This window comes from Tachypleus tridentatus, chromosome 10 (genome assembly GCF_004210375.1).
Source record: "Tachypleus tridentatus isolate NWPU-2018 chromosome 10, ASM421037v1, whole genome shotgun sequence".
Taxonomy (NCBI): Eukaryota; Metazoa; Arthropoda; class Merostomata; order Xiphosura; family Limulidae; genus Tachypleus; species Tachypleus tridentatus.
Genome location: NC_134834.1, coordinates 108,293,868 through 108,358,379, shown reverse-complemented (window position 1 = coordinate 108,358,379; position 64,512 = coordinate 108,293,868). Strand labels below are relative to the sequence as shown.

The 64,512-nt window shown below is 33.7% G+C and overlaps 1 protein-coding gene and 1 long non-coding RNA gene across 2 annotated transcripts; one reads left to right on the top strand and one right to left on the bottom strand.

Annotated features, from left to right (window-relative positions):
* Positions 1-14,428: 14,428 nt before the first annotated feature.
* LOC143230055 (uncharacterized) lies at positions 14,429-27,673 on the bottom strand. The gene is made up of 3 exons (XR_013016202.1): positions 27,554-27,673; positions 23,753-23,918; positions 14,429-14,730 (listed from the first exon to the last, which is right to left on the bottom strand). It is a non-coding gene; the product is annotated as an uncharacterized LOC143230055 (long non-coding RNA).
* Positions 25,738-52,285, top strand: LOC143230054 (heart- and neural crest derivatives-expressed protein 2-like). Its single transcript, XM_076463052.1, has 2 exons — positions 25,738-26,222; positions 52,169-52,285. Exons 1-2 carry the CDS (start codon positions 25,767-25,769, stop codon positions 52,268-52,270), a joined length of 558 nt encoding a protein of 185 aa, XP_076319167.1. The 5' UTR covers positions 25,738-25,766; the 3' UTR covers positions 52,271-52,285.
* Positions 52,286-64,512: the final 12,227 nt, after the last annotated feature.

Sequence of the window (64,512 nt, the reverse complement as noted above, 5' to 3'; positions counted from 1 at the left end):
CCGGCTTATTACACGCAGTCGCAGCTGTAGCTTAGACTAGTCAGCAATCGTTATTGAGTTATGAGTACTTACATACTTTATGTGAGTTTGGTATTCGGTTAGAACTCTGTGCAAACAACCGCACTGTTAGAGATGGCATTCTGCCACTCAGTATACACTCATGTATTAATGTCAAAAATGACAGATTAAAATGCAGATAAAAAGTTGGATGTCAGAAAAAAACAGATGAAATGAAATTGAAACCCTATAACCCAAGCGCTTTCGAAAATTGGACCTTTCTTCTTAAGAGGCAAACTAGAAGGGGTTGCCATTATGCCACCGAAGAATAAAGGTCTACCTTCAACTCTTTTTGAACCTACGTTTTTTCATAACCTCAAGAAAAACGGATGAAAATGCAAATAATAAAATTGATTTTTGCTTTATCACATGACTGGCCAACATTTAAATATGGCGATTTAACATCGTTTAACTACTTATTTTCTCGTCGTCCATGGACGATTTTGGACATAAACATGTTCTAATTTTGACTCGTGATGTTGGAAAATCACGTAGGTTTAAGAAGTCCATCTCTAACCAGAGCTCGAGTTATAGGGTTTTCATTCTTTTCTAGACTTGAATGTCTCTCGTTAATATTGTTAAGCCACTTTTACATTGTTTTTCGTTAGATATTTTAACATATATATATATATATATATATGTTTTAATTTTAACTTTCTCAATTTAACTTTTTAAACTATCTCGCACCTGGCGACTTGTCATTGTTTACCTATTTATATGCTACGTGTCTTTGAACAATTTATATGTAGAACTGATTGAGTTTATTTATGTTTTTTCTTAATATTGTTTAACCATTTGATTCATAGCGGTCTTTAGAACGTTTTATATATGGACAAGTTCTAGTCTTAGCTCTATCGGTTAAAACATATTTTAAACATTTATAGAATTTGATAGATATACATATTCTAGTCGTAACTTTATTCGTCAAACATTGAGTAAACACTTATAAAATTTGATAAATATAGATATTATTGTCTTAACTCTGTCGGTTAAACGTTGTTTACACATTTATATAATTTGATAAATTTTCATACTCTAGCCTTAACTCTGTCGGTTAAACATTTATAGAATTTAATAAATATACATACTCTAGCCTTAACTCTGTCGGTTAAAGATTTATAGAATTTAATAAATATACATACTCTAGCCTTAACTCTGTCGGTTAAACATTTATAGAATTTAATAAATATACATACTCTAGCCTTAACTCTGTCGGTTAAAGATTTATAGAATTTAATAAATATACATACTCTAGTCTTAACTCTGTCGGTTAAAGATTTATAGAATGTAATAAATATACATACTCTAGCCTTAACTCTGTCGGTTAAAGATTTATAGAATTTAATAAATATACATACTCTAGTCTTAACTCTGTCGGTTAAAGATTTATAGAATTTAATAAATATACATCTCTAGCCTTAACTCTGTCGGTTAAAGATTTATAGAATTTAATAAATATACATACTCTAGTCTTAACTCTGTCGGTTAAAGATTTATAGAATGTAATAAATATACATACTCTAGCCTTAACTCTGTAGATAAATACTGTTCAAATACTTATATAATTTGATAATTATACATATTCTAGTATTTGCTCTATCGGGTAAACATTGTTTAAATATTTATGGAATTTGATTAATATACATATTCTAGTTTTAACTCCCTCGGTTCAAGATTGTTGAAACATTTATAGAATTTAATAAATACTAATATTCTAGCCTTAGCTCTATCGGTTAAACATTGTTTAAACATATATAGAATTTGATAAATATTCATATTCTAGTCGTGGCTCTATTGTTTAAACATTTATAGAATTTGCTAAATATAAATATTCTAGTCTTACATCTGCCAGTTAAACATTGTTTAAACGTGTATAGAATTATAAACATACATATTCTTATCTTAGCTTTGTCGGTTAAACATTGTTTAAATATTTGTAAAATTTGATAAATATCCATATTCTAGTCTTAAAGCTGCCGGTTAAACGTTTTTCTAAACGTTTATAGAATTATAAATATACATATTCTAGTCTTAGCTTTGTCGGTTATACAAACATTTATACAATTTGATAAATATACATATTGTAGTTTCAGTTCTGTCGGTTAAATATTGTTTAAACCTTTATGAGATTTGATAAATACACATATTCTCTGTAGGTTAAACATTTCTTACACATTTATAAAATTTTATAAATATATATATCCTGGTTTTAGTTTTGGCGGTAAAACATTCTTTAAAGATTTGTAGAATAATATAAATATTCATATTTTAGTCTTAGCTCTTTCGGTTAATCATTGTTTATACATTTACACAATTTGATAAATATTTATATTTTAGTGTGATCTCTATTGTTTAAACATTTATAAATTTGATAACTATACATATTCTTGTCTTAACTCTGAAGGTTAAACATTGTTTACACATTTATAAAATTTGAAAAATATACATGTTGTACTTTTAGTTATTTCGGTTAAATATTACTTAAATATTTATATAATTTGATAAATATAGATATTCTAGCTTTAGCTCTGTCGGTTAAACATTGATTAAACATTTATAGAATTTCATAACTATACATACTCCAGCCTTAATGCTGTTGTTTAAAATTTATAGAATTTGATAAATATTTGTATTCTATTCTAGTCTTAACTATACTCTATTCTATATAAATATTCTAGTCTTAGCTCTCTCGGTTCAGCATTGTTTAAACATTTATAGAATTTGATAAGGATTCACATTCTAATTTTCGTTCTGTCGGCTAAACATTCTTTAAACATTCATAAAATTTGATAAATATTCATATTCTAGTCTTAGCTCTGTCGAATAAACATTGTTTAAACATTTATAGAATATGACAAATGTACATATTCTAGTCTTAAATCTTCCGATTAAACTTTGTTTAATAAAATTTATAAAATTATAAATATAAATATTCTAGTCTTAGCTTTGTCGATTAAACATTTATAGCATTTGATAAATATACATATTGTAGTTTTAGTTCTGTTGGTTAAACATTGTTTAACATTTATAAAATTTGATAAATATTGATATTTTAATCTTACCTCTGTCTGTTAGACATTGTTCAAACATTTATAGAAGTTGATAAATATACGTATTCTAGCCTTAACTTTGGCAGTTAAAGATTTATAGAATTTGATAAATATACTTATCTTAGTGTTAACTCCGTAGGTTGAACATTATTTATACACTTATAGAATTGATAATTATACATATTCTAGTCTTACCTCTGTCCGTAAAACATTTGTAAAATTAAATAAATATCCATATTCTATTCTTAAAGCTGCTGGTTAAACATTTTTAAACGTTTATAGAATTACAAATATCCATATTATAGATCTTAGCTCTTTCGGTTAAACATTGTTTAAACGTTCATAGAATTACTAATATACATATTCTAGTCTTAGCTTTGTCGGTTAAATATTGTTTAAACATTTATAAAAATTGATAAATATTGTTATTGTATTGTATTTCTGTCGTTTACACTTTTATCAAACATTTATAGAATTTGATAAATATCCATATTCTAGTTTTAGTTCTTTCGGTTAAGCATAGTTTACAAATTTATAAAATTTGATAAATTTACATATTTCAGTCTTATCTGTGTCGGTTAAACAGTGTTTAACCATTTATCGTGTGTAAATATAATTCTAGTCATTTAAACATTGTTTAAACATTTATAGAATTTGATAAATATACATATTCTAGTCTTACCTCTGTCGGTTAAACATTGTTTAAACATTTATAGAATTTGATAAATATACATATTCTAGTCTTACCTCTGTCGGTTAAACATTGTTTAATCATTTATAGAATTTGATAAATGTATGTATTCTAGTCTTAACTCTGTTAGGTGTCTTTAAAGAAGTTATATATAAGTATGTTCTTATTTCAACTCTATCGGTTTTTGAAAGATTTTATATATATAGACACAACTTTTTCAATCATCATGGTTCAACATTGTTTACATATGTTACTGCTGAATATTATTTTATACTGATTTACGTTAAGACGTTTTATTTTATTTGTTAGTTTTAACTTGTTGAACTTTATATTAATATAACTATTCACTGTTGGCTGTCTGTATATAAGGATTGATATAAAACATTAAAAAAATTAACAACTCCAATTTTACACAGTAAACACCATAACAGTTGTTGTTCATATCACTTCACAGTTTTCTTTAAATGGTGCAGAAGGCCACCTTATCTGTTTTAACCATCCCTACCACTATACAATAGTGTTTTGTCAGTAAGTCAGTCCTCAGACAGTAAAATAACTTACACTTAACGTTGCAGTTTGTACTGTCGTATCGTCAGTAACACAAGCGCTTGCTATGAACCACGAGATTAATTATGCACTCTGCAGGCTACAACACAGTAATACAGTATTTGTTACTAATAATTTTAGTTTTTCTCACTCTTGAATCTGCGGTTTCGGGGACCCGTTGGAAGTACATTTATTATAAATGCCGTCTCAATAAACTCTGTGTGCATTGCTTTCCAACCCTCTTCATCAGCGCTAATATTTGGCGAAAGGTATCTTCGGAAGTGGTTGAAACAGATACAGAGTTGCCGACATATCATTATGTTATTTTATTTTCTTCCATTTATAAGTTCTTAGGATTAAATTAATTAATATGTACAAATGTTTTCGCTTTAATAGTATCGGCTTAAAATAGTTCAAATGTATACAGACTTGCTCTGGCTTTAGATTTTTCCGTTAAGCTATTTCATTAACAGGTTTCTTTAAATCGTATGGTCTGGCATGGGCAGGTGGTCAGAGCGTAATTTGAGGGTCGCGGGTTCGAATCTACATCGCACCAAATATGCTCGCCCTTTCAGCCGTGGAGACATTATATTGTGACGGTCAATCCCCCTATTCGTTGGTAAAAGAGTACCCCGAAACTTGGCGGTGGGTAGTTTTAAACTACCAAATTAGGCATGGCTAGCGCAGATAACTCGCGTGTAGCTTTGCCCGAAATTCAAAAACGACAGGTAATAGTGAAATATTTTGTGTATATAGGCATGACCCAATTTTAAACCTTTCGGGTTAACTGTAACATTGTTTCACCATTCAATTTCTGAACATGTTTAAGAAGTTTGATATATAGACATTTCTAGTTTGATATATAGACATTTCCCAGTTTGAAATATAGACATTTCTAGTTTGATATATAGACATTTCCTAGTTTGATATATAGACATTTCCCAGTTTGATATATAGACATTTCCTAGTTTGATATATAGACATTTCCCAGTTTGAAATATAGACATTTCCCAGTTTGAAATATAGACATTTCCTAGTTTGATATATAGACATTTCCTAGTTTGATATATAGACATTTCCCAGTTTGAAATATAGAAATTTCCTAGTTTGATATATAGACATTTCCTAGTTTGATATATAGACATTTCCTAGTTTGATATATAGACACTTCCCAGTTTGATATATAGACATTTCGTAGTTTGATATATAGACATTTCCTAGTTTGATATATAGACATTTCCCAGTTTGAAATATAGACATTTCCTAGTTTGATATATAGAAATTTCCTAGTTTGAAATATAGACATTTCCTAGTTTGAACTCTTACGGTTTAAATTTGTATAACCATTTCACTGCTAGATACTTTATTATATAAACGCATCATAGTTTTCACTTTGTTTAACCTGTAACATGTTGAGTGTCTTTTTATCTATGGAAATGTTTGAACCTGAAGAAAAAAGGTGGTCCTTTCGAAAGTGCTTGGGTTATAAAGTCTTACGCATTTCTGTTAGGACTTCTTCAACCTATATATTTTTTAACACTATGAATTTTTATCTCTAGACATATTGTAATTTTTAAACTGTCTGATAGGCCTTGTTAAACATTTTTCCATGCTTAGCTACCTTTTGACAGTTTTATATAAAGAAATGTCACACTTTTACTTCTCTCAGTTTCATATATTTTAAATTATTTGATCAGTTATCGTGATTTCATCACATATTTTAACATGAATTCATCACATATAACATGATTCGTTTGAATTAACATATTGATTCTTTTTATAACAAGTTCTTTTTTATAAAAACCTTGTAACACTCGACTATTGTTTTTGTTTAATTAAACGCTCAACGTTTCGTTTTACAGCATCTCAGGAGCATTTATTAAAACACAAACCGAAACTGACACCACACAGCTTCAACTGATGTTTTATTGAACGCTGTAAAGAGAAACGTCGAGTTTTTAATAAAATAAAAACAACGTTTTTGGTTTTATAAGCTCATACAAATTAATTACTTAAATGTCTTTCATACATCAATATGTAATAAACAATTAAACAATGAGTAGGATGAGATATTTCTGAGTCTCAGCAATATGCTAATTCCTGTTTTCTATAATTACAAAATTGTTCTTTAATCAATGTGTAATTGTTACAATGAAGTGTGGTTACTACAGGAATATTAATGTTGCATTACGTAAAGGGTTACTACAGGAATATTAATGTTGCATTATGGAAACGGTTACTACAGGAATATTAATGTTGCATTACGCAAAGGGTTACTACAGGAATATTAATGTTGCATTACGCAAAGGGTTACTACAGGAATATTAATGTTGCATTACGCAACAGGAATATTAATATTGCATTACGCAAATGGTTCTACAGGAATATTAATGTTGCATTACGCAAAGGGTTACTACAGGAATATTAATGTTGCATTACGCAAATAATTTTATTCGTCAAACTTTCATAACCGACGCCGCTCAAAAATATCTAAGCTATAAGCTTGAAGAGTGCTATACAATGGCTACAATGTAGATATTCCATTGTATAGGTTTCAGTTACCATAAACAAACGTTAAAATACAGAGTAAACACACATATATACACAAATTAATATGTACAACAAACCTTGCTTAAACACGGTGTTTCCCTTGGGTAACAGTATGTTATTAGTTTTCTAGATACATTAGAAGTAAAAATAGTTTGTTACTTTGCGTGTTTCAAGTAGGAAAAATAGTTAGTTTTATGTTTTCTAGCTATAACAATAGCCTGTTAGTTCGTGTGTTTTAGCTTTAACAATTGTCTTTAAATTTTGTGTCTTTAGTTGTAGTAATAATTTGTTAGGTTTGTGTGGTTAGAAGTAATAATAGTCCGTTAGGTTTGTGTGGTTAGAAGTAATAATAGTCCGTTAGGTTTGTGTGGTTAGAAGTAATAATAGTCCGTTAGGTTTGTGTGTTTTAACTCTAAGAACGGTCTTTACATTTTGTGTCTTTAGTTGTAGTAATAATTTGTTAGGTTTGTGTGGTTAGAAGTAATAATAGTCCGTTAGGTTTGTGTGTTTTAACTCTAAGAACGGTCTTTAAATTTTGTGTCTTTAGTTGTAGTAATAAGTTGTTAGGTTTGTGTGGTTAGAAGTAATAATAGTCCGTTAGGTTTGTGTGTTTTAACTCTAACAACGGTCTTTAAATTTTGTGTCTTTAGTTGTAGTAATAATTTGTTAGGTTTGTGTGGTTAGAAGTAATAATAGTCCGTTAGGTTTGTGTGTTTTAACTCTAAGAACGGTCTTTACATTTTGTGTCTTTAGTTGCAGCAATAGTTTGTTAGGTTGTGTGTTTGGCTGTAACGGAAGTTCGATAGTTTTATCTTTTTTAACTGTAAAACATAGCTCATGTGTTTTGTGTGTTTTAACTTCAGCGATAATGTGTTAGCCTGCATTTTTAGCTTTAGCAAAGATCCGCTAGTTTTTGTTTTATGTGTAAAAAATATCATTAGCTTTTGTATGATTTAACTGTGGAAACAATTCGTTATATTTTGTGTTTTAGATCTAAAAAAGTTCGATACTTTTGTGTATTTCAGCTGTGACAACAACGTGTTGGTTTTGTAAGTTCTGATTGTAACAGTAGTCTGTTATTTTGTGTATTTCAGCTGTGACAACAACGTGTTAGGTTTTGTAAGTTCTGATTGTAACAGTAGTCTGTTATTTTGTGTATTTCAGCAACGGTGACAACAACGTGTTGGTTTTGTAAGTTCTGATTGTAACAATAGTCTGTTATTTTGTGTATTTCAGCTGTGACAACAACGTGTTGGTTTTGTAAGTTCTGATTGTAACAGTAGTCTGTTATTTTGTGTATTTCAGCTGTGACAACAACGTGTTGGTTTTGTAAGTTCTGATTGTAACAGTAGTCTGTTATTTTGTGTTTCAGCTCTAAGAAACGGTCGTCCCGTGGGACATTTGAAATTTTACGAAATTACAAAGATAAAATCTGCAGTTCGATTCCCCGCGATGGACACAGTAGATAGTCCAACGTTTATGTTTGTTTGCTTGTTTTACGGCAAAGCCATGAAACCTCGTGTATTTTAGCTACAACAATATATTAACAATGAGTAAATGTTAAAATATCGTAAGGACACTACTACAAATTAATATACTGTGTAAACATTAATAAAGGCTAAGTTTTGTTTCTTTATTGTGAAGCTCAAAGCTACATAATGGACTATCTCTTCTATGCTAACCACAGGTATCGAAACCCGGTTTTAACGTTATAAATATTCGGACTAATAAAGGTACGTTATGAACATTACTATTGATAAATATATTGTGTGAGGATTGCTACCGATTCTTATGTTATAAACCCATTACTACAGATTGATATATTATTTGCACATTATACAGATGGATATACTGTGTGAAGATTGGTAGAGAATAAGCTACTACGTAAACATTGCTACATATTGAGGTACATGCACATTACTACAGATGAATATACTGTGTGAAGATTGGTAGAGAATAAGCTACTACGTAAACATTGCTGCATATTGAGGTACATGCACATTACTACAGATGAATATACTGTGTGAAGATTGGTAGAGAATAAGCTACTACGTAAACATTGCTACATATTGAGGTACATGCACATTACTACAAATGAATATACTGTGTGAAGATTGGTAGAGAATAAGCTACTACGTAAACATTGCTACATATTGAGGTACATGCACATTACTACAGATGAATATACTGTGTGAAGATTGGTAGAGAATAAGCTATTACGTAAACATTGCTGCATATTGAGGTACATGCACATTACTACATATGAATATACTGTGTGAAGATTGGTAGAGAATAAGCTACTACGTAAACATTGCTACATATTGAGGTACATGCACATTACTACATATGAATATACTGTGTGAAGATTGGTAGAGAATAAGCTATTACGTAAACATTGCTACATATTGAGGTACATGCACATTACTACAGATGGATATACTGTGTGAAGATTGGTAGAGAATAAGCTACTACGTAAACATTGCTACATATTGAGGTACATGCACATTACTACAGATGAATATACTGTGTGAAGATTGGTAGAGAATAAGCTACTACGTAAACATTGCTGCATATTGAGGTACATACACATTACTACAGATGAATATACTGTGTGAAGATTGGTAGAGAATAAGCTATGACGTAAACATTGCTACATATTGAGGTACATGCACATTACTACAGATGAATATACTGTGTGAAGATTGGTAGAGAATAAGCTACTACGTAAACATTGCTACATATTGAGGTACATGCACATTACTACAGATGAATATACTGTGTGAAGATTGGTAGAGAATAAGCTACTACGTAAACATTGCTACATATTGAGGTACATGCACATTACTACAGATGAATATACTGTGTGAAGATTGGTAGAGAATAAGCTACTACGTAAACATTGCTACATATTGAGGTACATGCACATTACTACATATGAATATACTGTGTGAAGATTGGTAGAGAATAAGCTATTACGTAAACATTGCTACATATTGAGGTACATGCACATTACTACAGATGGATATACTGTGTGAAGATTGGTAGAGAATAAGCTATGACGTAAACATTGCTACATATTGAGGTACATGCACATTACTACAGATGAATATACTGTGTGAAGATTGGTAGAGAATAAGCTACTACGTAAACATTGCTACATATTGAGGTACATGCACATTACTACAGATGAATATACTGTGTGAAGATTGGTAGAGAATAAGCTACTACGTAAACATTGCTACATATTGAGGTACATGCACATTACTACATATGAATATACTGTGTGAAGATTGGTAGAGAATAAGCTATTACGTAAACATTGCTACATATTGAGGTACATGCACATTACTACAGATGGATATACTGTGTGAAGATTGGTAGAGAATAAGCTACTACGTAAACATTGCTACATATTGAGGTACATGCACATTACTACAGATGAATATACTGTGTGAAGATTGGTAGAGAATAAGCTATGACGTAAACATTGCTACATATTGAGGTACATGCACATTACTACAGATGAATATACTGTGTGAAGATTGGTAGAGAATAAGCTACTACGTAAACATTGCTACATATTGAGGTACATGCACATTACTACATATGAATATACTGTGTGAAGATTGGTAGAGAATAAGCTATGACGTAAACATTGCTACATATTGAGGTACATGCACATTACTACAGATGGATATACTGTGTGAAGATTGGTAGAGAATAAGCTACTACGTAAACATTGCTGCATATTGAGGTACATACACATTACTACAGATGAATATACTGTGTGAAGATTGGTAGAGAATAAGCTATGACGTAAACATTGCACATTACTACAGATGGATATACTGTGTGAAGATGGTAGAGAGGTACATGCACATTACTACAGATGAATATACTGTGTGAAGATTGGTAGAGAATAAGCTACTACGTAAACATTGCTACATATCGAGGTACATGCACATTACTACAGATGAATATACTGTGTGAAGATTGGTAGAGAATAAGCTACTACGTAAACATTGCTACATATTGAAGTACATGCACATTACTACAGATTATGAAATGTTGTCTGCGTTCAAGTAAAAAAACATATTGCTTTTTGAAATGAAATGAAAGTTATATCCGTTAGGTTTTATCCATGGAAAGTTGAAAAATGTGAGAAACGCCTCTTTATATTCTGAATTAGTAGATACACTGAAAAACGCTTAACTTAGAATATTCGAGCAAAACTAAATAACTGTTATCTGCGCTAGTCATCCATAATTTTGAACTTTTTAACAGTACTCACCGCAGACTCTTGGGTTACTCTAAACAAACGAAACGGTGTGATATGACTGTTGCTCTTAAAACACACTCTCCGCGGAACGTTTATTTGTTGCAACAGGACTCGAACCATAAACCCTCAAGATTCCCAATGAGGGCACGATTACCACTGAGTCACACCCACACTCAGAAGAAAGGTTAATTTGTCGGTCACCAAAGGGCGTAATAAAATCAGCCCGTATCGCGCAAGGCTGCTTGGTTAAAATAACTGATTTAGCCACTAGTATGTAATATTGTGGTTCAATAATAACACACGTTGCCACAATTCTTCATGAAAGCTATCTGTTTACGTTCTCCCATCCCTGGAAAAATAGCCACTGCTATCATAAGCGTCTGTACGATATACATACATGACAGAAACCATGGGTGTTTGGCGTAAGTGTGACCGACTATTATAAAAATGTTCAACACACGGTCTCTTTATTACATTACTAGATAAAAGGCACTTTCATAACGCGAAACGGGAGGTTCTGGTGTTTGCCAAACTACACATTACGTACTGAAGGCTGTATTATATTTTCACGAGCGCACGTGTTTTGTGAGTATTTTTCCGCACGTGCGTTTACCCGACCTCCAAGATTAGCCATCTAATTTTGTATTAGAGTTGATATTGCGTTTTTCGTATCTTTTAAGATCTGGTGAGGTGACTTTGAGGTGAGTTAACCTGTGATTCATCGTAGGACTGATCCTAATCACAAAATAATCATTTTTTGATCAGTTTTATTTCCTATGAATTTTCTTTGCTTAAAACCTGCAATCTCTAAATACCAACGTTAGTTTTCAACATAATACGAAGTCGAAGGTTGGAGATTTGAGAACAAAGTTCTTTGTTTTTGTTTTTTTATCTACAGTCGATAAAATCAACCAATAAAATTAGTTTTAAATTATTATCTCACTCACTGTTTCCCGCCATTTTCTTTATTGAACCCGACTTTTTATTTCGAATTAGTCGCACAGTACAAAAAAATTTTAAAACGCTAATTCAAATCTACGAAATAAACCTTCCATCCCCCACACTGAGAGATATAAAACTAAGTGATCAGAATTCGGCAACTTGTACAGAATCGACCACAAATAACCGCTTGAACTGAATTGAGGCCCGGCCTGGCCAGGTGGGTTAAGGCTCGTAATGTGAGGGAAACGGGTTTGAATCCCCGTCGCACCAAACATGCTCGTCTTTTCAGCTGTGGGGGCGTTATAATGTGACAGTCAATCCTACTGTTCGTTGGTAAAAGAGTAGCCCAAGAGTTGGCGGTGGGTGGTGATGACTAGCTGCCTTCCCTCTAGTCTTACACTACAAAATTAGGAACGGCTAACGAAGATACCTCTCGTGTAGCTTTGCGCGAAATTCAAAAAGAAACTTAAAGCGAATTACCTGTGGTGATAATGATTAATTAATGTTCACTGATGACTGTAAGTATGTTTCGTGTTAATAATAGTTTCTAATATTTTATGTCTCAGTACAAAAGATGTTTGTTTTCTTGTCTTCCTTTATTCTCCTTCCAAATACTTTTCAATCGACAGCCATTTCTCCATTTCTCGGAAGATTGACTTGAAACTTGGTAGGATTACACCTTAATTTAAAGGATTTTATGGCCAAAGGTATAACAACCCAAAATGTAGATTTTGGGCTCTCGTGAGGTAATATTTATAGTAATCAATATGAAGGTACAAAAAAAATATATAAATTGTTATGCGCCCAAAACATTGACGTGAAGAAACGTAAATATGCCCAATTTGATTGTTTTTAAAGGAGGAGACAGAGCCAAAAAGGAATCATTTTGAGGCTTTTGGTAAATTATTTGGCCATTTTACATGGGATTTTGGAATTTTGTACAGGCCCAAATGTGAGAGATCCCTAAAATGGTGGACCATCCAATTTTTTATTAATCATAGAGAGTAAAGATGCCAAAAAAAGAATAATTTTAAATTTTTTTGCCTTTTTTCGACCAGTTCACGTGGGATTTGATACAAATTTACTTCTAGCGGTTCCAACTAGAAATGTGGACAAATTTGGATCTATTACTTTTGTGAGGAAAGTACAGTTTGAGATGTTAGTGAACTTTTCAAGTTTGTGTCAACCACCTCAAATAGAAAGAGACATTCGTCTTCCAGTTCCCAAAGAGACAAATAGACAGTCATTGATTTTTATTTACTTTTCAGGATTTTTTGGTGTCAAAATTAGACATGTTGGTTTTGCTTAACGGAGAAATGTTGTATTTACAAATTGGTCAAAATATGGCCGAATAATTGACCAAAATTTCTAAAATTATGTTTTTCTGAGAGTTGCGACTCCCCTCGTCGTGGTGAGCGTTTGAAAATTTATACGTATATGAATTTTCATATTGATTGTTGTAAATATAACCGCGCACAGCCCCAAGTATACATTTTTGGGTTGTTTTTGTCTTTGATTTAGTAAAATATATTTAATGAGTGATCAATAGAAAACTTTAGTTGAACCATGTTTGTTGAAACCCTTGTGTAGAAACACACTAATAAAGTAATATGTAATCAAAATTTCACCAGTATATTTTAGAATTAAAACAAATTAATTTATGAATTTTAGTAAATGTTATTTCAATACAACCATTGAAGTAGAAAGTTTACGTAAAAATAATCTTATTATAATCCTCGTACTTTGAAACTTTAACAAAGTCAGTTGATTCAGACTTCACTAACGTTATAAAGTATTTTTAGAACATCTGATTAGTATAAGCAGATATTAACTGGTAGTGAGCTCTGAATATAATCGTTTAGGCTAAAAAAAATATTTGAGTCATAGAACTCACATCTCGTATTCTTGTTTGGATTTTAAAAAATTAAATAAGGGTGAGAAACGATACGATATCACACAAAATATTACTATTAATATCATGTTGTCCACGAATATAGAGTAGGCTTAGAATCTTCTTTCCATGACACCGTTTTAAAACTCGCGCATTATATTCGTCAGGCGATAAATAACCTGATAAAAACATGATTACCATGGCAATTTTAAACAACTGTAGAATCTTCGAACGTTTCTGAATTTACACATTTCACCATCAGTGACGTATTTCTTATTAACCAAACAAAGGAAAATTATTCCCAACTTTCTGAGCTTCAACACGAGGAACAAGCTGAAACATTCAGTTTTTTACTTTATCCGACGATCTGGCTTTCGTCTTTTTTCGAAGCCACACATAACAAAACTGCTTTCAAACTTTATGTTTTAGAATATATAGTGAAACCTGAATGCAGTTAAACATTTGGAGAATAAATCTAGGAAAACCTCCCTCGTCAGATAACAGTAAGTTTTACCATTGTAGTTTTACTGGGAACAGTAAAAACAGTAAACTGACGAAACAATTAGATAATACAGATATATGAATTACATTTTCGGTATATAATATCGTGGGTTCCCTTCACTTTTGGAGTTCCTTGAATTTCTCAATTATCCTCGTCCCATCTTCACACTTTCCCATACTGATGACGTCCAGAAATTTGTACCCTGTCTTGATGTCATGGTTACTGTTACAAATAACAAACATATAACTGTATGTTCCAAACCACGCAACAAACCCATTATTCTATACAATAACTCACATCATTATCATAGGACATCATACATTTATTACTACCGTTTATTATAAACATTATTTAAATCCAGCGTTATGACTTATACCATCCGCCACTTTTTTTCTATTACTATAAAATAAAAATAAACTTAATAGTACCGTATATTCTAACCATACTTTAACCCATTATTGTAATCAACACTATTCACCAGCTACCAATTATGGTGACATTATTGGTCTCTCTAAAGCACCGTGGACGGCAAGGTACGAGTCAAGAATATTTTACAAAACTTGTATTGTCTACTGCCTACAGTATAGTTTCGTTACCCTAACAAAACTTGTATTGTCTACTGTCTACAGTATAGTTTCGTTACCCTAACAAAACTTGTATTGTCTACTGCCTACAGTATAGTTTCGTTACCCTAACATTTCTTGTATTGTCTACTGCCTACAGTATAGTTTCGTTACCCTAACAAAACTTGTATTGTCTACTGCCTACAGTATAGTTTCGTTACCCTAGTACGTTACCCTAACATTTCTTGTATTGTCTACTGCCTACAGTATAGTTTCGTTACCCTAACAAAACTTGTATTGTCTACTGTCTACAGTATAGTTTCGTTACCCTAACATTTCCTAACAGTAAAACTTTGTATTGTCTACTGCCTACAGTATAGTTTCGTTACCCTAACAAAACTTGTATTGTCTACTGCCTAACACAGTATAGTTTCGTTACCCCCTTGTAACACAAACTTGTATTGTCTATTGTCTACAGTATAGTTTCGTTACCCTAACAAAACTTGTATTGTCTACTGTCTACAGTATAGTTTCGTTACCCTAACAAAACTTGTATTGTCTACTGCCTACAGTATAGTTTCGTTACCCTAACAAAACTTGTATTGTCTACTGTCTACAGTATAGTTTCGTTACCCTAACAAAACTTGTATTGTCTACTGTCTACAGTATAGTTTCGTTACCCTAACAAAACTTGTATTGTCTACTGTCTACAGTATAGTTTCGTTACCCTAACAAAACAGTTGTATTGTCTACTGTACTGTTACCCTAACATTTCTTGTATTGTCTACAGTATAGTTTCGTTACCCTAACAAAACTTGTATTGTCTACTGCCTACAGTATAGTTTTGTTACCCAAACATTTCTTTAATGTTGCTCGAAATATTCTAATAAAAACTGAAGCTATGATACAAAAGCACGTTTCACGTTCAATATTTCATATACTAACCTTCGTCTTCGTCAAGTGTTTAGAAGATCTGGTTTGAATAGTCAAATCATACAGAAATCTGGTGAAAACTGAAATATATAATTACACATTCAGCTTTCAGTGACAAAAATCCTCGTAAATCAAAAGGTTGTTTTGTAAAGATAAGTGACTTAAAGAAATCTGTCTAGAAATAGTCACACAAATAGATGAAGCTAACTGTGAAATATATGCCACTGCTAAATTTGGTGACAAATAAGCCCCACTTGATCTAACATTAGTCACGTGTCATAATTGATGAGACACTATATCATGTCACAACTTTAGGGCATTGTTATAACTGTCTTGGCAGGGTATTTAAGGAATCTCTTCAGATTCAATGTGCTCTTCCAGTGGCATAGCGGAATGTATGTGACTCCCACGGCTATCGAAACCATAAACTAATATTGTTCCATCTAAGATTTCTTTTATTTTGTGTATTTAAAATGTATTGCTGTGATAAGCTACAGTTAGCTTGTTAACAACACTTTAACCTGCTTCTCCGTAGACCGTTCTGTTATAATGTCCTGGTCTTATATTATTTCCGGTTACTATTAATCGAAATCACATTTGTAGCCCGTGACTCTCAGAAAAGAAATAGTCTGAAACGTCGAATAAAATAAAAATAAAACGCTTCTCAGAAGTTCGTTGCTACTGAATAGGGGTTTCATCCTTCAGTGAGAAATAAGAACTTATAAAGTAGTAAACATTTTGTTTCAATATTCTCAAGCAACATGATACCTCGCGCACAAACAACAGAGGTTGTTTACAGACAACTTGTAAAAATCTGTAATTTTACTTTCTGGTATTACAGCAAAATAAAGAATGTTATTAAACTGTGTTTTTCTTTTCCTTTAGAGCTGAAATAAGTAAAGAAAAGTATAGTATAAATATATTTAGTCAGGTTTATCTAGGTGTGTTTTATCTTTAAGTAGGTATATCTAATTGTTAGTTTAATGTAGAAAGTTTTTAAAAGATGCATCATTCTTATTAGCTTATTTTTATAGGCTTCTGCTTGACTGGTTCTGCTAAGGTATCATGTTTTTCAATCTCATATTAGTGGTTGGAACAGAAACAAATTCAAATTAGTATTACCTGGGAATTTATCATCCTTAAATACGTTCATCCTAAAGGTGGGTAATCTAAGAATTATACTGTACCACCCTAGACTCTGGTCTAATAAATGTGGAATATGTATATGATTATGGATGTATTTGTGGATCTGTTCTTTGTTTTTGTTTGCAGACATTTATGGAGCTCCCTCTATCAACAAGTTAAACTTTAACTGATTATAGAAACCGGCCAGTAATTTACACAGTTACACATTACTGGCAAGGACAAGCGTTTTATTTATTTGCACATATGTGAGTTTGTATTTCCGTTGCGATTTGTGTTCATTTCAACCTTCTGGTTTCCATATATTCTGACTTATTTGAATACTGCAGTATCTTTAAGCTTATATCTCATAACATTTCTTATGAATAAATCTCGCTGTTATATACGGTGTGTGACACTTGATATCTCTCGTTGTTATATGCAGTGGGTTTGAAACGTGACAGTTCTCGCTGTTATATACGGTGTGTGACACTTGATATTTCTCGTTGTTATATGCAGTGGGTTTGAAACGTGACAGTTCTCGCTGTTGTAAACAGATTGTGAAACTTCATAACTCTCTCCGTCGTATGCAGTGTGTGAATGGTTATAACTTTTGGTGTTTATGTACTGTGTGAGTATCATGCTTTTCATTCTCATATTTGTAGTTAGAACATAAACAAATTTAAATTAGTGTTACCAGTTAGCTCCAAAGAACACAACTTATGTTTCATCAAATCGGTTAATTAGCCTTGGAATAACTTTAAAAATCGTTCACTTGAAGGTTTAACATGGAAACTTTACCTCAGGATAAACTAATCACTAAAGCTTACGGTATAAATGAGATATCTCTGTTACTTGGGTTCATATTTTAATAATTTCATGAGACAGTGAAAGGTATATCTTACTCTATAGGAAGCATATCTCTGAGGTATTTGTTAGGTATTTGTTTTAGGTGTATCGCTGTCTAATATTTTAGACGATTCTTTTATAAGTGCGAAGGTATTTATTTCCAATAAAAAGAGTCGAAAGCCGCCAGGAAGGACAATCTGTTTTAACCACTTACACCACTATACAGTAATGTGTTGTCTGTCAACCAATCAGTGAATAATAAAATGACGTCACATAAAGGACGCTTAATGTTGCAGTTTGTACTGTCGTAACATCAGTAAAACGTGCGCGTGCTATAAATCGCGAGAAGAACTATGCACTCTCTAGGTTACAACACAGTATGACAGTCGAGCTGCACTCTCTAGGTAACAACACAGTATGACAGACGAGCTTCGAAACCAGGACATTTAAAATACTTGTGATTCTAAATTTTGGTTTTATTTACTCTTGAAAATAAACACTTTCGGATTCCCTGAGGATGTACATCTTGTCGTAAGGACGAATAGGAAAGTTACTTGGTTTAGGCTTATCGCTGTATCTGATAATAGTTACTTCTTTACAGCGATTACTTTCAAAACTCAAAAGTTCATTCATTATTTTATAAAAATAATTCAGTCATGAGAACATAAAGATTAGTGATTTATAACTTTCAACTTAGCTTCAAAACACTTTGTTTTTTGGTTTTTTACGGATAAAATGTTGGATAAAAATCAGAAAATTAAATAAATATATTTAATTTAATTTGAAACAGAATTATTGTGGAATCCAAACTTTATTGAATCACGAAATTCGGATAAAAGTACAAAGAATAGCTTTGATTAGGTTGTGAAAATAAATTAACAAAAATAGAGAGAAAACTTGTTTCTGTTCAATAAATAAAACTTCCTGACTCATATAACAACAATATAACGTCACAGTGTGCTATGATTTTGTGCTATGAACACAGCTCCATTACTCAAATAGCAACAACATAACATCACAGTGTGCTGTGATTGTGTGCTATGAACACAGCTCCATTACTCAAATAACAACAATATAACATCACAGTGTGCTGTGATTGTGTGCTATTAAAACAGCTCCATTACTCAAATAACAAAAATATATCGTCACAGTGTGCTGTGATTGTGTGCTATGAACACAGCTCCATTACTCAAATAACAACAATATAACATCACAATGTGCTATGAAACCAGCTCCATGGCTCAAATAACGACAATATAACATCATTGTGTGCTGTGTTCGTGTGCAACTAAAACAGCTCCATTAGTCAAATAATAATAATATAAAATCACAGTGTGCTGTGATTCTGTTCTATGATAACAGCTCCATGATTCAAATAACAACAATATAACATCACAGTGTGCTGTGAAAACAGCTCCCTACTCAAATAACAACAATATAACATCACAGTGTGCTGTGATTCTTGCTATGAAAATAGCTCCATTACTCAAATAACAACAATATAACATCACAGTGTGCTGTGATTGTGTGCAACTAAAACAGCTCCATTAGTCAAATAATAATAATATAAAATCACAGTGTGCTGTGATTCTGTTCTATGATAACAGCTCCATGATTCAAATAACAACAATATAACATCACAGTGTGCTGTGAAAACAGCTCCCTACTCAAATAACAACAATATAACATCACAGTGTGCTGTGATTCTTGCTATGAAAATAGCTCCATTACTCAAATAACAACAATATAACATCACAGTGTGCTGTGATTGTGTGCTATTAAAACAGCTCTATTACTCAAATAACAAAAATATATCGTCACAGTGTGCTGTGATTGTGTGCTATGAACACAGCTCCATTACTCAAATAACAACAATATAACATCACAATGTGCTATGAAACCAGCTCCATGGCTCAAATAACAACAATATAACATCATTGTGTGCTGTGTTCGTGTGCAACTAAAACAGCTCCATTAGTCAAATAACAACAATATAACATCACAGTGTGCTGTGAAAACAGCTCCCTACTCAAATAACAACAATATAACATCACAGTGTGCTGTGATTCTTGCTATGAAAATAGCTCCATTACTCAAATAACAAATAACAATATAACATCACAGTGTGAATAAGGTTTAGGAATCAGCTCGTGCCATGTTTTAAATAACAACAACATATGATCACGATAACAAGAACTCAGCCTAGTATGTACACATGCTAAAAATACGAGCGCGTAATCTAAACACATAATATAACACTCCAAAGTGAAACTCTGGAAACATCACATCCGTCTTCTGGAAGAGTATTTTATGAATTAGAGAACAATCTAAAGTTTACAGTATGATATGTCTTGGGAAAAAAGCCCCAAGAAATTCCAGACTGAAAATACAATAGTATACGATAGTTGAACTTAAAATATAACGCGTTTTTCTTTGGGTAACAAACTCATAGATTCAGTGATGTCGAGAAACCCACTTGTTGAGAAATATATATGCAAAAACGGCTCGTTTGTGAACCTGACGACGACCGAAGAAGGTCGAAACGTTGTTCGCTCTTCTATGTAAAATATTTCTCAACCCAAACGAGCCGTTTTGCATATATAAAATTCATAGATTACGTAAACAGATTACACCCACATCCGTAAGAGGTCGGAGAAACGAGTCCATGGGTAAGAATAGCATCTTTACAATTACTCAAAAGATAGTGTTCTTTAGGTTAGACTAAACATGCATCATATTCAACCAATGAATGACCTAAAATCATTCTATTAAGAGCTCAGAGAAAAGTGTCAGTTAGCTATGACAAAAAAATATGATTCAAACAATAACTGTATAACACCGCCGAGTTAAGAATTCAGAGTGAAGTGTCAGTCAGCTAGGACAGAAATGTCGTGACCTATACAATAGCTGTACAGCATCGCTGTGTCAAGAGTTCAGAGTGATGTGTCCTTAATCGAAAACAACTTAGCTCTAAAGAAAAACACTTGGAGACGAGGATTTATCTTTCAACAACAACAGAAAGAAGACACTGTGATTTCAACAATGGTGGAGAGAGTAGAATGACCACCCAAACAGAGGTGACGGCCCCCTGAACCCGGCCGGAGAGAAACGGTAAAGTGCTAGTTATCTTCTCAAGTTACGGTGGTCCCCACGTCTCTCTTTCACTGGACTTCATGATTCTATAAGCATTGTGGGATATCTTTGAAAAATGGTTACTAATTGACATGCTGTTGATTTGAGTAAATAAAACCTGGGAAATATGTAAACATTATAAGCGAGCAAATGTAGCAAAGAAATTCAGCTATATCATAAACGTATAGAACGTGTCTAAACAGATAATTAGAGCGGGAAATACGTCAACGCTTCGGTATCGACGTGGATTTTTTGGCCGAACTTTTACAAACATTTCCTCGTGTGCGATTTAAACAAGTAATAAGATTTTTTTTTTTAAAACAGCCACTAATAGAAATAACGTTCTGTTTGTAAAACTGATATATGCTTTCGCAGTCTCTTCTTTAGCCTAAATTAAGAAATATTTGTCTTTTTCTGAGTTGTTGTTTTTTTTAGCCTGTGAAAATCCTACTTGTTTTGAATTACCTTCTTTTGTTTGGATATTAGTTAAAACTAGGGCGAGTAAAACTTTGTAAACCTGAGAAATGTCGCCATTCATACGAAGCTTGGAGAGTAACAAGTGGCATGGCAGGACGTTATTACCACAAAAACTGACCTCGTACCTTAGTATCAGTGAGTTAAAAGAACGACAATCAATCCCACTGTGTTCACACAAGAGTTGTAGAAGATTTGGCGATGGATCCAATTGACCAACCGCCTTCTCTTGAGTCCGTGAGTCCAAAATTAGGGTAAAGAGCCCTAGTTTAGTTCTGTCCGAAATTCTGAAAACATCTCTCCGTGTCTTGTGACATCTCTCCGTGTCTTGTGACATCTCTCCGTGTCTTGTGACATCTCTCCGTGTCTTGTGAAAAACATCTCTCCGTGTCTTGTGGAAAACATCTCTCCGTGTCTTGTGACATCTCTCCGTGTCTTGTGAAAAACATCTCTCCGTGTCTTGTGAAAAACATCTCTCCGTGTCTTGTGAAAATTCTTTCTTTTGTTTCTTCGTGCAACAATCTTACTGTATATGACAAGAAATGGAACTTTATATGGAAGTTTTAAGGTTAGATTCCGCACGTTTTTCGCATCCTAGTTGTTAAAGTGCGACACTGTCCGAAACAAACATTGAGTCTACAAATAGAATTGTCGAAATGGGGAAGTGAGCCTCCCAGGGGCTACAAGAAGTTGTCGTCATGGCGACAAGAAAAATATACAATACTGCAATGATACTCAATATCCGTACATTCAATAGATAGAGGAGGGAAGGGATAAGACAGAATGAGAGATATGTCCAGATTCTTGTGCTTAGAAAGTCTGGAAAACTCTGGCTTAAACTAGTTCAAACTTCATACCTCCAACGTTTTGTCATATTCGCCAGATATCATAAAGTTTCCGTCACTCCCATAACGACCAAAAAGGGTGGACAAAGATTAATCAAAACACATCACGAACCTGTAGGGCAGTGAATTATTTAACAGTGGCTGTAGTTTCCTTTGTACACCTTAAATAACCAATTCTAAGTTATATATATATAAAAAGTGCGAATTTTGGTTAAAAACTGTGAAAAATGTTTTTTGTACCTTTTCGCATTAAAGTTTAATGGACCCGGCATGGCCAAGCGTGTTAAGGTGTTCGACTCGTAATCCGAGGGTCGCGGGTTCAAACCCGATCGCACCAAACATGCTCGCCCTTTCAGCCGTGGGGGCGTTATAATGTGAAGGTCAATCCCACTATTCGTTGGTAAAAGAGTAGCCCATGAGTTGGCGGTGGGTAGTGATAACTATCTGCCTTCCCTCTAGTCTTACATTGCTAAATTAGGGAGGGCTAGCCCAGATCGCCCGGGAGTAGCTTTGCGCGAAATTCAAAACAAACAAACAATAAAGCTAAAGAGAAAGTAAAATGACTTTTAGTCTTTGTTTCAACCAACGTTTTGTCATTGTTACTTACTTCATCGTGACTGATAGGGAAAAGGTCATATTTTCTAACTGTGATCATATGCGCTATAAATCCTGAAAACCAACAAAATTTTCTACCTTTTTTTAATCTAGTAAAAAGTCACTATAAAATATTCACAAAAACTCTTTGTTTTTAAGTTCGTGCAAAAGTACATACGGGCTATCTTCACTAATTTAACAGTGTAAGACTAGAGGGAAGGAAGTTAGGCATCATCACCTACCGCCAACTCTTGGGCGACTCTTTTTACCAACGGATGGTGTGACTGACCGTCGTATTATAACGTCTCAGCGGTTGACAGGGCGAGCATGTTTGGTGTAAGAGGGATTCGAACCCGCGACCCTCAGGTTAGGAGTCAAGTGGCCTACAAACTACTCGTAACAAACATTTACGTTTAAGGAAATGTTGTTGACTAATACCTTCATAAAATATGATATTTTTGTTTCCAATATTTGATGAACACCTTTATTATGCAGCTCTGTAAAAGGGTTTCACATTGTATTTGTATGTAGTGAAGCATAGAACAACTCAATGGGCTATTAGTAATATGCCAACCACTGGTGTTGAAATTCAGTTTAACATTTTGAACAAAAGTAATTAAACAATGGTGATACAGTTAGGTGTGTGTTGAACACTTCCTTTTATATTATAAAATTAGGAATGAAATATTTAAAATGTCAGTGTTTACGTAAATATGTTTATATAACACATACCTGAACTTAAAACACATAAGGTCCGAGTTGATCGTTTGTTGATAATCTATGAGCTGTGATCCGTCCAATTCTGGTATTGGAACATGAATTTTAAGGTAATAATTCCGCAGTCTTCCGCTGAGCCAGAGTAGAGCAAATTTGTCAAACCAATTGAGTTGAAAGACATCTAAAAATTAGTACATTAAAACAGTGGATTAACACGTAACTGTTAAATCTTCAGTATAAGAGATTATACATTTAACACTCGTGAGAGAACAGCGAAAAACTGTTTTTACAACATATTTTATAGAGGGAGATTAATCAGTATTAGATAAATTTCGTTCTGTTAAATATGTGACATAAAACACAAACGTTTAGGTTTGTTTTATAGCACTGTATGATCTGCCATTACAGAAGGTTCATTCACTGAAAACTTGTATTGAACTAAAATATACATTGAAAATACGTATTTATTCGAACTACAACATTACATACCTTTCACTAAATATAGTACGTTAAAAATAAACAATCATTCTGTCATTGTTGAATATCTGTTACTAAAATCAGCTACAATCTTCGATGAAACTAGTCGAAATGTTTACTTATACAAAGATGTTATATGGTCTGAAATTAATTAATGTCAATAAGTTAAGTATTTAACTAAATAACAGAGGAAGACACAAAGTTTACTTATACGAAGATGTTATATGGCCTGAAATTAATAAAATGTCAATAAGTTAAGTATTTAACTAAATAACAGAGGAAGACACAAAGTTTACTTATACGAAGATGTTATATGGCCTGAAATTAATTAATGTCAATAAGTTAAGTATTTAACTAAATAACAGAGGAAGACACAATGTTTACTTATTCGAAGATGTTATATGGTCTGAAATTAATATAATGTCAATAAGTTAAGTATTTAACTAAATAACAGAGGAAGACACAATGTTTACTTATACGAAGATGTTATATGGCCTGAAATTAATTAATGTAAATAAGTTAAGTATTTAACTAAATAACAGAGGAAGACACAATGTTTATTTATTCGAAGATGTTATATGGCCTGAAATTAATATAATGTCAATAAGTTAAGTATTTAACTAAATAACAGAGGAAGACACAATGTTTATTTATTCGAAGATGTTATATGGCCTGAAATTAATATAATGTCAATAAGTTAAGTATCACAGTACACGATAAAGGAAGTCCTAATGCTTACTTTTAGTTTAAAGAAAATCAAAACCCGTGAAACTATATATTTACGTTAAATCAGTGTTTGTGCCGTAGAGACATGTGTTACAAATGTGTAATTTATCCGAAGAGAAACATGTTTTGTGCATTTCTTTTCTTGTGCGAAATATTCAGTTTTTCTGATGCTGATTTGGAAGTAACAAACTGTTTGTAGCAACAGAAACGAGAGACTTTGTATTTTTATTTAGTCACTGAGACTAAACGAAGCGCACGTCATTGAACCAACCCGTGTATTATGCTATATGATGGTAGTGGGTGGGCGCCAGACTCAGGGACCTTCGTTCTGCGGGCGGGTTGGCAACTCAGAGGACACTTCTTACTCTAGTGGCCTCCTCCTTGTCCGACACATCCGGGACTTCCTTTCTGAAATGACGTCGTTGGAAATTTCATTAAACCTTACTGTTCGTAAGCCTAGGCGGGGTGTACGTCTCGGCTGGCTAGCGTAATCGCTGTTTAAAAAAGACGGCAGTTTTTATTGATGGCTCAGATTCACAACACGAGTATTCTCGGCAAACTGAGACTCCTTACCGCTGAAAGAAAACAGAACTTCGCGTGGGCACGTGGTAGCTTTGTATCTGTTTAGTATTAGGTGTAGTTCTCAAGTGGCCAGTTTAACAGAAGTATGAGTTTGGTTGGCGGCTACAACCAGCCCTTCCCTGGTTCCGAAGCCTTGTACTCTCCTTATTACACGGCTAGGTTCGAGCCTCACAGCGCGTCAGGGTCTTCTGATGCTCCCCTACTTCACCCTTGGACATTCGCTGCTACTAACCAAAACTCTGAGATGTCGCCCCACAGTGTGGAGTACAGCCCGCCGCCTTACGTGCCTTCTCCGGCTCAGCAGACTTCCACGCCGACGGACTCCTTCTCCGTGTCCGGTTCAGCTTCGGGATGCGACTACATGTTCGGTCCGTGCGGAGTGACCAGTGTCGGGCCAGACGGGAAGTTGACGATCCCGGGCCGGAATGGGATTAAGCGGAGGTCTACGGCCAACAAGAAGGAAAGACGTCGCACTCTTTCAATTAACAACGCATTCGCAGATCTGCGAGAGTGCATCCCGAACGTTCCTGCTGACACGAAACTGTCCAAGATTAAAACACTGCGGCTTGCTACCAGCTACATAGCCTATCTCATGGACTTGTTGGCTCAGGACGATCCTGGACGTTCTCCCGACGGAGGCTTTAAAGCAGAACTCACACGAAAGATTGAATCCAGGGAAGAAAAGAGAAAAACCGAAATAGTAAGACTACTAATTCCTATATTTTTAATGTCAGTTTTATTTATATTCGGAGGAATGCACTTTAAGCAGTTTTGTTGATAGGTGTTCTGGAACTTATGATGGTATTGGAAACGATTTATGAACGCTAAATAAAATCAGATTATTTTAGTAAAGTTCTAAGTTTTAGTAGAGTTTTTTAAGTATTTATAGAGTAAATCGTGTTTCTTAAATATATCAAAGTCAAATAGCGAAGAATGGCTGTTCAGAGTATATAAAAGTTATAAACACAGAATCCAAAATCTACGATCACCTAAGTCGCGACACTGACAGTAAGTAGTAACATCATAATAGTAACACACGTTACATAGAAATGGTGGAAACAATGACATCATAAAATTGTAGTAACCTACGTAACAAAGAAGTTGGTGACACAATAACATAGCACAATAATAGTACTGAATGGTACATTGAAGTGAGTGAAATTGTATGTGTAGTTAGGTAGCAAAGGAACATTTCACAAAGCAAATAGCGTGAACATTTCACATGTCAGCATCCGTTCTTCAAATTTAGCGTTGACTATCGTATTAAATAGCTGAATGTTTACAGACGCAACAATATTTATCGTCATTCTGTCACACTAAATAGTTAAATGTTTATCGTCAATAATCATATTAAAGACCGATTTCGCGCACAACAAGTGTTTATCGTCATTCTATCATTTTCGTTTATCATTCTATCATATTAAAATACTTGAAGTGTTTATTATCATTATATCGCAGCAGCATGTACAAAGCACAACAGTTTTTATCGTCATTCATATATATCATATGTTTACAAGCAAAATGCAGTCGTCATCTCTATCATATTAAAGAGTCGATTTTACGAGCACAACAGTGTTTATCGTCATTCTATCATACAAACACAACAATGTTTATCGTCATTCTATCATATTAAATAGTTGAATACAAACACAACAATGTTTACATTCTAACTAAGTAGTTAAATGTTTACAAGCACAACAGTTTTATCGTCATTCTATGCATACTAAAGAGTTAAATGTTTAAGCACAACAGTTTTATCGTCAATCATACTAAAGAGTTAAATAACAATGAACAGTGTTTAATACCATTTTAAACAACTTTATAAGGTATCCAAATTCCTTATGAAGTGATTTTAAACATCTTTCTAGTTCTCTACCAAAAAACTAACAGTGTTGAACACTGACCAATAGTATCAAACACTTCAATCCAAAGTAGTGTCCGTACTCAAAATTTAATAGCGAAAAACTTCAATTAGTAATAGTGTAATACAAATCAAAGAAGTTTACCATCGCTACCAACACCTTAACTTACAAGAGCGTCCATATTCCAAATCTGACAACGTTGGCCGTCATTCGATACATTTTAGGCTCGGCATGTCCATGTGGATAAGGCACTCGACTCGTAATCCTTGTCATACCAAGCATGTTCGCCCTTTCAGCAATGAGGGCGTTAGAATGTAACTATCAATCCCATTAGAGTTTGCGTGGGTAGTGATGACTTGCTGCCTTCCCTCTAGTCTCTAGCAACTATGGACGGCTACCGCAGATATCCCTCATGTAGTTTTGGGAGAAATTCGAAACAAACCAAACACTTCAATTTGTAACAGTGTCCCTGTCCCAAATCTAACAACGTTCACCATCATTACAAACATTTTTACGTATAACAGAGTCCATATTTCAAATCTGAAAATATTTGCCATTATTTCAAACACTTCAATTTGTAACAGTGTCCCTGTCCCAAATTCTTAACAACGTTCACCATCATTACAAACATTACTACGTATAACAGAGTCCATATTTCAAATCTGAAAATATTTGCCATTATTTCAAACACTTCAATTTGTAACAGTGTCCCTGTCCCAAATCTAACAACGTTCACCATCATTACAAACATTTTTACGTATAACAGAGTCCATATTTCAAATCTGAAAATATTTGCCATTATTTCAAACACTTCAATTTGTAACAGTGTCCCTGTCCCAAATCTAACAACGTTTACCATCATTACAAACATTTTTACGTATAACAGAGTCCATATTTCAAATCTGAAAATATTTGCCATTATTTCAAACACTTCAATTTGTAACAGTGTCTCTGTCCCAAATCTAACAACGTTCACCATCATTACAAACAATTCGACTTGTAATTAAACTTATTACGGTGTCCATATTCCAGATCTGGTTACGTTAAACCTCTCTTCAGTTTGTATGGTGTTTTTGTTCCAAAATTAACAACATTTATCATTATTCCAAACATGTCAGTGTGTAATAGTGTCAAGATTACAAACCGGACAATATCGATGATAATTTAAAACGCTCCAGTATCAAATAGTGTCTCTACTCCAAACCTAACAGCATTGAACGTTATCTTCATTGCAAATACTCCAATTTATAATAGTTCTCGAAGACAAAAGTTGACAGTATTGACAATAATTCGAAACACTTAACTTTATAACAGTTTACATGTCCGAACCTAATAAAGTTGACCACCATTATAAATATTTCAACTTCTAATAACGTTCACAGCCCAAATTTAGCAAACTGGACATCGCTACAAAATTTTAACTCAAAACAGTGTACGTATTCCATGCGTAACAACGTTGACCACCACTTGGAACACTTCCGTTTGGATAACGAAACCTCTTTAGTGTGTAATGGCGTTCGTATTCCAAACTTAACGTTGACCATCATTCCAAACACATTAGTTTGAATAGTACAGATAGACCTAACGTAACAACGTTGACTATTTCAATTTATAATATTGTCCAAAGTCCAGATCTAACAAAGTTGAACATCATTCCAAACAATTCAGTATGTAATAGTGTCCGTTTTCAAAGTCTAAGAATGTTGACTATTTTACAAAACACTTCAACTTATAGTTGTATCTATTCTTATGATCTAACGTTGAACATCATGTTAAACACTTAAATTTGCAATAGTGTCCGTACTCCAAACGTAACAATGTTTGTATTCATTTAAAACACAGGTATGGAGGTACCAGTAAATACTTTCTGAACAAATGTGTAACCAAACAGGTGATGGAGGTGCCAGTGATCATTGTATCACCATATGTGTACCCATACAGATAATGGTGGTACTAGTGATCACTTTCTGAACAAATGTGTAACCAAACAGGTGATGGAGGTGCTAGTGATCATTGTCTCACCATATGTGTACCCATACAGATAATGGTGGTACTAGTGATCACTTTCTGAACAAATGTGTAACCAAACAGGTGATGGAGGTACTAGTGATCATTGTGTGACCAGATGTGTAACCACACAGGTGATGGAGGTGCTATTCATTATTCTCTGACCAGATGTGTAAACACACAGCTGATTGTGCTGCTAGTCATTATTCTCTGACCAGATGTGTAACCACACAGGTGATGGAGGTACTAGTCATCATTGTCTGACCAGCTGTGTAACCACACAGGTGATGTAGGTATTAGTTATAAAACAAGGTATTTATGCTAAATGAAAAGTTAGAACAATGATAAACAGAGGAAAGTAGACCTAGCTGAACCATATACATATGGATTTGTCATAAGAAGAAAATAAAAATAAACACATGTATTTAGAGACATAGAATAATAGTACATAAAGCCATTTGATCATTTAACTATTTTCGTTGTAATTTATTTAACTAATTCCTTCGTCATAATATTACATATTATAAACATCACTGCAGAAGACTCAGCTCTACTAGTTTAGACCTTACTTGTTAGCTGTGCTTACAAGTCAGGATCAACAGACCAAAACTTGTTTTACTGACGAGAATAAAACTGACCTTACTGACCTAGAGTGAAATTGACATGCTGACCAGAACCAATGGCAAACTTACTTACTAAAAATGGCACACAAGTTTTTTGCCAGCATATATACCAATATTTACATGTTGTTCAGAGAGAATACTTACGTTGCCGACTTGGTCCAATATCGAACTTAATCGTCTAGACTAATACTTAACTAATCGACAGTTTCAATATTGAGCTCAGTGCACTACACCAATAATGAAGTTTTAAGCCAGGGCCACACAGAATTTATTGACCAGAACCCACACAACTTTCTTTCCAAGACCAAAAATGAATTCAGTGACCAGGAGCAACATTGTAGATAGTGACCAAGACTAACGCTTTTTTAGTTTGAACAACAGTGTCATACTGAGACAATATACCTCCAGGCAATACAATGAAATAAAAACATTGTAATTTAAACAACAGTAGCACCATCAGACACTATACCTCCAGGTGAGAATATAACAAATTACAGAACATTTTAGTTTAAACAATAGTACATAATCAGACACTGTAACTCTGGGCCATAGAACAAAGTATATAACATTTTAGTTTAAACAATAGTACATAATCGGACACTAGACCTCCAGACAATAGAACAAACCATAGAAAATTTTATTTTAAACAATTAAATAATTGGACACTATAGCTCTAGGCAATAGAACAAAATATAGAACATTTTAGTTTAAACAATATTATATATTCTGACACTATAGCAATGGGGCAATAGAACAAACTATAAAGCACTTTAGTTTTATCTATAATACACAATAAGACATTATAGCTCTATGCAATAGAACAAACTATACAACATTTTAATTTAAACAATAGTACAAAATCGGACACTATAGCACCAGGCAAAACAAACTATAGAACATCTATTTTAAACAATATTATATTATCAGACACCATAGTTTTGGGGCAATAGAACCAACTATAGAACGTTTTAGTTTAAACAATAGTACATAATCGGACACTAGAGCCCTAGGTCATAGAACAAACCATAGAACATTTTAGTTTAAACAAGAGTATGTAATCAGATACTATACATCTATCAAATAGAACAAACTATAGAACATTTTAGTTAACAATAGTACATAATCGCACACTTTAGCTTCAAGCACTAAAACAAACTATACAAAACTTTTGTTTAAACAGTAGCGTCATACTGAGGCAATAAAGCTTCAGGAAATACTACGAAATAATAGCTTCGTAATTTAAACAATAGTAACAGAATCATACACTATAGCTCCAGGCAATAAAACAAAAGTACAGAATTGGAATCTATAGTACCACGCAAGATAACAAACTATAAAAAATGTTAGTTTAAAGAATAGTACATAATGAGACACTATTGCTCTAGGCAATGCAACATACTATAAAACATTTTACTCTAAACAATAGCACATAATCAGACACCATAGCTCTCGGACAATAGAACAAACTGTAGAATATTTTAGCTTGGATAATAGTACATAATCCGACACTGTAGTTTTAGTCAATAGCACAAACTATAGAAATTTTAGTTTGGACAATAGTACATAATCCGACACTATAGCTCCAGGGATTACAATAAACTATATCATATTTTAGTATAAAAATAGAACATAATCAGACACCATAGCTCTCGGACAATAGAACAAACTGTAGAATATTTTAGTTTAAATAATAATACATAATCACACATTATAGCTCCAGGCAATAGAACAAAGTAAAGAACATTTTTGCTTAAACAATAGGACATAATGCGACACTATAGCTCTGGGCAATAAAACAAACAATAACCATTTTAGTTTAAAATATAGTACATAATCCGATATTAGGTAGTTCCCAGGCAATAGAAAAAACTATAGAACATTTTAATTTAAACAATAGTACATAATCAGACACTGTAGCTCCAGGCAATGTAAAAAGCTATAGAATATTTTAGTTTAACCAGTAGTACATAATCGGTCACTCCAGCATTGTGGAAATAAAACAAACCACAGAACATTTTAGTTTAAACAAGAGTAAATAATTCGGCAGTATAGCTCTAGGCTATAGAACAAAGTAAAGAACATTTTAATTTATACAATAGTACATAATTGGAAGCTGTAGCTCCAGGGAGTAAAACAAACTACAGAATATTTTAGTTTAAAGAGTATCATGTAATTTTAAACTATAGCTCTAGACAATACAACAAACTATAGAACATTTTAGTTTAAACAGTAGTACGTAATCGGACGCTATTCCTCACGGCAATAGAACAAACTATAGATTATTCTTTTGTTTAAACAATAGTAAACAATTGGACACTATAGCTCTAGGCAATAGAACAAACTATAGATCATTCTTGTTCAAACAACAGTACTTATCGGACACTATACCTTTGGGCAATATATCAAATTATAGAACATTTAATATGAACAAGAATACATAATTAGACTCTACAGCTTCAGGCAATGGAACAAACTATAGACAACTATAGATAACAAACGTCTCGTAATCCGAGGGTCGCGGGTTCGTGCCCGCGCCGCGCTAAACATACTCGCCCTCCCAGCCGTGGGGCGTATAATGTGACGGTCAATCCCACTATTTCGTTGGTAAAAGAGTAGCCCAAGAGTTGGCGGTGGGTGGTGATGACTAGCTGCCTTCCCTCTAGTCTTACAATGCTAAATTAGAGACGGCTAGCACAGATAGCTCCTCGAGTAGCTTTGTGCGAAATTCCACAAACAACAAGCTATAGAACAAAGTAAAGAACATTTTAATTTATACAATAGTACACTAATTGGAAGCTATAGCTTCAGGGAATAAAACAAACTATAGAACATTTTAGTTTAAAGAGTAGCATATAATTTTAAACTATAGCTCTAGGTAACAACTATAGAACATTTTATTTTAGAACAATAGTAAGTAATCGGACACTAGCTCCAGGAATAACAAACTATAGATGATTTTAGTTTAAGCAATAGTTTATAATTGGACAGTAGCTTTAACAATACAATAATTTATAGAATGTTTAAGTTTAAACATTGGTACATAACCAGATATAGGCCACTGTTTAAGTTTAAACATTGGTACATAACCAGGATACTATACCACTGTTTAAGTTTAAAACATTGCACATAACCAGATACTCATACCACCGTTTAAGTTTAAACATTGGTACATAACCAGGGATACTATACCAATGTTTAAGTTTAAACATTGGTACATAACCAGATACTATACCACTGGGTTTAAGTCGTTACATCCCATATCATACCACCGTTTAAGTTCAAACATTGGTACATAACCAGATAGTACCACTGTTTAAGTTTAAACATTGGTACATAACTGAGATACTATACCCACTGTTTAAGCTTAAAACATTGCGCTACAACTGAGATACTATACCATTGTTTGTTTAAACATTGGTACATAACTTAGATACATAACCAGATACTATACCACTGCTTAAGCTTTCTATAACATTGGTACATAACCAGATACTATACCACTGTTTAAGTTTAAACATTGGTTTATAACCAGATAATATATACCACTGTTTAAGTTTAAAACATTGGTACATAACCAGATAAAGTACCAATGTTTAAGTTTAAACATTGGTACATAACCAGATACTATACCACTGTTTAAGTTTAAACATTGGTACATAACCAGATACTATACCACTGTTTAAGTTTAAACATTGGTATAACCAGATACTATACCACTGTTTAAGTTTAAACATTGGTTTTTATAACAGATACTATACCACTGTTTAAGTTTAAACATTGTACATAACCAGATACTATACCACTGTTTAAGTTTAAACATTGGTACATAACCAGATACTATACCACTTTTTAAGTTTAAACATTGGTACATAACCAGATACTATACCACTTTTTAAGTTTAAACATTGGTACATAACCAGATATATACCACTGTTTATATTTCCATATGAACTGTCACGGTAATTATTTTATCTCTGTCTTCATCGTTTGTCATATATTAAAACAAATCCACCTCATTTCTTGTCTGAAGAGTCATTGTCGTCATTATGATATGATGGTAGCGGTGCTACTAGTAAAACCTTCTTGTCTGGTTGAAAAAGTGTTACTTTAAGAAGTCCAGTCTGAGTTCCCAGTATCAGTATACCACTCTCAACAAGATCGTGATTCTCTTTGTAATTATTCTGGAGATTTCCAACATCATGTTAGCATATCAATTTCATATAGAATTTACCAAGATTAACAAAAGTATGTCATAGTCCTACTGTTCATAACCATTTAATGGGTCTGTCATATGTTCCTATAGCAGCTTCTCATGAACAATGTGATACAGCAACATCTTTTCTCTGTTACATCGGTTGATACATCTTGTGGAATATATCCATATCCTTTTCTGCTATCTTTGTTGCTACAGATGTGATGTAACCATACCTTTCTCTATTATTTCGGTTACTACAATCTGTATGATGTAGCCATATTATGCTTAGCAGTAAATGTTGTCCATTGTCCCACGGTTTGCACATGTTGTTGGACATTCATAAGATTTATTCTACATCTTAGAATTCCTTGTTCTTCTGTAGCCATTGCCACATATGCTTTTCCTTGAGAATATGCCTGACGAAGATTTCACGTATCCGGATGGAAGATCTTTATCTTAGAAGTGAACAACTGTTCGCTCGTTTTTGTGTACAGTTTCACCAATTCCAGGCTTAGAGCAACCTTGAGCGGTTGTTTACATCTTGTAGTAGATGTCATGGTATCCGTGATTACTGGAGGAAGTGTCACGGTAACCATTGTTTTTGGAGCCAATGTCGTGGTTACTGTGAATCTTTGAGCAGGTGTCGCGTATTCGTGGCTGTTCAAGCAGGTGTTGCGATATACAGAGCTTCCAAATAAGGTGTCGAAGAATCCATTGCTGCTGGAGAATTTCTGGCAGTTACTGAAAACCTTTATTTGTATATCGAAAGCTTCTGGTAGAATGATTTATATTCGAATCAACTAGTTTATCCTCCTAGTTAACACTGTGGAAATGCCTTCATAGTCTCCTTTAAATCTATGTTTATACGAAGAATTACCAGCCATACATGTATTAAACGAAACTAAGTTTAATTATAGAAAACGTAAAGCAGTCTGTTGGTATAATATTGTTTACCAAATCTAGTAAAAAGCTACTGAAGGGTTACATGTAGTGACTACCCCTATATGTTTATAAATATTCGTGATGACAAGAAACCCACTTGAAGTAAACATGTATCTCAACACGGCTAGTATGGGTATTAACACTTTAACTAATAAAGCAGAGAACAACGTTTCGACCTTCTTAGTCTATCATCAGGTTAACAACAAACTATAGAACAATTTGACTCTTTATTAACCTGAAGATGACCTAGAAAGGTCGAAACATTGTTCTCTGCTTAAAAAGTGTTAATAAAAAAGTAAAAGTGTTAATACCCATACCAGCCGTCCTGAAATGCATATAAATATTGTGTTAAGTATTACAAATAAAAATATGTTTGTGCTTTCGCTCATTCGTTTTAGTATCGTTTATATTTTCAATCATTTAAATTAGAGAGACTGTGGGTGTTTTCTTTTAACAAAGCCACAAAGGTTATCTGCCCAGCCCACCGAGGGGAATCGAACCCCTGATTTTAACGTTGTAAATCCGGAGACATACCGCTGTACTAGCGGTGGGCGTAAAAGAGACAATAAATCTTAAATGATAAAGTAAGACGACGATCTGACCAGTTTTAAATCACGTTACACATGAAATGATAAAGTAAGACGATGATCTGACCAGTTTTAAATCACGTTATACATGAAATGATAAAGTAAGACGATGATCTGACCAGTTTCAAACCACATTGTACATGAAATGATAAAGTAAGACGACGATCTGACCAGTTTTAAATCACGTTACACATGAAATGATAAAGTAAGACGATGATCTGACCAGTTTTAAATCACGTTATACATGAAATGATAAAGTAAGACGATGATCTGACCAGTTTCAAACCACATTGTACATGAAATGATAAAGTAAGACGACGATCTGACCAGTTTTAAATCACGTTATACATGAAATGATAAAGTAAGACGATGATCTGACCAGTTTCAAACCACATTGTACATGAAATGATAAAGTAAGACGACGATCTGACCAGTTTTAAATCACGTTACACATGAAATGATAAAGTAAGACGATGATCTGACCAGTTTTAAATGTTATACATGAAATGATAAAGTAAGACGATGATCTGACCAGTTTCAAACCACATTGTACATGAAATGATAAAGTAAGACGACGATCTGACCAGTTTTAAATCACGTTATACATGAAATGATAAAGTAAGACGACGATCTGACCGGTTTTAAATCACGGTATACATGAAATGATAAAGTAAGACGACGATCTGACCAGTTTTAAACACATTTTAATACTTAACCGTCTGTCTTAATTTCCATTTATGTCGTATTGTTAAAATTCAAACAACATATCAAAACATCTCAGTATACTTTATTAAACTGTAATACTTTCTACTTTGTGTTTTTGTCTAACTATTATATCTGAAACTTCAAACATCATCTTATACTATCGTGATTATGGAACTACAAGTGTTTTGTTTCTTTGTTCAATTTCTCACGAAACTGCACGAGGGCCACCTGCGCTAGCCGTCCCTAATTTTGAAGTAATAGACTAAAAGACAGACAGCTAGTCAACACCACCCATCGCCAATTTTTAGAATACTTTTTACTAACAAATAACATAATAACAGCCATAAGGGCGAGCGTGTTTGGTCATGAGATTCAAGCAACCCCGAGCCCCACAAACTGCTGGTCGAGTCCACAACTTGTGTTGTGAAAATAATTATAATTAAAACTTAATATATCAGCTAGACGTATAACTAAACTTTTGTGGCGTTTAAAATTAAATTTATTATTCGTGTAAATTGTGACTGTGTACATGTTAATTAGTAGCGGTTTTGACTGAGTTTATTAATTCTTGAGGTCATTTGGTAGAGTTTAGCGTGCGACTGGTCCCGGCTTCGAACCTAACAGAGATAGGTAACCATGATTTTAAGATGAAAGATCTCGTGTTCGCTTCCAAATGTCGCTGACACTAATAAATATCAATGCTGTACAGTTAGAATTGAAAAACACGACACATCTGGATGAGAACGTTAGATGTGTACTTCCTTTTAGCGACATCAAAAATTTTGGAATCCAGCCCTAAATATCAGAAGGTTTTCGTTTGTTGGATTTTTTTTTTAATTTCATGCGATATAAGGGTTATCTGCGTTAGACGTCCCTAATTTAGCGGCGTAAGACTGGAAGGAAAGCAACTAGTCATCACGACCCACCGCCAACTCTCGGGCTACTCTTTTACCAACAAATAGTGGGATTCACCATTAATTTATTACATACTCATGCCATGTTAAATAGTTTACCAAGTAAGACAAACTTACCTTCTGTAGCGTAGCAGATATAACACATCGTGATAAATATAATAACATTACATATTCTACCGTAAGATTACGGTTTATCTTTTACAGTGGTAAAATCAGGTGTGACTTTTCTGGTATGTCAAGTGTGAAACCAAGAGTCACTTAAACAGATGTCTGGAGTTAACTCTTTTATTTGTCAACGAACATATGAAAGATCCGAATAAATTAGTTCGTCTGTTAAATTATACAACTATGCGTAGTCCCAATAAGTTCTTTCACATTTTAAAATTTCACCATTACAAAGGAGTCCCCCGCTAGTACAGAGGTAAGTTTATGGATTTACAATGATAAAATCAGGGGTTCGATTCCCCGCGGTAGGTTCAGCAGATAGCCCAATGTGACTTTGTTAAAAGAAAAACACATTATTACAAAGGATACAAATTACTAGATCCATCTCAGAAATCCTACTATTGTAAATGGTTCAAATAAGTTGATGTATTTTTTAAACTACTACCAGTTTGTACCTTGTACGGTCTCAGTACTATATTCTGCTATTATAAAGGGTCATAATCAGTTGATTCATCTGTTAATGTTCTATTATTAGAAATGGGCCCAAGAAATCGGTTCGTCTTTTGAACTTTTGTCATTTTCAAGGGTCCCGATATATAGGTTTACCTGGTAAGATTCTACTAGTGTAAAGAAACCTACTAGGTTCGTTTATCTATTAGAATTTTAGCTCTGTTTAGAAATTAATGTTTTATTTGTTTGACTGCATATACACACCGAATACGAATATACTTCATTTTCTTAATTCTGTAAACACGTTTACTGACTACTATTCAAAGTTCTTGAATTTATTTTAAAGAAAAATGTCTTTCTTACTCGAAAATATGTTAGGTTAGTGAACACCTTTAGTCGTTGCTTACCGACAAGCTATTCCTTCAATCACAGGTGGGTTACTTACCGACAAGCTATTCCTTCAATCACAGATTGGTTACTTACCGACAAGTTATTCTTTCAATTACAGGTGGGTTACTTACCGACAAGCTATTCCTTCAATCACAGGTGGGTTACTTACCGACAAGCTATACCTTCAATCACAGGTGTGTTACTTACCGACGAGCTATTCCTTCAATCACAGGTGGGTTACTTACCGACAAGTTATTCTTTCAATCACAGGTGGGTTACTTACCGACAAGCTATTCCTTCAATCACAGATTGGTTACTTACCGACAAGCTATTCCTTCAATCACAGGTGGGTTACTTACAGACAAGCTATTCCTTCAATCACAGATTGGTTACTTACCGACAAGCTATTCCTTCAATCACAGGTGGGTTACTTACCGACAAGCTATTCCTTCAATCACAGATTGGTTACTTACCGACAAGCTATTCCTTCAATCACAGGTGGGTTACTTACCGACAAGCTATACCTTCAATCACAGGTGTGTTACTTACCGACAAGCTATTCCTTCAATCACAGGTGGGTTACTTACCGACAAGCTATTCCTTCAATCACAGGTGTGTTACTTACCGACAAGCTATTCCTTCAATCACAGGTGGGTTACTTACCGACAAGTTATTCTTTCAATCACAGGTGGGTTACTTACCGACAAACTATTCCTTCAATCACAGGTGGGTTACTTACCGACAAACTATTCCTTCAATCACAGATGTGTTACTTACCGACAAGCTATACCTTCAATTAGGGTGGGTTACTTACCGACAAGTTATTCTTTCAATCACAGGTGGGTTACTTACCGACAAACTATTCCTTCAATCACAGGTGGGTTACTTACCGACAAGCTATTCCTTCAATCACAGGTGGGTTACTTACCGACAAGCTATTCCTTCAATCACAGGTGGGTTACTTACCGACAAGCTATACCTTCAATTAGAGGTGGGTTACTTACCGACAAGCTATACCTTCAATTAGAGGTGGGTTACTTACCGACTAGCTATACCTTCAATCACAGGTGTGTTACTTACCGACAAGCTATTCCTTCAATCACAGGTGGGTTACTTACCGACAAGTTATTCTTTCAATCACAGGTGGATTACTTACCGACAAACTATTCCTTCAATCACAGGTGGGTTACTTACCGACAAGTTATTCTTTCAATCACAGGTGGGTTACTTACCGACAAACTATTCCTTCAATCACAGGTGGGTTACTTACCGACAAGTTATTCTTTCAATCACAGGTGGGTTACTTACCGACAAACTATTCCTTCAATCACAGGTGGGTTACTTACCGACAAGCTATTCCTTCAATCACAGGTGGGTTACTTACCGACAAGCTATTCCTTCAATCACAGATGGGTTACTTACCGACAAACTATTCCTTCAATCACAGGTGGGTTACTTACCGACAAGCTATACCTTCAATCACAGGTGGGTTACTTACCGACAAGCTATACCTTCAATCACAGGTGGGTTACTTACCGACAAGTTATTCTTTCAATCACAGGTGGGTTACTTACCGACAAACTATTCCTTCAATCACAGGTGGGTTACTTACCGACAAGCTATACCTTCAATCACAGGTGAGTTACTTACCGACAAGTTATTCTTTCAACCACAGGTGGGTTACTTACCGACAAACTATTCATTCAATCACAGGTGGGTTACTTACCGACAAGCTATTCCTCCAATCACAGGTGGGTTTCATATCTCTGATGGTATTTTTAACCTGACACATCATGCTAGTTGATTTATATTAACAAGGTAAAACCTGCCAACAAACCATTAATTTACAATCATTTATTACTTTAAGCCTAATTATGCGTATTAATTGACGTAATGTGTAGTGGAACATATAAACATCCCTAAATACTTTGCAAGAAACGTAGGTTTTAGTCTCTTTCTAAATGGAACCGTTGTATGACACAATGTGTTTAAACGGGATATGTGAGAACACGCAAAACTTTAAAAGTACATTATTAATAATAAACAAGCGCTCAGCTTTTCTTTATACGTCTTTAGAGAATGAATTCTCTGTGAAGTTGTTTGACGTTAGAGGAACGATCTTATGTTGGATGTCATATGACGTAACTCACGATGTTGGTTTTATATATTCCAAGGCGTAGATGTTCTTATCTGAATTTCATTTAACTGTAACACTCTTTACTGACCCAAAAGAATAAAACAGTTTATAGCTGAATAAGAGAAATGTTAGAAGTCCAGATCATTAGGTGCCGACGAAGAGGCTGTCTCTTATCGTTTCCAATGGCAACTCCGTGAAATGAAGCTCGAAAGTGCGGAACACTTGCTTCGTGACACGTGGGATCCTCGTGAAACCAAGTCTGTTTCATCACCCCGTATTAAACACGAGACGTCTTTATAAATATATAACTTAAAGAATCCACGAGCTGAAGTTTTGTGTTAAGCCTTACCGAGACAAAAGTCCGCACCATTGATCGCCGGAGTCCGTTTCCTTCCCGTGTGGGCGGTCATGGAAGTAACTGAGCTAATTCGTATAATATTTCAACCTTCACGCTCACTTGTTTCTAGTCCTTTCTCTTGTTTAATTATCTCTCCGTACATAAAGAAGTCGTTGTTAAGTTTGAAAACTAAAACAAAATGTTTAAAAAATCTCCGGGCACGACGTCCTGAAATACACGCTGTGTTAGTTTTTGCGGACCGAGTTAGCTAACAATAGCTTGTGTTTCTGGTCGTGACCCACACGTCATCAGAATGCATGCAATTTCTCTTATTTTATAGTGTAACTTTCCAATGACAACTGATTTATGTCAAATTTAGAAAGAACGCGGTTATGCTCATACAGATTTCCTGAGATGAACGAACCGACTTATTCGAGAATTAATGGTTTCACTTGAAGTAACATTTTATAAACTTATCTGGTTACGATACTTATTTGTACAATTTTGCTATTAGCCGTGTTTGTTTGTAACTTACTATTTAGCTAGGGTTGTTTAAAAAAAATACCTTAGAAACAAAACAAGTCCATCGAGAGGTGGGTGTAATTAAAATTGGCCCGACGTAGCCAGATGGTTAGGACGTTTTACTCGTAATCTGAAGGTCGCGGGTTCGAATCCCTATAACACATGCTTGCCGTTTTAACTCTAAAGTGACGGTCAATCCCTCTATTCGGTTATAAATTAGTAGCCCAGGAATTGGTGGTGGGTCATGATGACTACCTACCTTTCCTCTGGCCTTACACTGCTGAATTAAGGACGGCTAGCGCAGATAGCCCTCGTGTAGCTTGCCCGAAATTAAAACGAAGAAGCTGTAATTAAGTTTATTATCATGAAGGTCTAACGATATAACTTTTTTGAGACCAATTGTACAATGAAAGTACCATGGTTTTATTGTTTAGTCAGTTATACAATGAAAGTCTACTATGGTGTTACTATTTTGATCTATTATATAGTAAAGGTACATCATAGTGTTTTACTTGCTTCTCTTATACAATATATGTTTGTATAACTGTTTATGTTTAATATATGTTTGTATAACTGTTTATGTTTTACCTTATAAGCAATACAAATTACATCGTGGTATTTTGATAACCTGTTGTATTTTATAACAATGTTAGTACATTGTGGTATTTTAATAACCTGTTCTATTTTATAACAATGTTAGTACATTGTGGTATTTTAATAACCTTTTTAATTTTATAAACAATGTTAGTACATCGTGGTATTTTGATAACCTGTTCTATTTTATAACAATGTTAGTACATTGTGGTATTTTAATAACCTTTTTTAATTTTATAAACAATGTTAGTACATCATGGTATTTTGATCACCTGTTCTATTTTATAAACAATGTTAGTACATCGTGGTATTTTGATAACCTGTTCTATTTTATAAACAATGTTAGTACATCGTTGGTATTTTGATAACCTGTTCTATTTTATAAACAATGTTAGTACATCGTGGTATTTTGATCACCTGTTGTATTTTATAAACAATGTTAGTACATTGTGGTATTTTGATAACCTGTTCTATTTTATAACAATGTTAGTACATTGTGGTATTTTAATAACCTTTTAATTTTATAAACAATGTTAGTACATCGTATTTTGATAACCTGTTCTATTTTGATAACCTGTTCTATTTTATAACAATGTTAGTACATTGTGGTATTTTAATAACCTTTTTCAATTTTATAAACAATGTTAGTACATCGTGGTATTTTGATCACCTGTTCTATTTTATAAACAATGTTAGTACATCGTGGTATTTTGATAACCTGTTCTATTTTATAAACAATGTTAGTACATCGTGGTATTTTGATCACCTGTTGTATTTTATAAACAATGTTAGTACATTGTGGTATTTTGATAACCTGTTCTATTTTATAACAATGTTAGTAAATTGTGGTATTTTAATAACCTTTTTAATTTCATAAACAATGTTAGTACATCGTGGTATTTTGATCACCTGTTCTATTTTATAAACAATGTTAGTACATCGTGGTATTTTGATAACCTGTTCTATTTTATAAACAATGTTAGTACATCGTGGTATTTTGATAACCTGTTCTATTTTATAAACAATGTTAGTACATCGTGGTATTTTGATCACCTGTTCTATTTTATAAACAATGTTAGTACATTGTGGTATTTTGATAACCTGTTCTATTTTATAACAATGTTAGTACATTGTGGTATTTTAATAACCTTTTTAATTTTATAAACAATGTTAGTACATCGTGGTATTTTGATCACCTGTTCTATTTTATAAACAATGTTAGTACATCGTGGTATTTTGATAACCTGTTCTATTTTATAAACAATGTTAGTACATCGTGGTATTTTGATCACCTGTTCTATTTTATAAACAATGTTAGTACATCGTGGTATTTTGATCACCTGTTCTATTTTATAACAATGTTAGTACATTGTGGTATTTTGATAACCTGTTCTATTTTATAAACAATGTTAGTACATCGTGGTATTTTGATAACCTGTTCTATTTTATAAACAATGTTAGTACATCGTGGTATTTTGATAACCTGTTCTATTTTATAAACAATGTTAGTACATCGTGGTATTTTGATAACCTGTTCTGTTTTATAAACGATGTTAGTACATCGTGGTATTTTGATAACCTGTTCTGTTTTATAAACAATGTTAGTACATCGTGGTATTTTGATAACCTGTTCTATTTTATAAACAATGTTAGTACATCGTGGTATTTTGATAACCTGTTCTATTTTATAAACAATGTTAGTACATCGTGGTATTTTGATAACCTGTTCTATTTTATAAACAATGTTAGTACATCGTGGTATTTTGATAACCTGTTCTATTTTATAAACAATGTTAGTACATCGTGGTATTTTGATAACCTGTTCTGTTTTATAAACAATGTTAGTACATCATGGTATTTTGATTATTTTCTTTATTTCATAAATTATATACAACGTTAGTAATGCTTTTCATGTACTATTTTTATGGAACAAGAAATCATTCCATTTTGTCACGCTTGCTCGTGAGTGACGTGTTGCTGTCCTTGACTAGATTTAAACATAAACAAACACGCCTTCTATGCTCTTCTATCTCTCAGTCCATAAATCCCACGTATGTGCTTTTTGTGTTCAACTTCGTCTGATTCTAAGAAAACATTTTATAGTTTCTAAGTCTTTCTCCATATGCCTTTATTTTTTATCGTTTAATTAGTGAACATTTAAATTGTTGTTTTCCTCCTGTCTTGGAAAAGTGTTTCCCATATCTAATACCTCATAGAAAGTGTATTTATTATTTACAATATTGAACTGCAAACAATAAGTTATTTTTAATAGCCTGTAGATTTTTATTCTTTTTTTAAAATAGTTTGCGCAAAAATATTTAGCATTTTTAATAACGTTTCCAGGAAGTTAACGTCGATAAATAGTCTTTGCTTTAGAGACGATAATTAACCAACTCTATGGACAAAGTTTGTTTGTTTTGAATTTCGCGCCGTCCCTAATTTAGCAGTGTAGGACCAGAGGGAAGACAGCTAGTCATCACTACCCACCGCCAACTCTTGGGCTACTCTTTTACCAACGAATAGTGGGATTGACCGTCACATTATAACGCCCCCACGGCTGAAAGGGCGAGCGTGTTTGGTGCGACCGCGACCCTCAGATTACGATTTCTTAACACACTTGGCCATGCTGGGCCCTAAGAACAAAGCATTTAAACATGCGAAAATATTAGGTTTTTAAACAAGAATAAGAATCATGCGTATCACTTGAAATATTCTTTAACCAGTAAGTTGGGTTTAAAGATCAAATAGTTATCCTTATATTTAACTTTAGTGGGTATTAGTTGCGCTAAATTAACGTCTAGAATGGCGTCTTGATAGAAGCTTCTCTTTGGTGTCTTTGTTATGTAATTTGATTGAGTAAGTTGCATGCCCGAGATCATACATACTTTACTTTTTAAGGTTAACTTGTAAGTTCTTGTTGTCAGGCGATGTGTCCGATGCATAGTAGCTTTAGAGAGCTTTGTTCACACTGCATTTATTACTTATAATCCTGCTTGGAACTGAATTATATTCCAGTTTATCATTATTCTAACGTAAATATAAACCTGGATGGAACTGAATTACATTACAGTTAATCGTTGTTTTAGCTTACTGGTGTGTTCGTTTGTTTCTTTTGGAATTTCCTTCAAAGCTAAACGAGGGCTATCTGCGCTAGTCGTCCCTTATTTAGCAATGTAAAATTAGAGGGAAGACAGCTAGTTATCACTACCCATCGCCAACTCTTGGGCTAATCTTTTGCCAACGAATAGTAAAATTGATCGTGATATTATAATTGCTCCACGGCTAAAAGGGCGAGTATATTTGATGTGACGAGGATTCGAACCCGCGATCCTCGGATTACGAGTCGAGCATCCTTAACCAGCTGGCCATGTCGCGCTTTAACTTACTTATAAACCTACATGGAACTGAATCACATTCCATTTAATTTTTTTTAAACTTACAAACCTGCTTAAAACTGAATCACATTCAAGTTGATCATTGTTTTACTAACTTATAAACCTGTTTAAAACTGGATCACATTCCAATTGGTCATTGTTTTACTTACTTATAAACCTGCTTAGAACTGAATCACATTCCAGTTGATCATTGAGTTGCGGTGTCAGTTATCTTTGGTGACGTTGAGTTTACTAAAATAAAAACAAAACTCCATGAAAATATAGTGCAGCACATGGGTCCTACTTTAGATCCTCTAATTTATGTCTCATGACCCCTCTATATTTTAAAACAAGAAACACTTCAACTTCATAACCTATCTTCCACTCCATCTCCCTGATGGTTCTCTATCCTCTTAACCCTCTTTACAGATTTATATACCACTCCATCTCCCTGATGGTTCTCTATCCTCTTAACCCTCTTTACAGATTTATATACCACTCCATCTCCCTGATGGTTCTCTATCCTCTTAACCCTCTTTACAGATTTATATACCACTCCATCTCCCTGATGGTTCTCTATCCTCTTAACCCACTTTACAGATTTATATACCACTCCATCTCCCTGATGGTTCTCTATCCTCTTAACCCTCTTTACAGATTTATAACATTTTCTTGTTCTATTTCATCTGGATTCGAACCATATTTTAGACCATGGAGGGTCAGGTTAAATCGTTTGTTTTTCTTTGCAATATTACTGAACTCTAGATGACAGCTCTCATTAATTAGTTTCATTCCTTATAGTATGTTAAATTTTATCTTTTATCCCAAGTTTTAATGAACATACCTCGTAGTGTAATGTCCAGTTTATGAGGTAATACTAGTTTGCATATTTTCAGTAACTTCCCTCGTACATGATCACACTATTACTCCGCTTTAACAATATAGTTCCACTGAGTAGTCATATATATACACCCACACAGATAATCCTATTTTTACCTACAAAACCCTTATAAAAAAAAAGAGATATTTCGTGTCTGGATTCATTATAATAATTAATTTTTGTCTCTTTTGAAAATTCGCGCGTACCTTATTATCTAAATGCGCATACGCGCAAAGTTCATTCAGTGGATGTCAACAAAAAAGTTAAACATACATCACTAGACATTTCGTACAACAACATTCTAAAAGCTTATGATAGACTTTATAAGTGTTAGGTTTCAGAATAACATTATACCTTTATTTACTGATAGTATTAAGTTCGGTAAAGTTTAGCCACAACTAACGGAAACAAAAATGGGCAAAAGTTACAGTTTTCATTTATGTCTCAGGCCACCAGGCGACATGTTTGCGGAGTAAGACCGCTAGAAACTGGGTTTCAATATCTGTGGTGGGCAGAGCACATATAGCCCATTGGGTAACTTTGTGCTTAATTCCAAACAACCAAACAAGCAATTTATCTCAGAATTAAATATGTGTCGTACTTAATAAAGGGTTAACTAATGTTAGGCCCAAGACAAAAGGCTTGGGGATTTCGTAAGTAGAAGTAATATCTATTATTGTGAAAGTCTTCTAGTTAAAGAATTATATAAAGATGTTAATTTCACCACATGTTTTCCAGACATCATCCAGTTAAGTATAACTTTTAAAAATTATAATGTAAAGAATATATATCATCTTTATTGTATTATTACACACACCAATATATCATTAAAGTTTACTGGTTTTGGGTTAAAGTGCATTTCGTATCAATATTGTCTTACTGGGTACACAACCATATGCCTTTGTTAGTTCAGAAAATAGTATTTAAACAAGCATTTTATTTCATGTTCTTTATGTTGTTAGTTTCAGGACCACAAATTAACTTTCACTTTTGAAAATTACTTCTCTTTTGATTGTTGGTATTTAAGTTATGAGTGTTAACAATTACTCCTTTCATTGTTGGTATCTCTGCTTTCACATTAGACAATTACTCTTTTTTATTTTTGATATATCTGCTTTCAGTTTTCATAAATATTCCTTTTATTGTTGGTACTATATCATTCAGTTTGGACAATTACTCCTACTTTCATTGTTGTATCTCTGTTGTCACTTTGAGAGTTACTCCTTTTTATTGTTGTACTATAGCATTCAGTTTGGACAATTACTTCTCCTTTCATTGTTGTATCTCTATTGTCATTTTAGAGAGTTACTCCTTTTTTTATTGTTGTACTATAGCATTCAGTTTGGACAATTACTCCTACTTTCATTGTTGTATCTCTATTGTCACTTTGGAGAGTTACTCCTTCTTTTATTGTTGTACTATAGCATTCAGTTTGGACAATTACTTCTCCTTTCATTGCTGTATATCTGTGTCACTTTGGACAATTACTCCTCCTTTCATTGTTGTATCTCTATTGTCACTTTGGACAGTTACTCCTTTTTTATTGTTGTACTATAGCATTCAGGTTGTGTAAACAGTAAGTAATACCACCGGGTTGTGTTGTTATCTTGCTGAATTGTGTAAACAGTAAGTAATACCACCGGGTTGTGTTGTTATCTTGCTGAGTTGTGTAAACAGTAAGTAATACCAACGGGTTGTGTAGTTATCTTCCTGAATTGTGTAAACAGTAAGTAATACCACCGGGTTGTGTTGTTATCTTGCTGAATTGTGTAAACAGTAAGTAATACCACCGGGTTGTGTTGTTATCTTGCTGAATTGTGTAAACAGTAAGTAATACCACCGGGTTGTGTTGTTATCTTGCTGAGTTGTGTAAACAGTAAGTAATACCACCGGGTTGTGTTGTTATCTTGCTGAATTGTGTAAACAGTAAGTAATACCAACGGGTTGTGTTGTTATCTTGCTGAGTTGTGTAAACAGTAAGTAATACCACCGGGTTGTGTTGTTATCTTGCTGAGTTGTGTAAACAGTAAGTAATACCAACGGGTTGTGTTGTTATCTTCCTGAATTGTGTAAACAGTAAGTAATACCACCAGGTTGTGTTGTTATCTTCCTGAATTGTGTAAACAGTAAGTAATACCACCGGGTTGTGTTGTTATCTTCCTGAATTGTGTAAACAGTAAGTAATACCACCGGGTTGTGTTGTTATCTTCCTGAATTGTGTAAACAGTAAGTAATACCACCGGGTTGTGTTGTTATCTTGCTGAATTGTGTAAACAGTAAGTAATACCACCGGGTTGTGTTGTTATCTTGCTGAGTTGTGTAAACAGTAAGTAATACCACCGGGTTGTGTTGTTATCTTGCTGAATTGTGTAAACAGTAAGTAATACCACCGGGTTGTGTTGTTATCTTCCTGAATTGTGTAAACAGTAAGTAATACCACCGGGTTGTGTTGTTATCTTGCTGAGTTGTGTAAACAGTAAGTAATACCACCGGGTTGTGTTGTTATCTTGCTGAATTGTGTAAACAGTAAGTAATACCACCGGGTTGTGTTGTTATCTTGCTGAATTGTGTAAACAGTAAGTAATACCACCGGGTTGTGTTGTTATCTTGCTGAATTATATAAACAGTAAGTAATACCACCGGGTTGTGTTAAACAATTATCTTGCTGAGTTGTGTAAACAGTAAAGAGTAATACCACCGGGTTGTGTTGTTATCTTGCTGAATTGTGTAAACAGTAAGTAATACCACCGGGTTGTGTTGTTATCTTCCTGAATTGTGTAAACAGTAAGTAATACCACCGGGTTGTGTTTGTTATCTTGCTGAGTTGTGTAAACAGTATAAGTAATACCACCGGGTTGTGTTGTTATCTTGCTGAATTGTGTAAACAAGTAAGTAATACCACCGGGTTGTGTTGTTATCTTGCTGAATGTGTAAACAGTAAGTAATACCACCGGGTTGTGTTGTTATCTTGCTGAATTGTGTAAACAGTAAGTAATTCCACCGGGTTGTGTTAGTATCTGAACAATATAAAGACTAATTACTAGAAACTGGTTGTGTTGGTATATAAACAATATAAAGAGTAATTACTAGTAGCTGGTTGTGTTGGTATCTGAATAATATAGAGGGTAATTCCTAGTAGCTGGTTGTGTTGGTATCTGAACAATATGAGGGGTAATTCCTAGTAGCTGGTTGTGTTGGTATCTGAACAATATAGAGGGTAATTCCTAGTAGCTGGTTGTGTTGGTATCAAAACAATATAGATGACTAATTCCCTAGTAGCTGGTTGTGTTGGTATCTGAACAATATAGGGGTAATTCCTAGTAGCTGGTTGTGTTGTTATCTGAACAATATAGAGGGGTAATTCCTAGTAGCTGGTTGTGTTAGTATAAAAACAATATAAAGACTAATTCCTAGTAGCTGGTTGTGTTGGTATCAAAACAATATAAAGACTAATTCCTAGTAGCTGGTTGTGTTGGTATCAAAACAATATAAAGACTAATTCCTAGTAGCTGGTTGTGTTGATATCAAAACAATATAAAGACTAATTCCTAGTAGCTGGTTGTGTTGGTATCTGAGCAATGTAAAATAAACAAAAACAGCTCTGCTTTAAAGATATCTTAATGTAAATATAACTTTGAACATATTACTTAGTGTTTTTTTGTTAAACAGAAAGTTGCATAATGTATCGTCATTGCTTTGTTCACTACAGGGTTCGATATCCGAAACATAACATCAAATAAGCTCTTTAATCTACCGTTGAGTAACGAATAGACTTTTTTATATAAACGGAAGGAGATCTTGTTTCCATCTCGATATCTGTACTATGATAAACTAATAAAACAGGTTTTTTAATCAGAAGTTTTTTGAACAATACGTGTACCAGCTATATAATAATACATTAGATTGTTCAATCAAGTTTTTTTAACAATTGTGTACTAGCTATATAATAATACATTAGATTGTTCAATCAGAGTTTTGAAACAATACGTGTACCAGCTATATAATAATACATTAGATTGTTCAATCGAGTTTTTTAACAATACGTGTACCAGCTATATAATAATACATTAGATTGTTCAATCAGAAGTTTTTTAACAATACGTGTACCAGCTATATAATAATACATTAGATTGTTCAATCAGAAGTTTTTTTAACAATACGTGTACCAGCTATATAATAATACATTAGATTGTTCAATCAGAAGTTTTTTTTAACAATACGTGTACCAGCTATATAATAATACATTAGATTGTTCAATCAGAAGTTTTTTTAACAATACGTATACTAGCTATATAATAATACATTAGATTGTTCAATCAAGTTTTTTTAACAATACGTGTACTAGCTATATAATAATACATTAGATTGTTCAATCAGAAGTTTTTTAACAATACGTGTACCAGCTATATATATAATACATTAGATTGTTCAATCAGAAGTTTTTTATCAATACGTGTACTAGCTATATAATAATACATTAGATTGTTCAATCAGAAGTTTTTTTAACAATACGTGTACTAGCTATATAATAATACATTAGATTGTTCAATCAGAAGTTTTTTTAACAATACGTGTACTAGCTATATAATAATACATTAGATTGTTTAATCAGAGGTTTATCAAACAATACATGAATAATTTATTTTATTCCTTGGTCAGAAACAGCTCTATATTAGGCTACTTGCTGTGTCCACCACGGGGAATCGTACTCTGGATTTTTAGAGTTGTAAGTCCCTATACTTACTTCATAAGAACAACATTTCCTTGAATATCTTATACTGAGACCTCATGTTCAGTGTACAGACATCTCACAATAAATTGCAATATAAAATATTTACTTGAATCTTAAGAACACAAGCGTTTCCTATTTTAAAACGCTCGTTTGGTTTACGTTAAGCCTTAAATAAGTTAAGTTATCCATGCCAAAATGTTGCTCTTAAGTCGTAGCTGGTTTCAAGTGGTTTTAAGTATTATTTAAAATAAGGAAACATTCATCCAATTATTGTTCTATTATCGCACGAAAGTGTTCTGGCAGACGAACTTGCTTGGAAGCAGAACACTCGAGATAAAAGAAACGGTTCGTGATTGGTGATTTTAAAATCATATCGTAACCGGCCTCGTCATACGTCAGGTTTGGTGCGCTCCGTTTGGATGAAAACACACGATCTCCATTATCGAATTTAAAATAATGAATGACCCCGCAAATGGAACAGTTACCCGGATGTTATTTTATTAGGTTGGAAATATATTTTTAGTGAAGACGATTTAAAGAAGCTTTTTCTGCTAATATAGTTATCAAGTTGGGATACTCTGTTCTTCTGAGTTGAGTTCTGTCAGTTCTGAATGTACCTTAAACTTTTCTGTGTATCAGAAAATATAAGTATTACATATATTCACGCAAACCAAAATAAAAAGGTTTCCACAAGTGACGTTTACACACACAAGAAGGATAAAACTTGCACTGACCAGAGACTAAAAAGCACCACTGGGATAGAGGTAAAAACATAGAATCAAGCAGGGGACGAATACGTTGTTCGATCGAAATGAAACGAAACCTCAAAATTAGAAACACTTATCACTGCACCAGATCCCTCAGTAAAAACTGTGATGAAGGGTAAATAATTGTAATAAAATGACATCAACCCTTTTGACACGGGTCGCGGTTGACTCACATTCAAAATTCTGTTGAACTACTATTTTATAAATTGACGTTAATAAGTTTCGGATCAAACTTTTGATTATAATTCAACTTTTAGTATTATATATTATTGAATTTTTTTAATCTAAGTAAATATTTAAAAAAAACACACCTAAACTTCGATTTTTGTGTGAAACGTGGTATGTTGAACGCAGCACTGGTTCAAATATAATGTATATACTTTCGTTCGATTTATGAACTGAAATTACAGATATTGACATGTTATGATACAAAACATAACCTTCTGTATTTTTTATTGGTTAGATATCGCTCGTGTGCTGGATCAAACAGCGTTGTACCAATCACCTCTTTCCATTTGTTGCTGGTTCAAACAGTGTTGCACCAATCACCTCTTTCCATTTGTAGAATTTCTCATTTATATGGCCTTACTTCTCTCTATGGCGTCTGAATAACCAATCGATAGCTCAGAGTAGCTCTGGTAGCTTTCTCAGCCATTTTCAAAAATATCCATGTCATTTTGTTTTTTTCAAAGCAAGACTTCAAGGGTAGGTTGGTTAAGTCTTTAGTCTGCTCCAAATGTCATTTTTTTTAGACTCAAATACGGTTTAATTTTTAAGCTTAATAAATTACAGTGAAATTCTATGGTATCGATATAGTTATTTAAGACTTTTGGTTGTTCAACTGTGTGTATAAAATCTGAAAAAAAAAAATATTTCGTTTCATATCTTCAACGTGCGAAATTTCGAAAGACTTGGCAACCTATGTCAAACAGCAACCGTAATTAGAACGAATAATTGTTTGCTACACTTATTTATTTACTGTGTTATCCTTAAAGACAAATACGTTTAAGAACGTATTTGTAAACAGTTATAATCTACATGCATAACGTATAATAATTGAAATGTGACTGTATTTTACAAAATACTAGTCCATTAAAATACAGCCAAGACAGTTCACTTTGTAAAGGCCAAAGATTAATTTTATATTACTGGACACGGTAATATGAGTATACGTGAGCCACATCATTGTAACTTCTATACTGCTAGCCAGACACTGTCAATACAATAAATATGATAACTATATATAATGTTATGAGATTTAAGCTATTTAGTCTAAACATTTATGTATTTGTGTTATAATTTATAATTATTATAGAATGAAGAAGGCATAATGTTTATTTATTTCCTCATTTTTATGGTAGTTATAAGATCGGTCAAATCTACCGAGCCCGTACAGAGATTCATTGCTGAAAATAACAGACAGATTATAATGTTTTTCTCTTAAAAAACATTAATAACTTCCTAGTCGTTATTAAGGCTTTTCATGTGAAATATGAACATTTTCTGATGCATATAAGTACTTTAATCTTTAAATGGAAATGACTTTGGATGTTTGATAGGCAACACGCGTAAAGAAAGAAGGCACGAGAACAACATTGCTTTACAAACCTAAAGACTTCGTAAACAATCTGATATTTTGAGTATGAAAAAGCATTGTAATGTTTACTAATAATTTGCGAAATTTCATGAACGTACACTTACAAATTCAAATGTTATGGCATGAAAACCATAACAAGCATAACATGATTACAAGGTCAGTCCCAGGAACCGAGCCCGCACTGAAAATTACTTAAATGACAAATGTATTATATTAATTACAAGTAATTATTAAATCTCGTTAACAAGTGTCTTTCATTAATTTTACACCACTTCCGTATTAAAAGAAGCACTCTAACACTAGTTTTATTTGCATTGTTGGCAAAATAATAAGTCCATAATTTGTTTGTTGTTGGAATGTTTCTGTTAACGAAGAATAATAAATAGGAGATACAAATTACGATTTTAGGTTAATGACATTTTACTGTATGCAAATGATATAAAATAGAGTGTGATTTGTAGCAAGCATTCGTAAGAAGTCTTACCAATCAGTGTTGAAAGCTGTTTTCATACGAATGTGTGTATTGGTAACAAGGTTTTAAAAATCTTATCAAAGAGGTTCTGAGTAGCTGACGAATCAGACTTTTGGAGGTTCTGGGTAGCTGACGAATCAGACTTTTTTGGAGTCCATTACCTTAAAATTTGGTTCACAATTCGGGTCTGTGATGCGCTATACGAAGGAGGGTAAAATCCAACTGTTTAGATAGATAGGAGCAGTCTAAAAAGTTGGCTGTGGGTGCTGTTGACTAGCTGCCTTTCATTTACTTATATCATTTCAAAACTAAGGACAGATATACGCAGATAGCTTTCTTCTTTAATTTTGGCTGTGGGTGCTGTTGACTAGCTGCCTTTCATTTACTTATATCATTTCAAAACTAAGGACAGATATACGCAGATAGCTATCCTCTTTAGTTTTTCTCGAAGATTCTGAGAGAAACAGATAAATAGTTATGGAGAAGTCTCTAGTTCAAACTCAGTTTCGTTCCCCAGTGGCACAGCGGTATGTCTACAGACTTACAAGACTAAAAACTGGGTTTCAATACTCGTGGTGGGCAGAACACAGATAACTCATTGCATAGTTTTGTGCTTAATTCCAAACAAATAAACAAATTCAGTTTTCCACAAATTATTCGGGTGCTTAATTCACGAAGATAAAGTGTAGAACGAAATTTGTTTATTGATTCAACTTTACATCACTCAGTATAACAAACATATTAAATCTACTTACAAAATGAGCTAAAGCAATGTTTTCTTTTCATCAGGACCCATTTATAAATATCGACTTCTGGTCACAATTAAGCAGACAGATTTATTGAAAAAAAAACAACTTCCTAAATACTTAGAGAATAAATAACTAAAATATTGTCAATTGTTCATATCTCCTTCTCACATTTTGTTGGTCTAATTTTTTTTTGTCTGGATTCATCGAAGGCATTCATCTAATTCGTAGCTATATAAAGCATGGCTTGTGACACAAACGTATTATTTATTGTTTTTCTTGGAAGATTTAATTTCGTGCCCTGCCCTCGTTTGTCTGGTTTTGTGAAATTAGATAGTAAACGTTTCTGATGGAGTAACCTTCTATATAAAAACAAAACGAACCAGATTCCGGACAGTTATGAACTCAGCCTTGGGTGTCATGGCAACAAGTGTGAGAACAAATGACTTCTTTCTACTGGTAACAGATAAAATTTAATGTGTCACGACCTTGCTGTTAATGGAGCTACTGATGCTGTAGATAAATCATCCACAGATCCCCCTGGTGGAATTTTTCAACAAACACAACAGTAATAACTCTGTGATACTACTACAAAAGGTGTATTGTGATTTGTTCCGGGGCGAAGGATATGTACATTATAAGGTGTGTGGGTATTGAAGTCTGTTGGAGCTGTCGCTTATTAAATATGTGCGATTTGTTTTAACTTTGTTTCTTTGTGTCAGATTTATAAACGTGTGCATCAGATTTGTTTTAACTTTGTTTTTTGTGTCAGATTTATAAACGTGTGCATCAAATTTGTTTTAACTTTGTTTCTTTGTGTCAGATTTATAAACGTGTGCATCAGATTTGTTTTAACTTTGTTTCTTTGTGTCAGATTTATAAACGTGTGCATCAGATTTGTTTTAACTTTGTTTCTTTGTGTCAGATTTATAAACGTGTGCATCAGATTTGTTTTAACTTTGTTTCTTTGTGTCAGATTTATAAACGTGTGCATCAGATTTGTTTTAACTTTGTTTCTTTGTGTCAGATTTATAAACGTATGCATCAGATTTGTTTTAACTTTGTTTCTTTGTGTCAGATTTATAAACGTGTGCATCAGATTTGTTTTAACTTTGTTTCTTTGTGTCAGATTTATAAACGTGTGCATCAGATTTGTTTTAACTTTGTTTCTTTGTGTCAGATTTATAAACGTATGCATCAGATTTGTTTTAACTTTGTTTCTTTGTGTCAGATTTATAAACGTGTGCATCAGATTTGTTTTAACTTTGTTTCTTTGTGTCAGATTTATAAACGTGTGCATCAGATTTGTTTTAACTTTGTTTCTTTGTGTCAGATTTATAAACGTGCATCAGATTTGTTTTAACTTTGTTTCTTTGTGTCAGATTTATAAACGTGTGCATCAGATTTGTTTTAACTTTGTTTCCTTGTGTCAGATTTATAAACGTATGCATCAGATTTGTTTTAACTTTGTTTCTTTGTGTCAGATTTATAAACGTGTGCATCAGATTTGTTTTAACTTTGTTTCTTTGTGTCAGATTTATAAACGTGTGCATCAGATTTGTTTTAACTTTGTTTCCTTGTGTCAGATTTATAAACGTGTTCATCAGATTTGTTTTAACTTTGTTTCTTTGTGTCAGATTTATAAACGTGTGCATCAGATTTGTTTTAACTTTGTTTCTTTGTGTCAGATTTATAAACGTGTGCATCAGATTTGTTTTAACTTTGTTTCTTTGTGTCAGATTTATAAATGTGTGCATCAGATTTGTTTTAACTTTGTTTCTTTGTGTCAGATTTATAAACGTATGCATCAGATTTGTTTTAACTTTGTTTCTTTGTGTCAGATTTATAAACGTGTGCATCAGATTTGTTTCTCGTTATTTAATTTCTTTTAATCTGAAGTAGGAAAAGTCAAAAGAGGAAATTGTTGAGTAAAAACCTATTGTTTAGAAATCTCACTGATGTTGCCATAAGATGGTATACGTATCTTCTTCAACAACTGAGTATAGTTCCAACAAACGATATTTAAAAGTAATGTTTAGGACACAAAATGAAAACGTTTCATTAAATAATTACGTGGAAGTTAAACCCAGTGAACTTCCAATCACTTTATTTTATCAAAGGTTATTCAACTATTTTTGTTTCCTGTAGAGGGATTCGTTTTTGTGGAAAAATAAATAAATTTATAGCTGGAGTCATAAAAGTGTTCGACACCACTCATTGCCAGTTCATGAGCTTCTCTTGTCAAATGAGGAAAGGCATGACCTGGTGGCTAGGAGACTTGTATCCCAGTCTGTAGGTCGTGGGTTCCAATCATATCACCAAACATACTCACTCTTTCAGCTGGGAAAGCATTATTTTTGTTTGTTTGTTTTGGAATGCACAAAACTACTCGAGGGCTATCTGTGCTAGCCGTCCCTAATTTAGTGTAATGAAACGGAGGCAGCTAGTCATCACCACCCACCGCCAACTCTTGGGTTACTGTTTTACCAACGAATAGTGGGATTGACCGTCACATTATAACGCCCCCACGGCTGAAAGGGCGAGCATGTTTGGCGCGACCGGGATGCGAACCTGCGACCCTCAGATTACGAGTCGCACGCCTTAACACGCTTGGCGATGCCGGGCCGGAAAGCATTATAATGTGGCTTTTTTTGTTTGTGAAAGAGTAGCCAAAAAAGTTGGCGGTGTGTAGTGACTAGCTTTCTTTTCTCTAATCTACGACTTCTAAATTAGGGTTAATGAAGATAGTCCTTAAGCTTTTGACAAAATCAACAAATAAAACGAAATTTTCAATGAATTTTGTATTTCACCGTCGTGTTTATAACGCACTCAATTTACGACAATGAGGCGATTTTTTTGTTAAGACGCGAACGTCAAAGTATTAGATCCACAGCGCTGCCCGTGTTGAAAGTGTTCATAATTTCTGTGCAAATAACTCATATAATATTTCCATACTCATGTCTATGTACACAAATCTTTTTTGTTTCTGTTAAGGTATTTCAAAAGTTACTCAGTATTAAACTCCATATATTTTTTGAAATTACTTATGCTTTGTTTTGTCAGCTTCCTTAGAAACGATGTCTGGTTTAGTTTCTAAGCTCAAGCAAAAGGAATAAGAAATTTTTCCACTTTATTATGAAAAATTTGCACACACATACACACACACAATGCTGTATTAAGTACAGATACCACGATAAAATTGAAAAATGACAGAACGAAATCATACGTATAACTATGTTATATTAAACGTAAAACTACGTGAAGGTTATGTAATTTATAAATAATATAACTATGGATTTATGATAAGGCTAAATATCATCAGATAGTCGAACTGTGTGAGATGTCATTACGTCCGCGAAAAATAACACCATTTACGAGTGTACTCTAACGAACCAATGGTCAATAAACGTGCCAAAAGTCAGCGAAATAATGAAAAGCAGTTAATCTTGAACAGTTAGGAGAGAGGGTGAGTGTCTTCTTATGGAAACTGCACTTCAGGATATCGGGTGTTCACTGCTGGGAATTGAACCACTCTTTCTGAGGATGCAAAACTGTCCCACCGGGATACAATTTTATCAAACGAAGTTAGCTATAAATGTGTTTCTTTCTCGACTTCTTAATGTGTCCTTTGTGGTTCGAAATCATAAGTGTGTATAAAACACAGTCTATCTTTTGTCTCAAACAAGGCATTGTCCACTCAGACTTTCGTCATTTCTATAACTCATCGCTTCAGACAGAAGTCGTTTGTGTAGGAAACGATTCTTTGAAACACTATTTGCATACTTTAAGAATTCTGGTTGAAACGCCGAAAGCAATGCACAAATTGAGAGGAACGTTGAAAGTATATCTAGAGTTAATTTGTTTTTATAAGAGTAACAACTTTTAGTTTGTGACCTTTTACACGCTCATTTAAAATTAAAGAATCTTATTAGTTATAGCATTTACAGAGTTACTTTTTATTTCTGATTTTGTAGGTGGCGTGCTTTGGTTTGTTTGTTTTGGAATTTCGCTATCTGTGCTAGCCGTCTCTAATTTAGCAGTGTAAGACTAGAGGGAAGGCAGCTAGTCATCACCACCCACCGCCAACTCTTGGGCTACTCTTTTACCAACGAATAGTGGGATTGACCGTCACATTATACGCCCCACGGCTGGGAGGCGAGCATGTTTAGCGCGGGCGCGAACCCGCGACCCTCGGATTACGAGTCGCACGCCTTACACGCTTGGCCATTCCAGGTCACGTGCTGGTTAGAAGTTATTATTAAGTAACAATATTAACCATAGTCATGTCAAAATACCTCTTATAGTTAAAATCTAACAAAGAAACCTTCAAAAAAAAAAGTTAAACTACATTGTTGATCCATTTCTCATTAACTACATTGATGATCCACTTTTCTTTAAAGTACATTGTTGATCTATTTCTCATTAAAATTACATTGTTGATCTATTTCTCATTAAACTACATTGTTGATCTATTTCTCATTAAACTACATTGTTGATCCACTTTTCATTAAAGTATATTGTTGATCTATTTCTCATTAAACTACATTGTTGATCTATTTCTCATTAAACTACATTGTTGATCCACTTCTCATTAACTACATTGTTGATCCACTTTTCATTAAAGTATATTGTTGATCTATTTCTCAGTAAACTACATTGTTGATCTATTTCTCATTAAACTACATTGTTGAGCCATTTCTCATTAACTACATTGTTGATCCACTTTTCATTAAAGTACATTGTTGATCTATTTCTCATTAAACTACATTATTGATCCATTTCCCATTAAACTACATTATTGAACTATGTATCATTAAACTACATTATTGAACCATGTATCATTAAACTACATTGTTGATCCATTTCTCATTAAACTACATTGTTGTTCGACGTATCATTAAACTAATGCGCTGATCCGTGTCTAACTAAACTTCACGTCTGACCACTTCTGATTAAACCACGTTATTGATTTAAGTCCAACTAAACCATAGTTAAGTTCAACGTTTCATTAAATGATTCACGAGTTTTTTAGATAAATGTCGTTTTTTTCTCTTTTGCTAATCTAAAGAGATCATTAAATAAAATTAAGGCCTTTATTTTTAATCCTAGAATTACCGATGTTCACTCTCTGAACACATGTTTTCTAAGTCAATGACCTTTGTTAACCGATAATTAATTTGATAGTCAACGAAAAAAATTGAAATAAAAATCAAACTATCAATATTGTCGTACCTCACTCTACTTTTGGGCTCCAAGTTTTTTGCACGCTGTATTGTAACAAAGAGCCTGTGTTTCGATAGAGTATTTGAACACCACGGTTTAAACACAACTCTGTAATTAAATGCATAGTTCAGTTGCTATGTTTGACTTAGCAGTCTATTTACAGCTAAGACCTTTATTGTGGCATGCTATGGTGGTTAAGGCTCGGGTTAGGGTACATCACCGTCACATCAAACACACTCGCCATTTCAGCCGTGGTGTGTTATAAAGTGACGGTCAATTGCATTATTCATTTGTAAACGAATAGTCTACATGTTGACATTGGGTAGTGTTGACTTTCCGCCTTTCCTCTAGTCTATATCTGCTAAGTTATGGATGGCTAGCGCAGATAGCTCTCATGTAGCTTGGCATGAAATTCAAAAGTAGCATTTATTACTACATATTAAAACTTTGAAATAGTTAACCTTATTTAAACAGGTTATTTTCAGCCCTTCGCTGTTTAACATGAAATGTAGATTTAACTAGCTACAGTTTAACTGATTTACTGTGGGTTTAACAGGAATTGTTCTGGTAGAAATACCAATTTATCTTCCGTTTTTATAAACGTATTTGAAACAAAAGAGCATCACAGTAAACTGTAAATTTATCAATACAATAAATTCGTATACTGATTGAAATAAGATTGATCTTTAGGGCCTGTTCGGTGATTAAAATAAGATTGAACTTTAGGGCCTGTACAGTCATTAAAATAAGATTGAACTTTGGGCCCGTACAGTGATTAAAATAAGATTGATCTTTAGGGCCTGTACAGTTATTAAAATAAGATTGAACTTTAGGGCCTGTACAGTCATTAAAATAAGATTGAACTTTAGGGCCTGTACAGTCATTAAAATAAGATTGAACTTAAGGGCCTGTACAGTCATTAAAATAAGATTGATCTTTAGGGCCTGTACAGTCATTAAAATAAGATTGAACTTAAGGGCCTGTACAGTGATTGAAATAAGATTGATCTTTAGGGCCTGTACAGTCATTAAAATAAGATTGATCTTTAGGGCCCGTACAGTGATTAAAATAAAATAGAACTTTAGGGCCCGTACGATGAATTTGCAGTAATTGCTGCCTTCTTCGAAAGGGACGATAGAGAAGGTAAGGCTCAAGCACTACTGTAGTTTTCGTTCACAACTAACTTAAAATTTAGTTAGTTTCACTTGAGCTTCAGGTTGAGTGCTTCACAACTACCTTAAAATTTAGTTAGTTTCACTTGAGCTTCAGGTTGAGTGCTTCAAAATACATTTCACATTAATATGAACAATATGCACGTTTTACGAAATTTAGCAGATAATAAGAAACGTCACCTCAGTAGATATTATTTATACAAATGTTGTCTTGTTTTCTCATATTCTTTACGAATATAAAAGTAGAGCTTCACTTTCTAACTAAAGCACACTTTGTCCCTAACCACGTCTATGTCTTTGTTAAAAATCAGAGTAATTGCTTTCGGTGTATGAAACATAATTATTGTCTAAAACGATTTGAATGGACACGAAACCAGTTCAGTTGTAGGTTTCATTACTGCTGAGGAACTTTTTGTGACAGAAATACATAAACAGTGATGTCACCCAAGATGATGGCATTATTGTTCCACAAAGTGTCTCCAGACCTCGAGTTGCTAGAACGCCATGACAGGCAGCTATGACATCATAGAGTATTACGTAATAGTTCCACATAGTTAACCAGAGGATATGTTGCTAGAGTTGCTTTGTTATGCGATCATGACGTCATAGTTCCACAAAGTGGAATTAGCACAGGTTTGATCAACGTGTCTCAACATGGCTATATTTCATACAATTGGTATAAGCAACAGTTCATTGTTCTTTCAACAATATTCCGTAGAACGCCTGCTGTTTAGCTTTCAAAAGTCAACGAGACAACAATTATAAAATATTTCGTGTGGACACTGATGTCAAACTAGCTAAACTTTGACTGTTAGAAAATGCAAGTATCCACCAATATCATATGTAAAGTTAAATACGTTAATAACTAATAACCTCTGATATTTAAAAATAACACAAACTGAAATATGTATAATTTACCAAGATTAAATTAATTTTCATACAAGTTAGTGTATAATCTTTGAAATATTTCTGTTGTTATTTAAGGTTTACGAAAATTTTGTAAAGTTCACAGTAGTAACAGGACTAATGCAAAGTCGTAATACGTTATCATTCGTTTCTCAGTTGCAATTATCTAAGTTTCTATATTAAAGGATAAAAATGATGCTAGCAGAGATTGGGAGTGCTATTTGCTTTTACAACAGTTTTCTGACCATTGAAAAAAAAACATTCTTTCGACAGTAAATAAGTGTACAACTCTGAGCATGTTGTCACTACAGTGTTATTTCTGCCAGTTAAGTAAGAAGTTAGGAACCTGGCTACAGGCATCTAAGTCTCACGCTATGTAAAAATTGCAGGCAAACAACAAGATAATTAGAGTTTTCCTTCCTACAAACCCACAAAAACTAAATAAATCTATGCTAAAACCTATCAGAGCGAAACCCATCGTTCAATACCAGAATTTATAAATGTATTGGTTCAATATATCAAAGTATTGGTTAAAATGACACATCAGTTATTAATGTTACATCAGTTATTATTAATGTGTTTAACTTTAGATATAGCATTCGAGAAAACATTTATATTTCCCAACAGTCACAGTTTAGCTAGTTTGAGACCACTGTCCAGGCAGAATATGTTATAATCGTTGTCTCGTTGACTGTTGAAAGCAAAACAGCATATGTCCTATGGAATATTCTACGAAAGATGGATGAATTAATGTGTTATTCCGACTGCATTATATATAGTCATGTTAAGAGATGTTCATAATTTCTAGGATGGTTCCACTTCGTAGAACTATGACGTCATGACCGCCTGTTATGGCGGCCTTGCAAGGCGTCATGAACATGCCATCTGGTGACACTTTGGAACTATGATCACATCATTATCTCCCACCTGCCAGTGCCACAGTTCAACACATGTGTAGCGCTCCCTGGTGGCGTGTTGCACGTTTTAAATGCTTACAGGTATACAAAATATTCTGCTAGTTGTACATAAACCTTCTGTTATAAATATAGATAGCCATATAGATAAATATTCTGTTCTGATATAGATAAATAAACAGGTATATAGATAAACCTTCTTTAAATATATAGATAAAACTTCTATAAGGTATGTATAAGCCTTACGACAGGTATTAACTGAAATGTAGAAACTACATCTAATCTAACCAGAATGTAGTTAACTATGAAAGAATAATGTATTATCCTGTGTTAAAATGTTGTGTACTATTTAACTGACGGTGAGCCAAGAAAGTGTTGCACAAGGAAGACGCCATTGTTGCAGTGACGACCAACAAACACACAGAACCCTTGAAACGGTAGATTTTGTGATATTTTGAGCATTCAGTGACCAAATCCGATCCAGTACAAAGCACTAATTAACTGAGACAAAGCTTTGGTTAAGGCAGAGTATTGCTGTGGTAAAATGTGATATTTTGAGCATTCAGTGACCAAATCCCGATCCAGTACAAAGCACTGTGTATTAACTTTTGAAGACAAAGTTTTGGTTAAGGCAGAGTATTGCTGTGGAAAATGTGATATTTTGAGCATTCAGTGACCAAATCCTGATCAGTACAAACACTGTGTGCTTTAAGACAAAGTTTTGGTTAAGGCAGTATGAAAACGTAGATACTCTTATGTCTAGCTGTAAGTTCTAAACAAGTGTATACATTTTACAGATGGATATTTCAGACATAGAATTGGTTTTCAGACACATCAGGCTGTTGAGTTATTTGCAGATATTTTTTGTCTTTGACCCCAGCTCAGTTTGAAGAACTCAATTAGCCTGGCATGGCCAAGCGCGTAAGGCGTGCGACTCGTAATCCGAGTGTAATGTAGTGTCGTAACTATCATCAACTCTAGATAAGTAGCATTTAATCAAGATCTGATTTACTTATAGTTAATTAGAGATTTTGCTCTTTCAGTTTCCGTTTATAAACGTCCCCGGTGGATTGGAAATCCGTTTGCTGACTTAAAGGCACAGATTCAGGATCTGATTCACGGCGGCGGACAGAGTGTTTGTTTGTTTTGAATTTCGCACAAAGCTACTCGAGGCCTCTGTGCTAGCCGTCCCTAATTTAGCAGTGTAAGACTAGAGGAAAGCAGCTAGTCATCACCACCAACCGCCAACTCTTGGGCTACTCTTTTAACGAATAGTGGGATTGACCGTCACATTATAACGCCCCACGGCTGAAAGGGCGAGCATGTTGGGCTCGACGGGGATGCAGAACCCGCGTTCAGGGGTGTTGCAACACGCTTGGCCATGCATCGGACAGAGTGAGGACCTCTGGTGTCGGTTTCAATAAAGCAAAAACGTCGTTGTTTTGCCTTTTTTAATTTTTTGGCTGTCGGCCAAGTAAGATTTTATCGTTCAATTTAAAGGTTAATCTATATTTTAGTTTTCAAACAATATTTTCGTTAAAACCTTTTTTTTTTTTTCGCTTGTAGGTGCCTTTTTTTCCAATGATTCAACCTTCTCATTTGTCTCACCCGATTTTGTTTTAAATCGTGGTAAAGTTTTATGAATAGTTTGAAAGTCTTCAGCGTTGATGATGTAATATTCCATAGAGAACGCGGTAATTTGTCTCCTCTGATCTTTCTAATATCATGTTTCTAATTAATTATTTATTTTTCTTTAACAGTTCGTATACCTCATTTT

Excerpts from the sequence above, each read along its gene's own strand:
- LOC143230054 (XM_076463052.1), top strand. The coding sequence starts at position 25,767 with ATGTCGCCCCACAGTGTGGAGTACAGCCCGCCGCCTTACGTGCCTTCT. Across the intron at positions 26,223-52,168 it reads AAAAGAGAAAAACCGAAATA|ATATCGCTCGTGTGCTGGAT; the intron begins GTAAGACTACTA and ends TTTATTGGTTAG.